Below are 72,089 nucleotides of genomic sequence, written 5' to 3' on the forward strand. Positions count from 1 at the left end.
TATTTCCAAAGCAACGTTTTATCAGCAAAAAATTATATTTTTATCTTTTTTTTTTATCTGGTTTTGTGATCATTATTGATTGGAGTGCAGAACACATGGTCACGTTCACATGTATCCAAATAGTTTTGAAATCTACAAAACGAGTATGCATGAATAAACTGTAAAGCGTGAATAAACTGATATTGCATTGCGACCAACAGCAAGAAATTGATTATAGATATCGTTTTCTTTTATTTATTTTAATAATAAAGAAAATCAATAGCTACCTCTAAATTACATGTCCTGGTTTGGAACTGAGTAAGAGCAATTTCATAATTTAAATTACAAATACTAATTTTATATCTTTAAATTTCAATGTTTTTAAATTTCATATTTGCTTTTCGTACAAAATTATGAGTAGATAAAGTGAATAATAAATAAATATGGAAAAAATATTCATACTATAATTCATTCTATAATATCTTCGCTTTTTATTTTTATTTCTTGCGTCTTTTGTCAGGCGCGAATGGAAACTTGGATTATTTGATGCCAAAAAATGATTGTAAAAAATAATTAACATTTTATTACGAAATATTCTTTATTGAATATCACTGGCGTTGGGAGTCCGATTTCTACAAAGTAGATATCAGGACAAATGCCCCACATTTGCGAAATCCTATATATATATATATATATATATATATATATATATATATATATATATATATATATATATATATATATATATATATATATATATATATATATATATATATATATATATATATATATTAATAAAAGTTCTTTAATTAAGAAAGATTTTTGTTCAATTTTTCATGCATCTTAAGTTCAATAATACACGCTATATTTTAACAACTTGCAAATATAAGTAACTCTTGTATTATTTTATATTTATAATGAAGAGGGTGATAATAAACATTTTAAGATATTTAGTATCTTTAATTAAGTGAAGTTACTGAACCAAATTTTATCAAATGTCGCAAACATTTTCCATGATCATGGAAAGTTAGATTCTGGGGTTAAAAATAAATGCAATTTTTTTTCTTCAATAACGGATGAATAAGCAGCAAAAGTTCTGAATTTTGTAATATGATGAAATGAGATAAAAAATAACTTACCTAAAAAAATATATGTATAAATCAATGATAATGATCCGAAAGGATCCTTATTATTATCATTTGGGTTATTAACTTTATACGTTTGCAAGGTAATAAAAATTTTATATACTTTTTCAAACTTTTGAATAGAGTAGATATTATTATATAATTTTTTTTCAAATTTCTCTATTACTTTTTGGTTTTATAAATTTATTTCTATAAGTGAAATAAAGTATTAATTTCTGATTCTTCATTTCTTAAAAATGTAAGTTTTGAAACATTTAGTATAGATATTTGGTATCTCATAATGAAAGTTACTGAGCTGAATTTGTATCAAACTTTACAAACATTTATTATATATCATGGAAAATTCTGTAATGAATTAACTACTAAAAAGCTTTTGATAAAGAAAAAAATAAAACAAATTTTATCATATGATGATATATGATTGAAGAATAACTCATTAAAAAAGAGCATTAATCGATAATAAAATCTGTAAAATAGGATCCTTCACTGAACTTAATCAAAAGTGGTTGAGCTTCTTTATTGTCTGAATAAAATGTTATAAATTACTTTTCCAGCTTTTGAGAGGTTTTATATACTTTTTCCCGCTTCTGAAAATCAAGTATAATTAATTGTTTAATCTCTCTACCTCTGCTTGGACGTAAAAATTCCGATAATTGAAATAGTGTTAATATTTTGATCCTTAATTCTTTGAAAATTGTAAGTTTTCCAAATTATTATTAACAATATAAAAGAAATAATTTTTTCGTCTACAGAATTCTAGAGCTTAACAACTAGATAAAGAAATGAAAATGATCTTATAAAGCCAGGCAATCAACTTGCTGAAAATTATCTTGCATAATGATAAAACAGAACCAGTTTTACCAATTTTTTTCACTTTCAAAAGAAACTTCGGCATTTCAGTCTCTCAATCGAATCCATTCTGTTTGTGGAATAATCGAAATATTCGATAGAGTAGCTAACGATGAAAATATTTTATATCGATATAACCGCAGATTGTTTTCTCCCCTCACTTCTTCTCCCTACTCGCCGCGTCGCCCAAACAAAGCCTGTGTGCTGGCTGTTGTGTTTACCTAAGTTTGTTGTATTTTAAATTTTATATTTGTGTTCATGTGCTTTACTTTGGATACTTTTAACAATGAATTAGTTATTTGTGTTCTATTTTATTCAATGAATTATGTTTTTAATCGCCGCATTCCTTAAGAAGTGACTTCATAACTTCTGGAAATGAACAACAGGTGAGAAAGGAACATTGCCGTGCACTCCCTGTCCCTGGAGGAAAGTTGAACGGAACAGGTAAAGTTGAATATGGCGTCCTTGGTTACACAGAATAGAAGTGTTTATATTTTGTACTTTTCATTGAAATGATAGTTTTTAATTTTTATTCTGTTCTAACGGCAGAATTTTACGTTTTTAACTATAAGCGATGTTAACTTTGCTTCGATTAAATTTCTTATAACATTATAAAGATTGTGTAGTTGATAATTAGAAAAAAAAAATAGAAATCTACCTAATCAATTACCTCAAATTTTTTCCTTTATATAAACCAATAATGTAATTGGTAGATAAGAATGCTCATCTATTTTGGGGTAGCATGCCAAAAAAGTTTGAAAATACCATGCTGATACCTGACTGAGTCGTTAAAGTAAAAATTTATTTCTAAATTAGGTATGTAAATGATTTACAATTGTCTAACTTATTTTCTTTACTCGCTTGATACATTACATATTTTTATTTATTTTTATAAAAATTGATATTTTGATTGATTTGTTTGGTTACTAGTCGCAAGTTATAGTTAGTATGTGATTAGTAGATGTAGTTACAGAATTACATAATAATTTACAACACCTAACTTATTATCTATAAGTTTATGAAAGTAAACCTATAAATAACTATAAATAGAAAGAAATATAAAATTAAAATTTGAGGGTATTTTCGTACCGTGATCTGTCATGCTAATTACAATTGCCAAGGTGCCAAATTGATTTTAAATTTGCAAATTTTTTATAAAAAACATACAAAGGTTTGTCTGGCAGCTGCGAGTTAGTCCTCTTTTGAGATGTTTTTTTTTTAGTTTCTCGTGGGCTGCTGCAGGAAGTCGAATCTTCCCAAAATTTTTAATAGACTACAGCAATTAATTTGTACTATTAATCAGAAAACATAATTTGTTTTACTGACACTAGATCAAATAAATGTGAAGTATATGGTTAAAATTGGAAATTTTCTGTATAGGGTCCGTCTTGTGCCAGAAAGTCTACCAAGGCAAACAGGCAAATGTCAGAAGAAACTGAAAACAGAAAGGCACTACGTCAAAAAATATAACTGCCATCCCTGCAAAGACAACTACTAATTATTTTTAAAATTTTTGCAAGTAAAAAGCTCTTTGGGTCTTGACAATGATAGTTGACACAGACAGGCACACTAAGCCTTTTGATACAGAATTATTATTAAATATATTTTTCATACTTTTTTTTATTATTTTATTTTAATTTAGATCAAAATAAGTGAAAAATATTTAACATTTTAATGAATTATGGCTATGAAATAAAGTATGAAACACCAAATTGGTGTCGCCAATGTCTTTTTCTATAGATTAATGATAAAACCTTCCGAACATACTCACTTCATAAAAGTAATTTTTCAAATTTGCTGCTACTTCAATCTGAGAAAAATAGTTTTCCTCATTGAAATTCTTTTAATTTTCAAATTAAATTATTGATAAATTTTAGAATATAAATGGAAAAATTTTTTTTAACTACTTTTTGGGATTTTATATCGTACAAATCTAATTTGAACTAATGAAACAGATTTTTTTAATAACTATTAGACTATTTTTTATAATTAAAAATACCCAAATATATTTTTCTTGTAATTAGAGTGTCAGAAAAAAATATAAAAAAGTGATTCTCTTGTCTCATCCACGTTAAAAGATTATACAGAAATGTGTCCACAATCTGATTTTCTTCGAAATAATTTGAGTAACTGTTACAAAGGATGTCTAAAGATAGATTTTATTCTGCGATGCTTTCTTTTGTTCATTTTTTTAAAATTAAGCTTTAAAACAGTGCAGAGCAGAGTTTGTCAATATGCATCTAGATCTATAATTCATATATCTGATTTGAGCTATTCCTAAAAAGTTACACTGTAAAAAAAAAAAAATACTTCAAAAATTTTTATTAAAATTTTTCAACTTCTTGTTGTAGAAGAAAGATAAAACTTTAGAAAATTAATCAATAGGTAATTGAAGAAATCCGTATCGTGATCTGTTGCGCCAACTATAATCTCCAAGACAACTTGCTTCAGATTTCAAACTTGCAAATTTTTCAAAAAAAATATGCAGAGGTTTGCCCGGAGGGGGGGTTGCAAGTTATATAGTTCAAATTTTTTCTTTGCTGTGATTCTTTTTTTTTCGTTAATTGTGGGCTTCTGTCTTAAGTTACCAAGACTTAGTAATTATTCTGTTGCAGATTACAATATGAAAATCTTCCCATTAAGGGGATAATAAAGAAACTTTTTCAGGCTTTTTGAATTAAAGAAATTAACTGCTTTTGCTCTAAAACTACCAATATTTGCATTTGCGAGAAAAGTTTTGCAACAAAAGCAGAATGATATATCTAAAAAGCCATTTCTCATGTGGTTTCCATTTCCACTATCTATCAGCGATTGCAGCAGCAATCAAAATTTATAAATTACCTATCATTATTAGTCTGATTTTTTCTGTTTTTTCCAAAATTAATAAAAAAAAAAACAATAAGTTTACAAGTAGTTGTAATAATGGAAATTTTAATAAATGCTTGCCATCATTTATTTAGTATGTGTGAAAAATTAGGAAGAATAATAAACTAAGAAATCAATAAAGCATCCATTTATGTCCATAGCGATTGGTTTTCAGGATGCATGTTTTATATTAAATTAAAATTATTAAATCAATACACAAAATAGAATTTTTTTTTCTGTGTGTTGCTTTCATTATTAGTAGGTAAAGATTCCCTGCTCAAATATTCTTTTTGGGAAGCGCAAATATGCTTTTGTTTTATATGGAATGAATTAAACTATTTTACTATGTTTTGGAAAATTCTGCAGACTAAACAAGTTTTAATCAGAAACATCAGAGCATTGCTCGGTTCCTCATCGATATTTATTATTACAAATGATAATGCTACAACTTTTATTATCAACAAAGCTTTTTTTCCCTTCATATTTTGAATACCTTCACATACTTTTAGATTTATTTATTCATTTTTTATTTTAGTAATTTGGTTAAATATTTATAAATTTCAGTATCTTTATCAAGGATTTCGTTATCATCAATTGAGATAAGTATAGAGAAAAAGTTTATTTGGAATAGCTCCGAGTTAGAACACTAGTTTTTATTCGGTTATCAGTTAAAGGTTGTTAAAATAATAACGTCAAATTTTTCAGTTTATCAGTTGTCATAATATTATAATGTCTATTAACATTAGTTACATACTAATGTTTGGTGATTTTTACAGGAGTTTATACACAATAATTGTGTAATTGTTAGTATAATTTTTTCTAAACTTGATTTTAATATCCATTAAAAACTTTAAAACAGATTAAAACTTAAAAAAAGATGTAATTTCTGTCAAATAGGAAGTTAAATTGAAAAAAAAAGTAGCAAGGTAGCTTTTAATTGATCAATTGATAGCTACTGATAATTGTTACAAAGCTAATAGGTAGATTTATAAAGGGACATCAGCTAAGAGATGTCTATTAAAAAAAAAAAAATAGCTTGTATAAGTAGTCCAAGAGGCTACTCATTTAAATATCAGCCACTGTAAAAGTGTCTACTTACAAATTAAGAAATCTAAGTAAAAACTGTTTTTTCACATGCTTCTGTCATAAAATCAAATTAAAAATTTTTTAAAATTTTTCTCCTTGTAAAAATAATTTTGAAAAAAATTGACAAATTTTATTTCTATTTTTAGCTTAGAAAATTCCAACATAAAAAGAAGATGAAGGAATCATTCTTGCAAAGTTCTCTTCTATCCATTTAAGTTATTCAAAAATTGGAATTAACCAACTGCACAAACATGTCCAAAAATTGCAACGATAGATGGTTGCAAATTTCTTCGCCACCCTTGTGCATTATTAGAAACTTTTATAAACAAGTTTCGTTTAAAATGACATTGTTAAAAGTTCCTTTCCAACCATGTGATAAACAAGAGTTACGTTTCCTGAACTCTAATTCAAAGTGTCTTAAATCTCCGTCCATATCATCATCATTGTATCACAGTGTGCTGTTTCATATACTGTTGTGTGTTCTGCTGTTATTAGTGTTTCCTCATTATGCTTTGGCAAGTAAGTGATTTATCGATTAATTCATTTTTCTTTTTATGGATATTTTTAACATGTTTGCAAACACTTATCATTAGATTGATCACTATCATTCTTCAAAAAATTTATTTTTAAGAAATTAGTCATAGTGTGTCAGGATCATATTTAAGAATTGGATCAAATTTCAACCCCTAATTTTAGTATGGTTTTATCATTGTTCCCCTTAAGCGTTTTTAGAAGGGTGGCCAGTCCTATCTACTCTTTGATTCCTATATATAATTGTGCCCTTTTTGTTAAAATAGGCCACCGTCTCTTAAAAACACTGCCTTTTTTCTCATATTCCATTAATAACAAAAATAAATATCTCACTGTTTAAATGATAATTATACACTGGTAAAATTTTCTGTGTACATAGGTGTAATTCTATTACAAATATTTACTTTGTTAGGATTATTCTCAACTGTATAATTTTTTTCAAATTTTTCTTTTTTTGGTGTTTCTCTTTTTTTTCATATTAATGAGTTTTTTATGTAATTTTAAAATTATTTCTAAAATTTAAACTTTTCAAATGCCTTTTTTTTTCTTCTTTAAAAATGCACTTTTAAATGTTTTTTTTTTCTTAATAATTGTCAGTTTAAATCATGGAAAAAAGTTTTCAAGTTGTTTATAAGTTGATCATTTTTTTAGTTAACTTTTTTTTTTGAAAAAAATTTATGCTCATAGAATGTCTTTAAGGGTGGGTGCCTTTAATTATTTTTTATAAACTACTATGATAATGTGTGAGAATTACTTTTTGGAAAATATACAAAAAAATAGTTTTAAGCAGATAATTGAGAAATTGTTGTGTATCAAATTCAGTTATTGCATAATATTACCTAATTTGATAAATTTTGACGATGGTTAGTAAGTGCCCTTTCTCAATTCAAAGTGCTCTTTTCTTTTAGGAATTATCCTGCCTTTTTTTTAGTCCTAGGAAAAACTCAGGTTTTTTGTTAAAAATTGAAGTAACGATAAAATAATCGCCAAGATAACCAAGGGTAATCGAGGCAGTTCTCAGGTGCTTATGGAATAATTCTCTGGTAATTTTTGTATGAGATTCAGTTAAAGTTTAACTGATTGGTGCTGCAATTTTTTGGAGATGTTGAATTAATTTTGCCTTTGAGTGAAAAAATTGTGTTTTGTAAATTTATTTATAAGCATTGATAAATTATAGTTCTTAGAAATATGTAATGAAGATTTAATGACTTTAAAAACCTGCAATGTTTGGTATTTTTGATCAATAATTCAGCTTACAAAAAAAAGAAAAGAAAATGTAATAAATAAAACTTTTTTTTTTTATATTGTATCTTATTTTGATTAATTTGTACATTCATCTAGCAACACGAAGTCATTTTCAATAATTTAGTTTTATTGTTTCAAAATCTCACACTGTCAGTATCTTATTTTATGTTTTTCTAAATTCTATCAAATTTTGTTTATTTTATTTCAACTATCAATACATAAAACAAATCATATTTTCACTTTCTTTCCTATTTATTTCATGTGTATGAAATAAACGTTTTCATATTACAGTAGGGAACTGATTATCCGGAACGATCGGGACCATCGCTATTCCGGATAACTGATTTTTCCGGTTTTCTGAATCGCTACAAAAAGCCGTTTTTTAATTGTTAAACCCAACTAAAAAAAAATGTTTTTTGGAAATAATCTTAAAAAGAAGAAAAAACGATGAAGTAATACACTAATGATTATTTCCAAAATGATGGTAAGGTGAACATCTTTCAAAAAAGAAAGTAAAATCCTAAAACCTTATGAGGAAAAAAAATTTTTTTTTTTAAAATGGCGGGAAAATTTATTGAATTTCGTTCCGGTTTTTTGGTTTTCCGGTTTTCTGATTTCCGGATAACGGGTTCTGTACTGTATTAATAATTTTAGGTCGTATTATTGAGGACTCCATTTACCGTAAGGTAGAGTGGGGTAAGCTTTTTCATAGGACTGATAAAATTTATTGACTGATTTTTCATAGTGTAATTGACTGTTGTTGTCAATTACATATCACAACGTACTTTACAAATTATTTTATATACAATTACTTTTAAGAATTATTTTATATTAATTACTTTTAATTTGGTCTTTGTTAAGGTTCACTGACCCAAAAATGAATTTCTACCAAATTTAATTTTCATTAGGTAAGCTTATATTCATATAATTATAAGCCAAATTTTTCATCATACGCCAAATTTTAATTTTCTTTCAAAAGCAAATAAAAGAAAGTAATTATATGTCATTAATATATGATTTTATATTAGTGATGTTTATTAATTTTTAATTTCAGACCAACCCTCTGCTCCTCAGTTTATTGTTCAACCATCATTTGCTGGCAGTATAGTAACTGAAAAACAGTCAAAGATTCTTCAATGCCAAGCTATTGGTTATCCTCCACCAGAATTTCAATGGTTTAAAAATGGAAAACCTCTTAGAAACTTTACACAAGATCCTTTACTTCGACTTCAACAAATTACCAAACAAGATAGTGGTCAATATTGGTGTATAGCTCGTAATGATGCTGGAACAATATTTAGTGAAAAAACAACTCTTACAGTTGCTTGTAAGTATTCATACCATTATTCTGTTAAGTCTAACCTTTGAGTTTCTTTGAAAAATGTTTAAGGACATCTTGAAAATACTAAAATTTGCCCAAAATTCAACTTCTGTATTAAAATATCTAAAGCTCTTGCTAATGTTGTACTTCATTAAAAGGAAATAGTGTATAAAATTTTAGTGTTAATAAACTTTTTATTCTTTACACTTTAGTAGTTAATTATTGTTAATTTTTAATATGCTTATAACACATTCTTTTGTTTGTAGTTATGGATACTTTGACATCTGTTACAAATATCAGTATTACTGTTAAAGATGGAGAGGCAGCAATTTTAAAATCTCCTGCTTTAGAAAGCATTCCACCAGTATCTATTTCTTGGCAAAAGACACTCTATGGGCGATTGCATGGCATCAACTATGCTGTATCCTTAGAAAATGATTTAGTTATATTAGCAGCTAGTAAGGAAGATGAAGGTTACTACCTAGCTTCTTTGACCAATCCTCACGCTGGTCAAGAAGCAACTGGAGGACTTGTCCATGTTCAAGTTGTTGGTATGTTAATGATTTGTCTTTATGTTTGATAATTGTAATGTAATAGCAATGCAGATTATGCATAGCCTCCAAGTTTAATATATTCTACTAATTTCTAGTCTATCAATTTTTAGCCATCTAGACATAAACAACTGTCATAATTTTTGTACATTTAAGAAAGTACTTTAATTTGGAAAAATTTCTGTCCTCGCCATGGAATTTTTTTTTTTTAAATTTAAATTTTTTTGTTTTCTATGTTTATTACTAGATTTAGGGCAATTCTATGGTGACTGATGTTGTACTTTAAAAGATTTTCTTTTTTGCAAACTTATCAATTTAAACTATCGAACTTATCAATCTAAAATCTGTTATTTTTTTTCTCTTTTTATGCAATCAGTTATAGTATATTGAGTAATGTATCAAAGTGTATCTTGCATTGAATTTAAAATTCTAAAAATCTTGCATCATTTCTCTGTACCTAAACATTATTGTAAATATTATTTTTTTCTATCCTGATTTTCTTTTCAATTTTAATTGAACTTTTTTGTAATAGGAGAAAGAAGAGATTTTGTTCCTGCTCAAATTATCATTCCGCCTAAGGATGCTATTTTCAAACAAGGAGTTTATCCTGCGGCTCTAGAATGTATTGTCAATGCCAGGTAATTTAGTTATGAGTGTTACTTTAGTATGAGTTTTACTGAAAACAAACATTTTGTTCCTGTAGAATTTTTTGCACATATTCTATTATTTTAACAAATATTTCCTGTTGCTATTTATGCTTCAAGTCTTGTTATTTTACAAAAAATATTTATTTAGTACTTTGTATCATTCTGCATACCTTTTATATGATTTTTAAAATGTTGTTATTTTTGTGTATTAATTTGACAATATTGGTTATATATTTCTTATAATGAAGGTTCAGAATAACATAAACTTTCTTTGATTCAGAATGTCTGTTAGAAAATTGTTATATTTTTTTAAAATATAGTTTATAAAAATAAATAAATAATTTATAAAATATAGTGCATGTTTATAAAAATTAATTTTGCTTAAAACTGTTATAAAGAAGAAAAAAAATTTGTGTAACATATATGCTGAAGCAATTTTTTGGTTTATTCTATTTTATGCTATGTTTTGATACTGTCCAAGGATAGCCATCCTTTTTTAGGACGATGTTAATATTTTTTGATTGATTTTTTTAAATCCTTTTTTTAAATTAAAAATATAATCTCTCTCTGAACATTAAAAATATATTTCTTGTTTAACAAAGTATCTTAATCCTTTGGCTCTGAAGTTGCAAATAACTTAAAACTGCCTTTAAACAATTTTTTAGTCAATGTTATTCTATACAAAATTTTGCTTTATATTCCAGTTAGTCAGATATCCTCCAAATAATAATAAAAAGCATTGTTAGCTTTCAAAAACAAGGGCACCTTCAGTTTTAAAGGCATTAATCTTGCAAAATATCTCACTTATATTTAGTTAGATTTGTGCCCTTTAAAATGAAATTCAAAATTCTCAAATATGAGAAATAATATTTTATCCCTAATAACTTAGCCTAAAAATTGCACTTAGCATTAGTTATTGGTTAGTGCACACCTTGCTTAGCACATTTGCATTAGTTATGGTAAACTGAAGGTCCTGGGAAGTTTCTGATTCTTTTCTTAAAATTAAAAAAGGATAACACTTTTACAAAAAAGGACAAGGAAGTTCCATTTAGGTCTGTAAAACGGCAGGGACACCCTTCTAAATACATTTAGGGATAACACTGAGTTTGTGCTTATATTTATTTTTATAAAAACTTATTGTATGCGTTTATCTAATTTTTCTTATAAGTCAGTTAAGGTCTTAAAGTATTTCTCTTGTTGCATTCCATTCTAACTAAATATAGTTATCTTTGTTTAAATAACTAAATTTATTTTTCAAGATTTAAATTAATAATGATTTATTGATTGATTTTTTATTTATTTTTAGACCATAAGATTGTTATGTTTTAAAAATTTTAACTAATAATTTTTTTTGCTATTTAATTTTATTTTATTTATTGTTATTATTATTATTTTTTAAATTTTACTATTTATTTTTAGGCCACTAGATTTCACAATCTTTTTAGGTTTTTAATTCATCATTCTTATTTTTAGGCCATTAGATTCTGTAGAGATTGTTTGGAAAAAAGATGGCTTGGATTTAGCTTTGACTGGTTTATCACATCTTTTATCATATTGGAATAGAACTGTTACTCTTCTAAATGTTGGTGTTATACATAGTGGTATCTATGAATGTGAGGTCAGTATGAAAGAAAGCAGTGAGATTAAAGTCAAAGCATCTGCAAATGTATCTGTAATCAGTAAGTGATTTTGCTTATTTTTGCATATTTCAATAGAATTTTATACTTATAATATTTTTCAAAGACAAAATCTGTGAAACAAAATTATAATTTGCTTGCCATTGTTAACCCCTTAACTGCCCGCCTTAACGCTTTCCCGAAGTACGATGCTTTGCATTGCGCTGCTATAATTAGAACTACACCCCTCCTTCAGAATGCAGTAAAATGGCCTTGAAAGTGTTTGCTTTGCGAATGTATTACTAATTTCGGAGGAGGGGCAATGGGAAAAGGATGTTATGGAAAAGTGATATCGTATTAATTGCTTGTGTGTATTTATTTGAGTAAGGTCGGGTTTATTCTTTTTTCGCTTTTGTTTCCCGTATGTATTTGGTGCTTTTTATTCTTTCCATCAACGTCTTCAAAGAAAAATGCATCGCGTAAATGTGCTGTTTGTTCAAGAAAAAAAATTCGTCGTGAATCCCGCTATCAGTGCGATGAATGTGATGTTGGTTTATGTGTCCAACCATGTTTTAGGATTTATCATACAACAGCTAAGTTTTAATATCTTTTATATTGTATTTTAATTATTTAATTTAAATTTTGCATTTTCTTTCTTTCCTTTTTTTGTAAAATTAAACTGTTTTTAAATTGCAAAGCGTGCATCATTTTTCCCACTCAAAACACCGTGTAAGAAAGTGCACTTGAGCGAAAAACGGTGGCACTTACCTTGGGATTGATTGCATTTGGGTCTTTTTTCATGACTGTGTAGTTTTTATAAGATGGTATTAAAATATATATTGAAACATTGAAAGTAACTAATTGAAAAAAACCAACATCAGGCACACCCTGATGGAAAAAAACTTGTTGAGACAGCCATGACCTGCTTTGGACTGTAGTTCCAAGAAGAAAATTTTAGACTTTAAAGTGCAATTTAAATAGTGTTTTTTCTTTTTCCTCCTTAAATATTCTAGACCTATTGGATTCTGGAAAGTGTTAAGGTTGGCAGGGGTCTGTCCATACATTTTGTGAAAGGTCCGTTTTTGTAAAATAGTGAAAAAAATACTCGTAATTTGTAAATATAAAATAAATGTTAAGTCACATTCTTTCAAGGTCCTGCCAGGGTCCACCAGGGTCCTTCTTTTGTGAATTTGTGCAATTAGGGTCCTGTTATTGCACAAAACTTTTTCGAGGAGTTTTTAAATTGTAAGGAGATACAAGATTATGCTCAACACTGTTAAATTATAATAAAAAAAAATTAAATTTTCAAAAGTAAACAGCTATTGCTGCTACTAAATTAGAGATGCAACATACAAATATTTGGTATTTACCCTATACTGCACAACACAGAATATTCATTTCAGACGAATAAAAGAAGTAACGACAAAACTTTGTTCGTTTACACCTATCTTTCTCCCCCCCCCTGGAAAGGGTTTATTCGATTAACAAAACAATTATGAAGATAAACAAATTTGTGAAGGGTCTGATTAAAAGATCTGAATTTGTAACAAAATCCCCTGTCAGAGTCATATTTTATTAAAATATAAAATGTTTTTATCATGTTCTTTAAAAATTATGGTGTTCTGAAATGAAAGAAAAAACATCATTTCTAGAGCGAAGTATCTTTTAAACTTCTGTGATTTCAGAATTTTTGTTATAAATTTTTTTATTTTATTTTATCAATTAAAAATTCTAGCTGAAGCAAGCCAGTTATTGGCAAATTTTTTTAAAATTCCGAAACGAGAACAGAAAAGTCAGGAGTATTTCTTACCTTTCTGAAAAGTATCTTTGGAATATAATTCTGCAGAAAAAAAGAAAAAAAATTATTTGCTCAGCTATTTTATTGCTTCAACCCTTTCTTTACTCTGTTTTTTAATTTTAAGAATCAATAAATATGTAGATGCGGAGTATAACAGTTATGGTGATACCTATCATTTCAATTAACGTTATTATAATGCTTTTTAAATTTATTATTCTGTTTTTGTTGGAGAAAATAGTAACTTCTTTAAGTCATGAAAAGTTCTTGGAATTAATCATGAATTTGAAAATCTAAAATGTAGCAGATACCCTGCATATATTTAAATTTTTAAAGTACTATTTATTGCATTCTAAATTGTTTTAAATTAGTTTTGTTAAAGTTTTAACATATGTACTCTTAAATGTTTTTTAAATAGTGTAGAACTATGGTTGCATGACACCTATAAGACCAGTTACCAGTAGTAAATTATGAGTATGATGATATTTAAAAATAAATATCTGCTATCACCATACAGAGTAAAAAAGTCTCATTAAATTATGTAGGTTACGGTTTACAAAAAAGTATGACACTTCAGTGTAACAATGATGACAGTGTTTGAAATGATTGTTAACCCTGTATTTAGATTCAGATTTTCATAATGTACTAATTATGCATCATAATTTATATTTTTGGAATTCTTCATTCCAATTAATATTCATAGGTTTATGAATCATGCATTGTCATTTGTATTCATGCAATTTACAAATCATGCATAGTGTTTCTTAGTCAGACAAATTGTGTTTCATGAATTGTTTCAAATTAAGATATTTATAAGCAAAAATTTTGTTAGAGGTTTGCTGACAGATTCTCCGATATCTTTCAATGCAAGTCTGGCTGTGTGTCAGATTATCGTTTTTCTCCAGTATTTATCAAATAGTAGTATTATAAATTTGTTACAATTTTAAAAATTCAACAAAATATGCATCACATTGAATTATAAATCTGAATTTACTTCTTTTAGTTGATCCAGTTATTACTCAAGGTCCATATAGAGAAACTGTAACAGAAATTGGCAAAGCTGTTCTTTTGCCTTGCTCAGCTAGTGGAAATCCTACCCCTTTAATTACGTGGTATCGCAATGCAAAGCCAATTACAAAATCTGTTGGTGAACGTTTTGAAGTGCTTCTGAATGGAACTTTAAAAATATCTTCTTTGAATGGTTTGGATACTGGTATATACCAATGTGTAGCCTCTAATCTTGGAGGAGAATTCTCAGTTAGTACATGGCTTCATGTAAAAAGTAAGTTTTAACTTCAAATTATATTTAAATTTTTAATAGTAAGCAAACTGAGAATTTAGTAAGTGAAGGAAATATTTAAAGTTGAAAAAAAAAATGCGTAATTTAGAATCGGACCATTAGAACTGGCAAAATATCATTAGAAAATATTGTTACTATTTTCATTAAGCAGAGAATCATTTCCAAAATATTTTGAATAGTTCAAGCTTCATTCTCATTTAAAATACAGACATGTGTTTATTGTGTGATTTACTATTTTTATTGTATTAATAAAATTTAATGTATAGAAATATAGATTTGAACAGTTTGTTATATAATTATAAAATTAGGTTTTACTTAACTCATAAATGTAAAATATTAAAAAACACTACTATTGTTTTTATTTCCTGAGAAATTTGTTCAACTTTTTTCTAATTGTTGCATTTTAGTTTTCACTTCTATGAAAGTGTTTATTTCTTCTTGGGTAGTCCTCTTTCTATGTTTTTTTTTCCCCAGTGTAAGAAACTATCCATTCTTGACTTAAGCTATAAAGTAATGCCTCTAATGTGCAGATGGGATAGACCTTTAGATATTGGAATAATGATAAGAAATGAAATGATTTTCCTAATTACCATTCCTATTTTATTGTAATGTTATTAATTATTCACTGTATTTTAAAGGTTAAAATTTCAATTTGAATTTTATTGATTATATTTGTATGCATGACATTTATTACATTATGCATGTATTAATTTAAATTTTAGCTTCTGCACCAGACTTCATTGCTGGTCCATCAAATGTAACAGTGTTAAATGGTAAAGATGCTCAGATAAGCTGTGAAGTATCTGGGGCTCCTGCTCCAAATGTTACTTGGTTATTCAATGGTATTATTTCTTTGTATTTTGTGTACTTTTATTGTTTTATATTTTAATATGTAAAATGTTATGATTTTTAGATTTTGAGTGGATAGATTTTTTTAAGTGAAGTAAATTGGATAGGGCTTATATTGAGAAATGCTTTGTAATTTATCATTTAATATTGTGCAAATTAAAAAGAAAATATTACCTTTTAATTCCGAATGTAAGGCGAGAATTTTTAGAAACTTTTCAAAAATGAAAGTTTGGGGACCGACTTACAGTCAAATCCACTATCTTTGAAAAAATTCCTGGTGGACATTGACAAAAGAAATACTTCCCCTTTTGTCGCGCATTAGCGATAATCAGTAAATATTGTAAAACGTACATACAAAACATAAAAATACATTAATAGTTAAAAATGGAATGCTTAAATATAAAAATTGAAAAAGGAGCACATAAATAGGACAAATTGAAACGAATAATAATATTTTTTAAAAGATTTAAATGCGACATTGTAAGGTCCATGCTTCTTTTACCCGCTATGCAGCTGTTGCTAGATCTACCATTGCTACAAGAGAGAGGGTACAGCTTTATTTCCAAGTGTAGCATGCCTTATTTTTTTGTTGTCTTATATACAATTTTGAATTTTGGGTGAATTTCTAAATAAAAAGCATACTCTTCAGCTTATACCGGGATGGGCTTTTATTTAAAAATATACGGTTATATTAAATAATGTTTATTCCTGATTGTCTTATAAAAATTTTAAATCAACTTTGTGCTTAAAATTGAACCTAATTTTTTATTTTCATAAAAAAATTACGCTTTTGATGAATTTATTTTTCTGAAAAAATAAAAATTTTGATAAAATTTTTCAGAAAAGTAGGTATTAAGATAAGTTTTAATGGATATGCCGATTGTGAAACATTTTTTTATTGTGCTTATGGACTTATATTTATTTTATTTAGATCACACAGACCTTCTCAGTTCTGGACGAATTCAAATTCTAGAAAGTGGGAGCTTATTAATCGCTTCAGCCGAATATGATGATGTTGGAAAATATACTTGTGTTCGTGAAAACAGTGCTGGTTCAGTCAAAGGCTCTGGATATCTAATTGTTTTAGGTAGTTATATTATTTTGATTATTAGTTTTTAGTTATTTAAAGTAGCATTATTTTCACAAGGAAAAATCTTTTTATTATTTATTCTTGAATATTTAGAAATATTAATGGCATTCGATTTGTTTCCTTTTCAGTTCGAACTCAAATTATTCAGCCTCCAGTAGACACAAAAGTTATCATTAGTTCAACTGCTGAACTCCAGTGTAAAGTATCTCATGATGAAGCTGTACCCTATTCGGTGCATTGGTATTTTAACAACAAAGAAATTATTCCTGCCGGTGGAGGAAGGATACAGATTCTTCCTGATGGAAGTTTACATATTGGGCAAGCTCGCAATGTGGATGTTGGTCTGTATACTTGTAGAGTAATTTCAGAAGGAGGCAACGAAACACGCAGTGCTCGTTTAGATGTTATAGGTATTTATTTTTATAATTATAAAAGAAACCAGTTCAGTTTTGTTTAGTTGTGAAAAATTTTGTCTTACTCTTTTTTTATTTAAGTTTTCACTATAATATTTTAACTACTAGGTTTAAGCTATGATATTTTTGCCTTGAGGGGTTTAATTTTATGTATTACAATTTAAACAGAGATATAATAGTTTCACACGGTGTGTTACAATTTATTTTTTACCTAAAATATAATGTGAAACTTAGTGTTTATGGTGATTTCTTTTATCACTTCAGTTTTAAATAATTTTAATTAATCACTGTTTGTTTTATAACTTAATACAATATGGCATATTAAATGATTTTTGAAATTATGAATTCCTCTTAAGTGTGTTAGAACTTCTTTAATTATTCGAAGTTTTGATTTTACGTCTATTCAAATTGATTTAAGTTTCCAAAATTGGAAACTTTGAATAATAAGTTTCGTGTGCAATAATATACAAGTTTGCAGCATTCATTTGTATTAATTTTTTATTATTTTTATCATGTTATATCCTATTTAGAAATTTGTGACTTCACATTTTTTGCTTTATTAAAACATGTTTCCTGTTTTAATATTTTTTTTCTTCAAATGCTAAACATATTTTTAATTAAAACTTTTCAGAACTTCCACATCCACCAAATAATGTTAAAGCTGTCATGTTAAACACTTCACCAAAAAGCGTGAATGTCAGTTGGTCCAAATCCTTTGATGGCAACAGTCCTGTTACTAATTATATTGTCCAAATGAGAGTTGTTCCTGTAACAGGTAATTTGAATATTTTACTTCCTTTGTGTCCTTATTTAAAATGAAAGTTATTAATTGTTTTTTTTAATGATTGCTTAACTATCAATTTTAATAATTTTAAAAATTTACGAACTATATATTTATTTGTAAAATTTATTTTGCTTTGATATTATTTTTATGTAAGGAGTGATGGTATTCCACCTATTTCTTAAGGTTAATAAAAGTGTAAACTCTAAAATATAAATCTAAAATTTTTTTTAAATCTTTGTTATATTCAAAGAAAAGTTTAAATCATTATTTTCACTCCTCAATAAGTATTTTTTTTATTTTTTAATATTAATTAAATCTTAAAATATTAATTTCATCTAAAACAATTTTAAGAATGGTTTGAATTTTTTTCTGTGTACTAGGGTATCAAATGTTTGTTTTGGAAGATGAAACAAAGAGTGCACTCTTATTTATTATTTTAAATAAAATTGGTTTTCTGCAATTCTCTCTCTCTCTAAATTTCTCTAGTAATATTACTAAACTGACAACTTATAAATGGAAAAGAATTATATAAATAGTTTGCTCTTGGATTTCGTACTTAATAACCAATAATTCAGTTAGCAGTTACTACGTTATAGAATATAATTTTGCTATATATGTTATTTCCTCTATGTAGGCTTATGTGCATTAATTTTATTTTATCTCATCTATTCTTATTTCGTCTATTCTCATTGAATGTAATAAGGTTTTAAAACAACTAAAGCTTTGACCATTGTTTGTTTTTCAAAGGGATAAAGTTTTTAAAAGATAATTCAGATCTCAATGTTTATTTGAAATTATGGAGTTTTAAACTAAAATTTCTATATAATCGAATTTTTTTACCCTACTTGTTGTTAAAGGTAATTAAAAATCGTACTATTTTTGCACAATTACATTTCAAGAATTATATTTTACCCATACATGCATTATGGGCCTAAGAAATTTTTTTGTACGTTTTTGATTTATATAATTTGTTTTAAATAATACTGCATTTTCAACGGTTTTTATAATTTTTTCTCTTGCTGCAGCTATGCCAATATATTATTCATAGTTTACCTGTGTCTTAAACTTTTATTAATTCTAGTTTAGTCTATACAGTTTGATCTATCTGTGTAATTTGATTTATTAATAGATGAAATAAATTATATAATAAAAGGCTTATTAAATTTATTAACAGAGACAGATAAGTATGATGCAAAACTTGTTGTGTGATTTTTTTAAAGCAGAAAAATTAAACACTTGATTTGAAATTCAATCAGATTGAATTTGCATTGTCATATTAATTTTGTATTTTAATAGATGATGCCTATTAATTGTGACTTATTTGTAGAATCTGCGAAAAAAAAGAGAGAAAGAAATTATATATATCTTTAAAATATGATTAGAATATGTTAGTGGTGTAAAAAAATTGCAAAACATAGGTCAATAGTTTTAAATGAAGAGAGATGTTAAAAATGTTATTAAATTAAGTAAATTACTATTGTGTGTTTTAAAAAATTGTATCTTGCACATGTTTATTTAATCGTTCTTATTATGATATTTAATAAAAAGTTAACATCAAAGGATCATATTTTAACGTAATTCGAGCTTCATGCCTGATTTATTTAGCATATTTGTACGTAACCTCATGTGTGTGTTTTTACTTAAATTTAAAATTTATTTTTTTGTTCTCTTTTGTAAATGTCTAGCATGAAGAGCTGAATAGCATATTAATTGTATTTTAAAATTTTTCAATTAGTTACAATCTCTGTTTCAGCAGTTGATAATGATATGGAATTTTTGTTACCTTGGACAACAGTAAGAGACGATATTTCAGGAGACCAGCGCTATGCAGTGCTTGCAAACTTAAAACCTGCCTCCAGTTATGAATTTAGAGTTAGTGCGGTAAATGGTGTTGGAGAAGGTAATCCTAGAGCAGCTGCAGAAATTATACACTTACCACCTGAACGTAAGTTACAACCATTTCACCTACTTCATACTTACTCTAATATTTTATTTATTACTACATTAGTTAAATTTTTTAAAGGAGCTGCTTTATTTATGTTTCAAATTCATATGAATGGATTTTTGTTTTTGTGCATATTTTAAAATACTTTGATTTGATTACACGGGGAACAAAGTTTTTTAGTTTTCTGTTGCATACGATTTTATGACAAATTTTGGATATTTACTAGTTGCCATTTTCATATCTGCAATATATTTCTCTTTCCAAGCTATAGTTTTTTTTTCCAATGCAATTTTTAGTTTATTTTTGTAGAAATGTACAAGTTTAAAGATTTTATATGTAACAGAATGTTGCGACAGATTTCTAATGGAATTAAAGCACATCATGGGAATTAAAACTGTTTAGGAAACAAGGTCTGTATATGTTGTCAATCTCCACACCCAAATTAGGCAAATCAAGTATTTGTGTAAATGCAATAAAAAATTTGTTTCCCAGTGTAATTTATATCAACAAATGTATTGGTGAATAAGTTTTATTCTGATTTAGAGAACGAATGAATCAGTTATAAGTTTTGAAGTTTAAAAGTTAAGGTATTTTAAAAGTTTTAAAAATTTAATTTTGTTTTGTAAAATGTTTGACACAAATAACTGTGCGCCTTTTATTCACATTAAAGCCTGCTATATATGAATCAGTTTTCCTTGGTATTAAAAAGAAATGACATTTTCAGATTGAAACTTTAATAAAAATTGTAGCATGAAGCTTACTTTTATTTAATTTAAATATGTTTCTTTTTTTGCACCAACATGTGTTCTATATTTTTAAAAAGAGTGTCTTAACATGTTCTAAACCTTTCTTCAGTAGTGGTTTTTAAAGTGTTTTAAAACTTTATTTTTCATTTCCAGCTCCAAGTGGGCCACCTCAAGGGGTTGTTGGCGGCGCAAGATCCTCAACATCTATTATGTTACAGTGGCAGGTTGGTGCTTTTACTGATGATATAAGTCTGTCCTAATAAGTAAAATTTCATGACTCGTTTTATGTGAAGGAAGTTTTACTAACTAATTTTATTTTTTAGAATCCTGCTGAAGAAGATCGAAATGGAATGCTTGTTGGTTTTGTAATAAGATATAAGCTGGCAGGGTATTCAGCTAGCCCCTGGGCATATCATAATATCACGAATGAAGCCCAACATAGTTTCTTACTTCAAGATCTCATAGTTTGGCAGAATTATGAAATTCAAGTTGCTGCTTGTAATGAGAAAGGAGTGGGCGCTTTCTCAACTAGCATTTATATTCGTACCAGAGAAGGAGGTTGGTTAATTTAAATTTCTATTTGTTAAAAATGTGTATGTTTGTGGCTCTCCTAGTTTGAATGGTCCTATGAGATCATGCCCTCTATAAGTATAATAGCTAATTATTAATCCATGACATGGAATTGCTCTTTCTCTGAAATGTGCAATTTTTTTTGGTTGCAAATTGCAATGATTTTTAAAAACCCGGCTGAGAAAAATTTTTGTTAGAAGCTTCCCACTAGGTCAGGGAGACCTGGAATTGTCTGGGAATTTGAATTTAAAGGAAAAGGAGGAGGTTAAAAGCTTAGGAGATCTAAAGTAAATAATCCTATATTTTACTATTATGTACATAGTGGGGGAAAAAATGAAACATCCTGAATAATTTTTGATCTAATGCTCGAGTTTTCTTCTGCTGAAACTTAAGGGTTCATGAGTTTGAGCTCAAATAATTAATTTATGTATCTGATGATTTAAGTTATGAAATCATACACAAAAATGTGTTTTAACTGGTTAAACATATAATTTTTTTTCAACATATTTGGATGACTTACCCTCATAGTTTATATAGGGGGTAGCCACAATTTTGAAAATATTGTCCCCATATTTTGATCAGGATAACGAGTAGAAGTTTAAAATATTTACTTTTAGAACTCTCATTTTTTAAAGTAATTCCAAACTAACTAACTCAGTGGCGTGACAGCCCATAGAGAGCCAAGGCCTACGCTTACCATCTCAGTTTTCTTGACCTTGGGCTCTGGGGTACAGGAGTAGATGTTCCGGTTAGGTGGTCAGCTGAATGCGAAACCCCCAGTGTTTAGTTCACAAGCATGCTTGATACTCATTTATCGCCCTACTGAAGGGATGAAAGGCTGAGTTAACCTTGCCCGGACCGTGGATCGAACCCAGGACCTGTGACACGGGAGCGCGAAGCGCTGGTGTCGTAATTCCAAACTCCTCATCTATTTTTGAGTCTTTTATGATATTCATTACTGTGGGTTCAAACAACCTTGCCAAATTTCAAATTTTGGTCTTGATGAATTTATTATATTTATTTAATTAACAGGGTGCGTAGCATTTTTAAAAGGTGTTTAAAGGTGCTTTTCTTTTATGCAGGGTTTGTAAAAAAGTGCTTAATTTTCTATCTTTTAAAAAGAGATATTTTCTTTGCCGTGTTGATTGTCGTTCTAAATTACAAAAAATGCATGATTTTCGCAATTTTCTATGCAATATTTATCCAAAGCAACTTTATCATGATTATGGAAAGTTTTTGAAAATGTTTTTGAATTTTATTGATTTTATGTTTATAAATCAAAGACTTTAAACAATCGGAAATTTTTTTTTTTATTACTGCACAGATCCTAATTATAATTTTTTTTTTTAGAAAGGGATTAAAAATATTTTATGAGTGCTTAGAAAGTACTTAAAAGGTACTTATTATTTGTTGAAAAATCTGGCTATGCACCTTGTTTAAATACTGAATTTATTTAGTATTTTTAAGTTTTAAATTTGTCTAATAAATAAGGAAATGATGGATGGCTGAAGGGAAAATATCTGCATTAAAATTTGTTATTTTGTACGCGTATTAATTTTTGTTGATGATTGTTTTAGTGCCCCAAGCATCACCAACCGACATCAGAGCAGAAGCAGTTAACTCAACTGCTATTCATGTTTGGTGGAAGCCCCCAGATCCTCAGTTGATAAATGGCATCAATCAAGGTTATAAGGTATTGCACGTTCAAATTTTTTTTTTTTTTTCAAATTGCAATTTTTTTCCACATTTTTTAAAATTCTTGTCTTAAAAAGATTTTAAATTTCAATGGATGTAATCTAATGTTGCTGTTGCAGTGGCACATTGTAATACAGTATACTCTCAATATTTCAAAGTTGAAGGAACGCTGAAAAAATTTCGAGATAACATGTTCAGAGCTAAATATGTTCTAAAAGGTCGAAAAATATATTCTAAAATTGTACCCTAAAAAGTAGAGTTATGAAACTCAAGAATAATTAATAATTCTACATGTAATGATAGTTGACTATGAGTCTAAGTACTATGATAATTTTTAAAAGTAAGACAAAAATAATTATGTATTAAATAGGAAATAATTTGTTTACACTGAACTCACATTGTGATTTTTACAAAAAAAAATTATTTTCTATAACAATAAATATTTCACGTAACAAGGTTATAAGAAGAGGTTATTCTACATAGGAACTCAAATTAACATTAGGTGGTTATGTAATGCCAGATAGGACAAATATTTTTTTGACATAACAAGGTTTTCGAGATATAGAAGTTTGAGGTATTGAGAGTATATTGTATTATAAAATAGATGTGAGATATAAAATTGAACCATTTCCTTACTTTAAATAAAATATTTTTTGAGAAATTTTTCTTATGTTTATTTGACATATATTAATTTTTTACAAATGTTACTTTTAATTTAGCTAAGATTTAAACCTATCATTAGATATTTGTGTTCTGAAATGTGAATGTTAATTTATTTATAAAATAAATTTTATGATCAACATATTTAATAATTCATATTTTTAAAAGTGAATGATTCATATTTTTTAATGATTCAAGTTAAAAGTTTAATGATTCATATTTTTAATGAAGTTTGTCATATTCTTTTGTGGTATCCTTTCTTGTTATTATATATTTTAATTTTAGAATTTTTTTGTCCCATTTTATTTATGTAGATGTATAATGTGTATAATGTGAAATTCTATTTAATTGATATATTTTTTCTGGCGCAGAAGCTCTTTGCCCTATATAAAACTTGCAAAGTAAAATTATATGAATCTAAATCACTAAGGAAGGCTGAACTAGATCAGCAACTTACTTTCTCAAGGAACACTGTAAAATAGTTTTTTTTCTGTTACCTTTTTCTTTCATATTTTTATTGAAGTTTAAGACGGTTCAGGAGCCAATTCAAAAGATTCGGGGCCATACATTATGTATCACTGTATTGTTGCCAATAATTATGTTAATTTGTTCCATTGAGTCCATTAAGAGTGATTATTTAAATTTGAAATTATTGCCCACTAAAACTGATATTATTAGTTGCTATAGTATTTTGTTTTTCATCAGAAAAACCACTCTAATTTCGACCTGCTCTTCGTATGATTTTATTTAAGTTTACTTTAGTGTACTTAGCATTGTAGTTTTGCAAGTTAGCTATTTTACTTGTTTGTTTTTAAATTGTACACCTAATTCACACTTATATATCTTTGCTCTGTTTGATTGTGTATAATATAGATGATATTGAAAGTTTTTCTATACAATCATTAAAAGTATTCACAAAGTCACAAGCAATATTCTTGTATATGATGTATTTACTTCTTTGCTTTACAGATTATGAAATTACAGTACACAAAAGTATTTAAATTGAAGTATAAGGCTAAATAAAACTTATTCCCATGTTGATAAAATTTATTCTATATTATTCTAAAACTGAGTATAAATTTAAAATTTTCTCTAAGTAAAAATAAAACGCTGCGTTATATTTTCAGCTCCAGACTTGGCTTAGAAATCCCGAATCCAATATTACTCCTTCTCATACTGTCTTAGTAGCACCTAGTCCTTTAGACCCCTTGGCTGAGCAAGATGCTATTGTTGGATCTTTAGAAAAATTTACTACTTACCATATAACTGTACTGTGTTTTACCAGTCCAGGTGATGGCCCAACAAGTGATGCTATAGTGATTACTACCAAACAAGATGGTGAGTAAATTACTTTTAAATGGAGGTGTAATAAAAAATCTAATTGTGCTGTTAGAATAATAAAAATAAGCATTTATAGCATTTTAAGTCGCAAACAAATGCAAAGCAAAATATTTTTTAAAAAAAATGGTTTTACCATTTAGTCAAGCTCAAAGTGAGTACAGGGTTCCCACGGTCCTTGAGAGTCCTTGAAAGTCCTTGAAATTTTTTTTGCTAAATTTAGGTCCTTGAAAGTGCTTGAAAAACGTCTTAGGTCCTTGAAAAACTTGATAGGTCCTTGAATTTGTCCAATACTGCCGGCGGCCCTTTTTATAAAACACCCGCAGATCTTTCTCGTTCTTTCTGTTTTGTTCCCGAGCACTCTCACGTGGTTTTTAACGCCACCGTTTCTAACCGGGCCTAGCGTCTTGGTGTCTGCCAAGCGCGCGGAGCACAGCAGACAATCAATGTGTTCGGGGCGAGACTCCACTTCATCTTCTGTCGCATATGCTTAGATCTTCTTTGTTCTTATCAAAACTGGAATACTCTCGAATTTCGTAACAATATGTACCTTGTAGTTTTCAATAAATTTGCCGTTTTACCATCCGCACTTGTCCTTACATTTGCGTCATTTCAGAACTTTATTGTAAAGCGTATTCGCAAAGGCACGACTTCGTATTTGTGTTTTGTAGTTTAGACTAGTTATGCCTGGGAAGTGCTATTTTAATCCCCAATGGATGGATAATCAAGCTTATAAAGAATGGATTTTATCGATGCCCGAAACGAAGTTCAGAGCCAAGTGCCGATTATACATGAAGGAGATCGATATCGCGAAAATAGAAGAATCTGCTCTGAAATCACACATGAAAGAAAGGTAAAACAAAAAAGCAGTCTCATGCCCTGAGTTCTCTTTTTCCAAAGACATCAACATCTAATTCGTCTGGTGTAAATACTCCTTCAACATCGTGTGCCTCATGTGAAACAGAAACTTTAGTGGCCGAGGTAACATTGTCTTCGTATCTGGTCAAAAGGAATGTGCTTGATGCTGAAATTCTCTGGAGTCTGAAGTGCATCACTAGTAATTATTCATCAGGGGTCTGTCTAGGTTTTTCTGAGAGGTACCCATTTTGTGAAAATTTAGACATAATATGTGAAAAATTAAAAATGATATTAAAAAATCAACACAAAAACATAATAAAAATATAGATTTATCGTTTCTTAAGGATACAAAAATAAAATTTTAAGAAAACGTACTTTGTGAAACTACCGTTTTTCCTAAAGTTAAATTTGTGAAACTACCGTTTTTCCTAAAATTTAATTTGTGAAGGTACCACTAAACGGTAGTAAATTCAACGTGAACAGACCCCTGTTCATGTAACTCCTGTGAACGGATAAGTAAATTGTTCTCCAAAATGTTTGCTGATAGCTGTATAGCGAGAAAATTTTTTTGTAGTGCCGCAAAGTGAGCCTATTTGGGCTCCTTTGGATTGGCACTATACTTCAAAGGGATTCTTATAAATGAGCTGAAGAATGTTGATTGCTATACTGTACTCTTTGATGAGACGTTAAATCAGTCTCTACAATCTAAGCAGATGGACATTATGGTAAGGAATTGATAATAAAGTTTGCACTAAGTATCTTACCTCCCAATTTATGGGTCATGGAACTGCAGAAAATATTTTGTCCTCTTTTTACAAATGCATGGATGATGGTTAAAAGCTCTCTAAAATACTTCAATTATCCATGTATGGACCCTATGTCAATTGGAAATTCTATTGGAAGCTTCAGTGTGAACTAAAAGAGAAATATTCCCACCAGGTCATATTCATTGGCAATTGTGGATTACACATAACGAATAATGCTTTTAAACATGGTGAAAATGGGATATGTTCCTTCTAATTTTTATTTTCAGAAAGAATTGTTGCTGCATAACATTTAGAGAAGGTAGTGTAAATTATGGATGAATAATTTCATAAACGATGTTTAATAGAGGAGAGGAGGGGGTTATGGAATAGTCATGGAATATGGAATACCTAAGATTTAGCTCTGTCTTTCATGCAGCCTTCACATGGAAATACACAGGATTAAAGGATTTCACCATTAACACCTCATTACCATTAGTTATAGATTGTGCTGAAAATGATTTTGTGAATTAATATGTAAAACCAGTACAGTTGTTTTTAAAAAAATATAAATTTTAGTCCATAATACATATACTCTCTTCTCTCTATATAGGCAAAGCATTTAGGTATTATATTTGAAATTAATTATTGCCACAACAAGCATTGTTGCTTCTAGTAAAATAGAAGAGAATAATTTTTAAAATTGGTCTTAGATTAAGGTCCTTGAAAATTTTGTTGAGGTCCTTGAAAAGTCCTTGAATTTCAATCTCATCATAGAGTGGGAACCCTGGAGTATGAACTAAAACTACCAAGACTAGCTAAAATTATACTTTATCGTAACTCAAAACTGTATCCATATCATTACTGTTATTTTTTTTAAGTAGCTTTTTTATGGCATTGAAACTCAGGTTTTATTGTAAATATGGTCATTGTTTTTGTTCACATGTTCTGTGCAGTTTTCTTTTCTTAGTTTGTTCTAAGTCTATATTTGTTTCTTAATTTTTTCACTAATTTATCTTGTAAATTTTGATTCATAGTGCCCAATGAAGTGAAGACTTTAAAATTTGAGGACATATTAGATACTACTATAATGGTAGTGTGGAGCCCCCCTGAACGAATCAATGGCATCTTGAAAGGTAGGTGTTTAGTTAAAACATGAATTCAGTTAATTATTATTTTTCAAAAAGTATTCCTCTGTCTTATCAAACCACAATTATTTCATGCCAACTGCCACCTTTAAATCAAAAACATTTTTTTTTAAATGTAATTTCTGTTAATTAAAATGCATCTCCTCTTTTCTTATCTAAATTTTGCTTTAAAATTCTTAATTAGAAGCTAAATGTTTAACTACTGGTCATTGGAACATGCCATAGTGTGAAAGCAATTATGTATATGAATTAAATAAACAATATAAAGGATAAGAATTAAATAAACAATATAAGTTCATAATTTTTTTTCTTCAGATTAGTCCATTCTCTTTCTTTTTTAATGACATCAACCCTTAAATACATGAATTTTTGTTTTTAATAAATTGTTTTGTTTGAAATCAACTGGGGTATAGCATAGTTAAAGGAAGGAAAATTTTTTTTTTCTTCTTCAAAAAGCACACTGATTTATTTTTACATCATCATGAGTAATCATTCCTTGAATTCTATAAATCTACTACTTACAATAATATTTCAAACATAAATTTTTATATAAACAATCCTTTTCAAACATAAATTTTTATATAAATAATCCTTTTCAAACTTAATTACTTTTTATATGAATACAGAAGTGCAAACTATTACGATTTATCTGTAAATATTACGAATTATTAGCCAGGATTGCAGTCTCACAGTTAAGAAAACACACCTATCAGTATAAAATTGCACACATTGATAGTTGTTACAGATAAAGACAAGAAATAAATGGTCCAGGATTCCAGTTGCATCCGAAAATGATAAAATAGTTCTTGTAAAATTAAAATTAAAAGAAGAACACTATGCAAAAGTTGCTACATTTAATGTTACTACATGAGAATTTAAATATGCAATGCATTTAAGAGTTAAGTAACTTTTACACTCAGAAAATACTGTTACTAGATTCTGACAAAAATGCTACAGTCGCAGAGACTTATTTGTTAAGTCAAATGTAGTTTATGGGACGTTACTGCGTATGTCAAAAAAGTTTACTGTGTCTGCCTTTGGTGATGTCACATTTTGACATCACCCTGATGTCAACATGAATCCTCAATGAGGCATTTAATTTCCCGTGTCACCGTGTGACAAAGATGTGACACATTCTCATCTGAACTTGCCACGTGGGGATCCTCTTGAAATGTAAATGTGTCTCAGTTCAATTACACATTGACCCTGTTGAGTAGCAACAAATTTTCTCTGTGATTTTAAGTCCCAGTAAAAATAATTGTGACTAAAAATAATTGTAAATTCTGAGTGATAAAAGTCACATTAAATAGTCCATGGCACATTTATGTAAAGTTACAAGATAAATGACATTCTGACCTCTTAAGGACAATATAAAATGATCATATCTCTGGCCTTGACTGCTGTAACCAGTTTGATGTTATTATGAAGTCACTGTGACAATATGTGTGTTTAAATTTTTTTATTTAATACGCATTTGGCGAGGAAAAAAATATGATTGGTAAAAAATCACCTTTGTGGAGTAACCTAATGAAAACTTTAGATCTTAAGACTAATTTTTTGTAAGTGCAGTGAAAATGTTAGTTTTTTTTTATTCTCATAAAATATATTTAAAACTGTGTTTTAAACAAAAAATTTAACTGAAGTAAAAGCTAACATTTAAATCTTGTATTTTGTTTTATTTAATAAATTTTTATTTGTTTATTTAATTAATTTTTCAAACTATTAATAGCAGCATAATGTGATTTACTAAAGCAAGCATGTTTAAGAATGCATTCTTTGCTTTTTCATTTTATTGTTCAAAGCAAGCTTTTTGCATTGCTAAGTTTTTTTTTAAAACTCTTATTTCATTAAGTATTTGATATGTTTTAACTGTAAACGAAACATTCTTGTTCTAATTTTAACTTTGGAAATTATTATATTTGTCCATTTTTTACTGCTGTTTTTAATGTTAGTCTAAAATTTAACGTTAGCTGAAATTGGAAATAGTGAAAGAGGTATCACTAGACCTATTGTCGAGAAATGCTTTTTAATTTTGCATGCAATTTCAAGAAACAATTTCAAGTTTTATAGCAATTTGCTATTAAATAATTTTTTTGTGTTACTATTTAAATTATAATGATATTAGTAATATAAAATAATAATACAAATTATTAGCAAGTCATATAATTTAACATTTAAGAAACATTGGTGTGATTTCAATTAAATATTTCTATCTATGTGTTTTAAGTCTTATGTATTTTGTTTTTCTATGAATTGTATAAAGACTCGCTGTGACAAGTGACCTCAGCTCTAAAATTTCTGATGTCGCATGTTTTTATTAAAATACTTAGTATCCTACTTATAAATAAGAATGTTAAAGAATTTATCAGGTTAACATTTTGCATTCAATTTGCAAAGGGAAAAGTGTGAATCAAAATAATTTATTTTTGTTGCAAAAATTTCCTATAATTACCTTGCATTGCTGAAATTTATTTCATTTTAAATTTTTTTTTAAAGATATCTTTTAAAATTTTTCACCTTCAATCAGTTCAATCAATCAATCAAAGTTAGCTACTAAGAAGGAACAATATTTTTTACAACTTTTGCTTAGTATTTTAAACTTTAAGTATTAAACAAGTATCTTAATGGGCCTTTTTTCTTATTTCCTTCCTTAAGTATTTCCTTTCCTCTATTTTTATGAGAACTGGTTTTCTATGATTGCAGTTGGAAATGAATGTGACTATTTATTTGCTAGTATTATCTTATCTTTAACAGCCATTTTTGTCAAATTTCAACAAACAAAAAAAAAAAAACATTAATATTTGTACATATTTTTCACATTCTTGAACTTATTATTGAATACTTTCGCCATTGTTATGAAATATGCGTGCTTTTAATTAGTTATAGGTCATAAATTGAAATATATGTATATTTTCCAGGATATACTTTAAAATACCATGTGAAAGATATCTTAGAAACCACTGTTATTCGTAATCTTTCTGCTGATGCTACGAGAGTTCAGGTCACCGATCTCAGACCCACAACTGCATACACTTTTGAGATATTTGCTTGGACAGTAGTTGGCCCGGGACCAGTGAAAACTGCTACTATTCAATCTGGTATCCCACCAGGTACTGAAACTTATTTGTATTTATGTGTGTTCTAGTTCTCACCAATTGACTAGTTCTCACCAAATTCTCCTGGTTTTTGCTGAAAAGCCCAATTATTGCTTGGTTGGCTTTTAATATTAGCATGAAACTTTGAGAAGAAAAAAGAATTCTTATAGTAATTAAATTAAATTGAAGATTTTTTTTGTTTTAATAATTCCAGATTTTTATTCAAAAATTTCTGTTTTGAAATAAGAATATTTTTTTACGTTATGGAAAGTTTGAATCAATATGTTACGAATTTTTTTACAATTATGTAAAATTTGTTTAGTATCTGTATATATTCAAAATCATGAATTTTATTGTTATATAGTTTTTATGTCATTTTACTTTTTCTACTATTACAATACTGCTTTACTTTCTATTCATTATTAAAATATTCAATAAAATGAAAATGGCAACATTTATTTTAGCAATAGATCTCAAAAGGGTTTTATTGCTTTTCAAGATCTACTAAATCTTTTTTTCGTTCTAATTAGTAACTATGAATGTTTTTACAATGCTTTATCTGGGTGTGTTCACTCTTTGGAAAAAACAATGCAGTTACAATGTTTAGTTTCGGGTAACATTTTATTTTAAAGTCATGTTTCTAAATCTAAAAATTAAATATTTTATGGTCATTAAAATTTATATAATGGCAACTTAACTTTTATAAAAGAATATTTAAATAAAGAGCCTCTGACAATATTACTACCACTCTTTTGTTTTTGCAAGGAGTGTGCAAACCCTATTCATGTGTTAACTAGGAATTGTGGTAAAGCTTAAGGATAGTATAACGTGATTCAAAAAAAATTCATTGGCTTCAAAAATATGGAGATAGAAATAAAATTCGACATGTATCAAATGCTCAAAAATAGGTATTTATTTTCAATACTTTCCAGGTGTGAATAAGAATAAGAAGTAAAAGCAGGGTTTAAAAATACTTTTATTTTTGTTGTTGAAAAAACTGAACCTGGTGGGTTTTATTGGGTTTTTTAAGATATTACCTAGTTCAACACTTTTTTGGTTTAAATTTTAAATCAAAAGAGAACATTTTTAGTTAAAACTGAAATTTTTGCAAGAAAATAATAATTAAATCATGAATTAAAATAAAAAAATAGCTTTAAATTTTTTTGTAGTACCACCTTTCCATGCTGGTATTTATTAAATTTTTGTATTTAAGTCATTATTTTGTAGCATTAAAATATGATTACTAACGGAATATTATAATCCATCCATTTATATATTTTATTAAAAAAAATAGTCTTTTGTAAAGAATTAAAAAATTTTATTTTTATTTGCTACGATACTTATATATATGTTTATTTTCTTCGTATTTGAAAACTTATTTAGTAAGGAGATAAGAGAAAGACAATGTCATTTCTGCCTGTACTCAGCACCTGTTCAGTTCAAAACAATAATGAGGTAGCTCAAATTATTGTTTTAAAAAAAGTAGTTTTTCTTAATGTTGAAGTGAGAAAAATTATTATTTTAATTCAAAATTACATACATATTTATCTAAATACAAAGTTTTTAAAGTAGAGTTATGTATATTTGTGTATTATGTTTTATTAAAGTCAAATAAAAAATAATAATTGATATTAGAGCAGATTTTGATTATATTTATAAAAAACCCATTTGAGCCCGGATTTTATTATTATTGTTTTTTTTTGTGGGGGGGGAGGTTTATGAGTGGGTCGGTAACTCTGAATAAAGGTAATTTGAAAGAAAAAAAAACAGAACAAGAAAAACTGCTGGTTTTTGTTGTTCGTTTTTTTTTTTTTTTTTTGAAGTTTTGTTTTTACCTTTTCTAGTTTTGTTTCTCGCCTTTATTTTCTTTTTTTGTTGGCAACTTTACGTTTTGCATTTGAAATCACCTTTGTTTCTTCTCATTCGAGTTGCAAGTCTTGAAAATGGGTGCTTATTTTTGAGTGCATGTAGCATGGCAACTTTTATTCCCATCTCCATATTTTTGAGGCCAATGAATTTTTTTTAAATGAAGTATTAGCTTACCGCTTCTCTTTCTTGGGATTTTATTTAACTTTGACTTAGTAATCATATTTTTTGTTAATGAATTAATAGCAAATATGTCATTAAAATTTCATTGTCATTTCAGTATTGCCAGGCCCTCCTACAAAGTTAGCTGTTTCAAATATTGGAGCCTTTTCTGTTGTATTGCAATTCACTCCTGGATTTGATGGAAATACATCTATAATAAAGTGGTCAGTCGAAGCTCAAACAAGACGCAATGAATCATGGTTCAAAATTTATGAAGTCTCTGATCCAGAAGCCTCTAATATTGAAGTTAAGAACCTGCTACCATTTTCAGACTATCGTCTTCGACTCATAGCAATTAATGTTGTGGGGTCTAGTGAACCAAGTCATCCATCAAAATTCTTTCAGACAATCCAAGCCCCTCCATCTCATCCTCCTTATAATGTCACCGTTCGAGCAGTTAATGCTAAGGCTTTAAGAGTTCGATGGACAGTAAGTACTTTGGTTGCAAATTTAGCAGTGTTTTAAATGTAAAATTGGAATTAAATGATTTAAAGCGTATTGGTAACTATTTTAGAAATTTGTAACATATTCAAGTAGTAACTACAGAAGTTTTTAAAGAGTCAAAGTAGTTTTTTTTAAACAATCTGTCTTTATATATTACGTGAGTAAAATCTAAGCTATATCATAAAATAATAATGATATCATAAAATAATAATAATATAGATAATTATCGCTATGATTATCTATATTATATTTTATTTATTTATCGCAATTATTTTATTGTGCTAACAATGTTTTTTATGCGGGTTGTAAGGCACGTGGGAATGCTTCGTATAGTTAATGTAAAGGATGTTTTATAGTTAAGACACCATTCAAGTAATATATTTTTGATATGTCAGGGAATAGTTTAAATAGAAAGAAATGATCCTCTATTTTTAAAGAGTTTTATTTATTTATTTTTTACAAATATTTTTTACCAATATTTGTATTTTTTTTTCTATATGTTTATTTATTGTCATGAAATCACAAGTATATTTTATAATAAAAGTATAGCCTTTAAAGTTAGAATCTTTTTTTAAAGTTGGAATCTTTTTTTTATATGTTTTAATAATACTTCTTATTTTGGTAATTTAAAAGTTTCATATTTGTAAACTTGCAATTAAATAAAAATTAAGTGATACATTTTATAACTGTATTAAAGTGCATAATTTACTTTCATCTAAATTTTTTTTAAGCATAATGCATCCTTTTGTAGATAAGCAATTCACTCATTACATTTTCTTCTACATTTATATATTTTTCCAAGTTTATGAATAAAGCTAATTTTAAATAAAAGCTGCTTTATATTTTGAATGTATACTTCTGATAAGTTAGTTTAAAGCATAAAATATTATTTATTTCAGCCTCTCCAACAAGTAGAATGGTTTGGCATTCCCAGAGGATATAACATTCATTATCGACCGATTTCAATGGATAACTTGGAAAATTCTTCAGATAATAATACCTATCATCATATTGTTCTTGAAGACCATAATGCTAACAGCTTCGTTCTCAAAGATTTAGAAGAGTTCACAGATTATGAAATAGCTGTCCAGGCGTTCAATGATGTCGGAAGTAGTTCTCTTAGCATACCTGCTCGTGAAAGAACAAGAGAAGCAGTTCCATCTTCTGGACCCACTGATGTAAAAATTAATGCTACATCATCAACAACCATTGTTGTAAAGTGGGGTGAAGTGCCTAAAATCCATCAAAATGGTGTTATTGAAGGGTATAAAGTTTATTATGGTGCCAAAAATGTGCCTTTTCAATATAAGACAATTGAAAGCAATAACACTTTTACAACTACACTTACTGAACTGAGAAAATATACACAATATAGTGTGCAGGTTTTAGCTTTTACACGCATAGGTGATGGTGTTTTAAGCATTCCACCTATGTCTGTACGAACATTTGAGGACGTTCCTGGTGTTCCTTCAAACATATCATTTCCTGATGTTTCCACAACTACTGCACGTATTTTATGGGACGTGCCAGAAGAGCCCAATGGTGAAATTTTAGCTTACAGAGTTTCTTATAGGTTATATAACTCCAATGAAGAGGAAATAGTAAAAGAGTTGGCACCAACTGAACGTACTTTAAAAGTTCTAAATCTACAACCCGATACATATTATATGTTTTCTCTCACTGCTAAAAGTAATGAAGGGTGGGGTAAAACTGCCCATGTAAAAGTTTTCACTACTAACAATCGCGAAGCTCCTCAACCACCATCTATTCCTCAAATTAGTAACTCTCAAATCCAAGCTAGGCAGATAACATTTAGCTGGACTCCTGGAAGAGATGGATTTGCACCTTTGCGTTTTAATACGGTTCAGATGACTAAAAGCGACAACTCTTGGAAAACTGTTGCTGCCAAAGTAGATCCAACCCTTAACAAGTATACTGTTACAGGTTTAAAACCCTTTACGCCTTACAAATTTAGAATACAAGCAACAAATGATATTGGTTCTAGTGGTTGGAGTCAAGAGTCCAATTTAACGTGGACGTTTCCTGCTGCACCTGAACAATCTCCAAAACATGTTATGGCAACTCCATATACTACTACATCTGTCAGAGTCAGCTGGGAAGCCCTAGGATTTGAAGATTGGAATGGCGATGTTCGTACTGCTGGATATCGTGTTGAATACTGCCAGGTGTCGGCTTATTCGATTCCAAGAACTGGTGACTGTCCAGCAGGAAAGATTCAAGGTGCCAATTCATCTGTTTTGGCTCTGCATCAACTTGAAAGGGATAGAGTTTATGAAATCAGGGTCTATGCCTTTAACAGTAGAGGGGAAAGTCCATCGAGTCTTCCTGTTCAAGTGTTTGTTGGGGAAGCAGTGCCTACAGGTGAGCCGAGGGAAGTCACGATTGAGTCAATTAGCTCCACTGAATTGAAAGTATCCTGGAAGCCACCTCCTCCGTCTTTACAAAATGGTGATCTGCTTGGTTATAAGATATTTTATGAACCTGCTAATAATGAAGGGTTTGAAGAAATGGAAGCTGTACCTCCTGCCACTGTGTCCTATGTTCTGCTGGATTTGAAGAAGTACACTGAGTACAATATTCAAATTTTGGCTTTTAACCCTGCAGGAGATGGTCCCCGCTCTCCACCACAATATATTTCTACCATGGAAGATATTCCTGGACCACCTGGGCCGTTAATTTTTATTGATGTTACCATGACTTCTTTAAAAGTGAGTTGGAATCCTCCCTCTGAACCGAATGGTGTCATTGCTGGTTATTTAGTAACCTATGAAACAGCTCTTCCTGATATTGGTAAGTTACCAACTTGAAATTCTATTATAGACTTTCTGTACTTAATTTTAAAACTGATACCTAAGTTTAATTTCCTATTTATCATGTGTTGGATTACTAGAGTTTTTGTTGTTTACCATAATTTTTACTTCTTTGCGAAAGGCTTATTTTTTTCCTTGGCTTTTACCAAATTAAAAAAATAGCTTTGTTTTTTCCCATTTATATTATTTTTTTTAAAACGTTTTTTAAACTTGTAACATCTATTTTTTTAAAGGTTATTTTAAGAAATGTAGTTTTAAAATTTGTGTTTAACTTTAAATTATGTACTATGTCAGTATTTTAGAAAGTTTATTTTTTTAAATTATATATAATACTATGCAAATATAATAATTTATTTAAAGTAAGCTTTGTTTTTTTATGAAAAAATATAATTATTGTTAAAAAACTTTCAGTAAATTATTTATTCCAGCATTGCTATAAAATTACAAAAGTATATATATATTTTTTGTAGTTTTACCATTTATGCATTTTAATAGGGAAAAAAATACAAGTATGTTTAAACATGAGAAAAAAACTTTTTTAAAACATGTCAAAAGTTATAGTTATGATTGCTCAGTTATTAAAATTAAACAATTTTAATATATTTATTTAGTTAAGTCTTTTTGTATTAAAAACAGTTACTTCAGAAACATAAGCACAAAAGAATACTGTAAAATGAGATATTAGTCAAATCATCTGAAATCCAATTTTCTTCACATTTATGATTAATTTTATTTGACAATTTAAGTATCTAAAATACAAATGATACTGTGACTATCTCAAAAGAAAAAGATAGGCTTTATACTTAGAAATTATGTAATATTTATTTTCATAAATTTTTTTAAAATATTTAATATGTTTTTATAACTGAGAATATTGTCAGATTCTCAAGTTTCTTGTTCATATAACCTTATGCGATCAGATTCTAGTTTATAGAACTGAAATTTCAATCTGTCCATTAACTTATTCAGTTTATTTTAAATTTTCAAAAAATATAACCAAGCTTTACATTTTTAACTCTATGTGTGTTTCTTTAATTTCATAGTGACTTTTGTTATGGATAACTTTTATGTATCTAATTGAATAAATTTTTTCTCCAGATTTTAGCAAGCAAGTAAAGCAGAAAGTTACCTCTACTTCTTTAAGTGTTCATGGCTTAGCTGAAGCTGTAACTTACACTTTCCGTGTTCGTGCTGAAACATTTGACTATGGTCCAGAGTCTGTTGGAAATATTACCACTGGACCACAAGAAGGTAGGAGGCATAAAGTATTTATTTAGCAAGTATAGCTCACAAATTAGCTAACACAAGCAGAAAAGAACAATTAATGTCACATCAAATGACAAATTGCTGTTCTGGTTTTATAATTGGGAACCTTTTCTGTTGAAATAAAGACAATGAAGATTTTTCAGTAAATAGTATGGCTTTAAATATGACATTAGTTGTGCTTTTTTGCAATATTTTAGCTTTATTTATATACAGCAGAAAGTTGACCAGATTTGGTCATAAACCACATTGGTTAAAATTGCATTTGAAGCCAAATTTTATTCAAGAAAAATTGGCCCTATTTTTTTGAAATAAAATTATTAGGTTATACCATTGAATTTTTTGTTTTTTATATAAATACTTTAGCTTGAATCGAACCAAATGAAAAAATATAAAAAATTTTCTTAAAAACTTGAATTTTTCAAAGGGTAGGGTTTGAAATTAATGGTGGTTGTTGATTTGGTTTTTATGCTATTTTTTATAAATTATTCTTTTTTTTTTTTATTGATTGTCATCCCAGTGTTAATAGCACTTTTTTATGATAGGGATTTGTTTTATTTTGTTTAACTGTTAATTTATTTTAAGAATATACGAAATATTTTTTATTCAATTTTTGAAATTTAACATTATTTTGTAATCCCTTTTTGTGTTTAGATATTAAAACCATTAAAAATATAGTTTTAAACATAATTAAAAAAAAATGTTAAACATTAATGTAAAAATATTTGCATTTATATTTTATGACTTGGAAAGGAGTGGCTCATCTTTTAAAGTTTATTATTCCCATGCAAACTATTTATAATATCTATTTGAACTAACTTTCCTAGGTTCACCCTCTGCTCCAGAAGAACTAATATTGAAGCACAGCCACAGTTCATTAACTTTGACATGGAAGAATGGTCCTCAAGGGGCATCTCCAATCATTGGGTACCTTATAGAATACAAAGAATCTGGTAAAAAGTGTTCAATAACTATATTCATATCTGTCTGTTCTTATTTGTTGGAAAACTTCTTTATTTTAAAATTTTTTCTAAGTTCTTGCTAAAAGAATTGATTTTCTTACATGCTGCTTCTCATTAACGGTTTTAAATGTTGGCATAATACAAGGTCCGGCTATTAATTTCCAGGACTGAGGTAACTGTAGGAGAAAGAAAAGCCGGAATATGGCGCTAATGATTGCATTTTGAAGAGTGTTTTCTTGCGCATGTGCTGTGCAATCGGCGCCATTCTGAAGTGAGTTGTTCTCGTGGGAAGGCGCATTAAAACGGAGCTCTTAAATTCCTGTTGTCGAAGTGAAATGGAGCAAAGAATTAACATTAAATTTTGCTTCAAATTGGGCAAAACAGCTGCAGAAACCTACGAATTGTTAAAACAAGTTTATGGCAAGGAAGCATTATCTCGCTCAAGAACTTTTGAATGGTTTAAACGCTTTTGAACGCGAAAGCGTGGAAGATGATCCGCACACAGTTCGCACGCAAGCCGGAAGCAATTGAAAAAGTTCGCGAACACACATTGCGTTTGACTGGGAGGCGATTCTCAGATCAGCATGGTGTCGTTGAGTCGCAGCATCCACCATACTCGCCAGACCTAGCACACACTTTTTCCCGTTTCTTAAGCAGAAAAATTCTCTGAAGAAAACAAGATTTCAGGAGGTCGAAGCCTTCACGAAAACTGTAACGTCACTAATAAAGAGCATTCCAAAAGTGGACTTTAAAACTTCTTTCCGAAATTTGTATAGCCGAGCACAGACGTGTATTACGGCTGATGGGGATTACTTCGAATAATATTAAATGGCTATGTGTTTAACTTTTTTTTCTTCTGAGTTATTCCATGAGTCCTGGAAATTAATAGCCAGACAGAAATATAACCAAATTATGCTGCTCCTAATTTTGTTTTTCAACTGTACCTAATAAGTAACAAACAGAATAATTTCAACACTTAATCCCACTATTTTCATAAGATCATCATGGCAACTAAATAAAAGAATTAGATAAAAGGGATTAAAATACTGAGTTATATTTTAGAATTGAATAGCCAATTTCAAATTGGCAGGAAAATACTGTTAATGGACTTAGTAAATGCTATTCCCAGCTCTTTTAGTTATAGAGTTTTGACAAGCAACTTAAAATGATTCTGAAAGAGGAAGATATTGGAGTCAATTATTAAAATCAGCTAAATTTTTCTAAACAGCTGATCATGTTAACAGTGACATGCAACACTCACCCATGTTTTTCTCTTTTTGTTTCTTTTTCTTAGCCTACCAAAAGCACAAATCAAACTACACCAAAGTAGTTTAAATTATTGATTAGTTAATAAAGCTCTTTAAGTTTAAAGATATAACTTTATATTTAATTTACTCTCAGATTTTTTGATAGAAATAAGAAAAAAATAACATCATTTGAGTTATAAACAGCAAACAGAGAAACATAATTCGTTTAATAAAATCAAGATGCTTGCCATCGCTGGTGTGGTAATGATATTTTCAATCCCCAGAAAGAAACTTGATGGTAGTACCATCTTTTACCATTACCTTTACTAAGTTATGAGTTTGGGTTTTAAAAGTAATACAAACACAGAACTGTTGCCAAAGATTCGAATTAAAGGTATTAAAACTCACTAATGCACAATTACCAAATGAAAAAAATAAACGAGTAAAAAAAAAAGGTAAACTAAGTTCAAAGCTAAATAATTACGTTATAAAATAATCACACTTAATAACTCATTTCTTAGAAACTATTGAAACTGGATGTTGTTAATTTTTTATTCGATTATTAATTGGGAATTAACTTAATACTTATAAAGATCTACAAGTAATCATAGAGTTAATAAAAGTATCTTGTGGCAACAAAAATGATTTTTTACTATACTTTTATTATCAACTCTTCTCGTGTATGTAAAGTTGCCTTAATAAAAACTATAGAAAAATATTTTAGTTAATGTTCATTGTGATTTCTGTTTCAGATAATACAGATGAATGGCAAACATTAATTCTTTTAAATAATGGTCCTCAGTCTTCCTATACTGTAAGTTTCAGGAATCTTTTACCATCAACATCCTATCAGTTTAGACTTTTTGCTCGTAATTCATATGGTATTAGTTTTCCAGCAATGTCTCCTTCCCCATTTGCTACTCCCAGTAAGTTGATTTTACTAATTATGTCAATTACTTTCAAACATTATTAACATTTTTATTATTCTTTTTCAAATATAAGTGTATAATTATTCATCCTTATTAGCATTTGTGAATGTTTTTCTCGAAACTTAAAAAAACTGATTCTATTAGTGCAGATTTTCAAAATGGTACAATTTGCTCTGGCAGTAGAAACCCCCAGCACTGCAACAGGCGCTGCAGATATTTACAACATCTGCTGATTATTTTTCATCTTAGTTTTATTTTTAAAAAGTAAATAAGGAAAAGGGTGGAAATTGCAGAGACTTCTTTTTAAAAATATCTCCAGGGGGTCTGTCTAGGTTTTTCTGAGAGGTACCTATTTTGTGAAAATTTAGACATAATATGTGAAAAATTAAAAATGATATTAAAAAATCAACACAAAAACATAATAAAAATATGGATTTATCGTTTCTTAAGGATACAAAAATAAAATCCTAAGCAAAAGTACTTTGTGAAACTACCGTTTCTCCTAAAGTTGAATTTGTGAAACTACCGTTTTTCCTAAAATTGAATTTGTGAAGGTACCGCTAAACGGTAGTAAATTCAGCGTGGACAGACCCCTGATCTCTAACTTGTTTCTAATAAAAATTAAAAAAAAAGAAAAACTTAATCAATAGAATACCACAAAAACAAACATAATTATATTATAATAAGCAAAAAGTACAATATTATTCCTTTTACTTTCACAAAAAGCGAAGAGAATAATATTATACTTTATTATTCTTTTAGCTTTCTGCAAAATACGCAAAAAAATTGCAATAAGCAAAGGAATTGTAATATTGTAATAACCAAAAGAACTGTAATATTGTAATGAGCAAAAAGTAAGAGGAATATTTTTTTCCCCTATTACTTGATAACAAGCTCAATTGCAAGGGGATTTTTGTATAATTTATTAGTAAAATTTAACTTAAAATTAAACAACATAAAGTTTTTATGTTATAAGGAACTTATTTTTGCAACATGTATGTTTGATTAAGCTGAGTTTTTATAATAATATCCTTTCTTTGATTGCATTAAGGTCTCAGGCAAATTTGAATTAAGATGCAGATTCAGTTCATAAATTCTGCTACAGGTTCATACACTATTCATTTCAGTTGTACATTTTTTAAAAATGACTGCAGAAAGTAACTTTTTATCTTGTTGAAAAGAGAATGACATTGTAATTATAGAAGTTACTGTAGAAAATTCACAAAACTGTTTCACAAATGTGAATCAAAGATTCTTTTGAGGAATTAAAGGTATTATGTCCACCTTTGAATGGTACCATATACATTGAATGCAAATTGTAAATTTTTGTTAAAAAATGACAGAATTTTTTAAAATTTTATTTTTGGATGAAAAAAATTACTTACTGTGTAATGTAAAAATGAAAAAAAAAATTTCACAAATCTTTTGTATTTTAATTAAGTTTTACATTTCTTATAGGTAAATTATATCATGAATATCGTCAAAAACTTCCATTTTATCGAGAAGTTTGGTTCTTAGTTATGATTGCATCATTGAGTGTTATTGTTATTGTCCTTGTTGTAGCAGTATTATGCGTGAAAAGTAAAGTTTATAAGTATAAGAGTAAGTATTACTACTAAGCTTTGCTATAAAGTATTATTTCTTTAAAATGATATTTTATATATTGCTTTTTATGGCCTAATCTTATTATTTTTTTTTACTGTTTAGAAGAAGCACAAAAATCTATTCATGATGATCATATGAGTATGGACGATGGTGGATTCCCTACATTTGAATTGAGACAGTCTAAAAGAGGCACACTTTGTAAAAATTCTCTATCAAGAAAAAATCATAATGCTATGCTTACTAAGTAAGTTGAATTACATTCTTCTCTTTTTCTTACGTTTAATTTAGAAATACTTTTTAACAATGTAGTTTAAAAAGTTGTAAATTGTTTCTAAATAAAACTGGTACTCCATTTTTCCTCATGTCCACAGTTTTTTTTTATATATATATTTTTGTTAAATTTTATATCCAATTTTTTGAAAAGTCAGAGTTTTATCTGTCTGAAAAATCAGGAAACTGTTAAGATATTTAACTGAAATGTGCAAAAATCCTGGGACAATGTATTTAAATGTCCTCTTTCTTGCCACTTGCCTTTTTGAGCATTACTTGTCAAATTACGCCGGGATAGCTTGGTTTGTAGGGCGTGGGCCCATGCCTGGGAGGTCATGACTTTGATCCCTGTCGATCGAAGACTCCCTGTGTAGTAATAGGTGCATGTTAAATCTGTCAAAGCACAAAGTCCTCCATGTTCGCATAACAAATCATACCTCTAGATGTACTGAATTGGAGATTGATCATTCTCTGGTTCAAGTCAAAATTAAGGCATAATCTGTAAGGCATAACTGAAAAATTAATAATAAATTGTTTGCCTTCTGTTAAAGTCGGAAATTTATGAAATTAGCCCGAAAAAATCTTTGAATAGTGTCTTTCACAGTGTTGGATTAGTTACACCAAGCTTTCTGTGTTCAATTCAGTATAACAGTTTCCTTATTATTTTTTAATATTATATAATAAAATTTCATGTTACTAACATTCTATTTTTATTTTAAAATGATGTGAACATTTTTGAAACACTTCATTTTATGATTTGATCATCTAATAACATTAAATCTATCTTGTTAATAGCTTAAAAAACTTACTGCAATATGTTTTTATATTGTATTTTAACTTGACATTTTTTACCCCATAAGCAACATGTAAACAGAAATATGTGTAGTAGAATTTGAAGCACCCAAAATTGAATTTCTTTTTCACCATTTTCTTTAATTTTTTTATTCCTTTTTTTTATTTCATACCTGTAAATAATAATGTTCATTTAAAATAAAAATCCAATCAGATTGTATGCAAATTTAACATTTTAACCTTTTTCTACCTTTTAAAAAATGTACATTTTCTTTAATTATGTATTTACATTTGCTTAAATTTTGCACTGTAGCTCAATTTTTTTTTTCTTGAGTAAAAGATTAAACATCATCTGCTGTCATAACTGTAGCAGTATTCGTACATATTAAAAATATCTGAGTTATTATAAATTAATTTGCCTCAGACTGCTATCATTTTAATTATCCTCCTATTCTTTTGAGGAATTACTTACTGACATTTTCTAAATATTTCACACTTAATTTTAGTTGCTGAAATTTTTTAAGAATATTTTATATAAATATTGTAATAGACATCTGCTGAATTGCTTATGCCAAGAGAACTACTAAGTCAAGAAGAATTAGAATGCCACATGGAGCTTGAAAATAAATTTTACTGTACAGCTTGGAAAGAAATTTATGAGTATTTTTAATATAAAATCAAAGAGATGCACACAGAACATAATATTAATTTTTACTTGACAATACAATATGTTTCAATTATCAATAATTTAAAAAAATATTCATATTTTACCATTTTGTTGTTGTTGATGGCAAATCACCTTCCTTTGGGCAAGATTCTGGATATCATGTTTCACCTTCATTCAAATGTTTCATGTGCAGTGGTCTAAAGAAATAAAAAAACCATAACTTTGAACTTTTTGCTGTTAAAGGACTCATTTTCAATGGAAGCAATAATAGAAAAGCTTTATACTAGCAATAGAAAATTACTAATATTATTTATTGATTATTTTTGAAAATTTAATTTGTGATTTTTACATAGAAATGAGGGGTTCAAATATTTAGGAATGACATTCCTATGGGGGTTTAAATACTTAAGTGTAAATTAAAATAACAAAGGAGATTTAAATTGTATCAGTTATTATAATGGAAGGGGTACTTTGATGTGAAGTCTAACTACCAATCATCTCTATAACTCTTAAGCTTACTAAGAAAACAAAAAATAAATAAAAATAAAAATGCTGTAGCAGTCAGTTTCTTTCAGGCTGAACTTAAGTTACAATTTTATTTTAAAACTATTGTTATTTCCTTTTTTCCATTTCTGATTTAAATCAAATTAGGTCTTAGTTTTTCTCTATTTATGGTTTTTATCTGTCTCATTAATATTGTTATTAATAAATTGATTATGGTTATTAGTGAATTAGTGTAAATTGGTATGTTCTCTTTAACACATATTTATGATACATTTGTGTGTCATATGAAATTTGTTAAGCACATTATCTGAAAATTTTTGGGCGAAATTCTATAAAAACATGTAACTTTTCCCCCTCTACGAATAAAAAATTATGAGAAAAAAATAGTTTGCGTTGCAGGAAACAATGTTAAATATCTCTGATTAAATTCAGAGTTTGTGGCTACTCAGATGGATTTTAAACATGAGAACAAAAAACATGCCTCTTTCTCTCTTACCACCTCCACCTACCTCTTAAAAACATATTTATTCTACCTCTTAAACATATCTATTGTCTTCAATGTATCATATTAGTAATATTTTTATTTCAATTTCATTTTTTTAAAAAAAATAATAGAAATGTGATTAAAATCTACTTTTTTTGAAAATTTAGATGCCCTCCTCGTCCCAGCCCAGGCAGTGTTACTTATTCTGATGATGATGATACTAAAGGTTACGATGAAAACTGTGATAGTAGTAGTTTAACTGAAAAGCCTTCTGAAATGAGTTCATCTGATTCACAGGTTTGTTTATATATCATTAGTTTATTGCTGATCACCTAATGCTTTTGATAAAGAAATTAATAGTAAGCATATTAATTGCATTTTAATATTTTGACTTTGGAATTAATAATTCTAGAATTACACCATGAATGTCTTTGACTTTGTTTTTAAATAAGTATATTTTGATGAAGTTTTCTGATTATTAAAAGCTTTTTTAGCTGAAGATGATTATTAAAAGCTTTTTAAGGCATCATTAATGTACTTTAAATGGGGTCTTGTTGCTTTAACTTAGTTTATAAAATTGAATAAATATTCATTAAAGGTGTGTTATTATGCTTTTCCTTTTTTTCTTCCGATTAGCATTTTGGCTATTTAACAGAGATTTATTTTTGAAAAGGAAAACTAAACAGTTACACTGCATCTCACAATCTCGGAAAAAAAAACGTTATCCAAAATTTGTAATAGTTAAAATGGAAACATATTATGTATTTTGGTCAAAATAAAAAATCTTGTTTTAAATTTAAAAATAATTGTATATTTTTTGACCTCTCTTCACATCTATTTGCTTATTTAGGAATTTACATTATAATCTAATGAATTTCAAATATGCATTTTTTTTTCTTGTTGGGGTGGTCAGAAATGATTCATAATTATTAAACACAAGTTTTTTTTTAAAATTTTTACTTTTTTCTTTCTTTTTTTTTGTTTGCAAAAATATTTCATCTAACTAAGGATCAACAAGAAATTTATTCAAAGAAAAAAAGCATTTTTATGTTTAGTGTAGCCACTGGGTTGGAAATTTGTATTTTTTTCTTTTTTGAATATAAGTACTGGGAATCACTTTATCATAGATCTCTGTTCAACACTTATGTTCGCTTTACTATGAATTTATAATTTTATCTCCTGTCTTTGAAACATGTATTTCTTTCTCATTGTGGTGGTAGGAAATGATCTATGATATTAATCAAAAAAAGTTTTCAAAAAATTAAAACAGTATTTCTAAGTAATTTTCAACTTTTTTTTTCTTTTTGAAAAAATATTTTATGTAATTAGGAAACAATAATAAATTTATTTACAAAAAAGGAAGCTTGTTCATGTTTAGAGGAGCCGATTGGTTGAAAAATCAGATTTTTTTGTTACTATCAGGGATAGACTGTATGTGTATTTATTTTCTTTATATATTTTGTTATTGCTGCAAATTTAAATCAAAAATTTCGCTATAACTTTGTTTATCTTTATCAGGGTTCTGACAGTGATGCTGAAAGTAATGGCAAAGCTGATCCTCATTCATTTGTCAATCACTATGCCAACGTTAACGACACTCTCCGCCAATCTTGGAAGCGACAGAGACCAGTCAAGCCCCCTAGCTATACTGACAGTGAACCTGAAGGAAGCATTCAAGTGAGTTTGAATGGTGGACACATTGTTATGAACAATATGGCAGGCTCCAGAGCTCCATTGCCAGGATTTTCCAGTTTTGTATAAATTGTTACTAGTGTTCATCTTTCAACATTATAAGCCAGAGTCAATTCCTTAATCTGGAAGTATTGACTAATGTCTCAAGACTGTAGTTATTGAATCTGATTTTTTTAAAAAAAATTTATTTGTAAATATTTGTTTTTGTATCATATAAGTTATCAATACTTTTGTTTCCTAGTATTACAGTGTGTGCCATTTTGATGTTTCATTTATTTACTTTGAAATCGATTGTGTGACTTAGTGATTGTGTAAATTATCACTTCTTCATTTTTCTATATTATTTTTCAATTCATTTTTAACTGCCAGGTTACGATGCTAATAGGAATGGGAAATATTTTGCAACTTCTGTGCCAATTGAGTTCAAATGGGAGAGTGTTTTAAAATTTTTCTTATTAAAGGGAAATAGCGCATAAGCAGTTTTTATTATACTGGATGCCACAATAACAACAGAATAAATTCAATTTTCTCTCTGTTATAAATAATTTGCACAGTTTTTTCTGTACTGGATGCCACAATAACAACAGAATCTATTCAATTTTCTCTCTGTTATAAATAATTTGCACAATTGTATGTTTTTGAAAATTCAAATCAAAGTTCAGGCTCAAATACAGTTTTAAGTGTAACCTTTAAATTATATTTTTTTCTATAGTTTTGCAATTTTACAATTTTAATTTGAATTTCCTGTGAGGAATCAAACTCATTCTTTTGTTTTCTTTTTCAAAATAAAATAATATTTTTTTTTTCTTTCCAAACTAGATTTTTAAAATATTTTTAAGGTCCTCTGAAGGTAGTCATATGCCATAAATTATTATTTATTGTTCGTGGCACTGTATTTTTTATTTTCCTGTTCAAACATGAGCATGTGCAATATCTAAGTAAAATGAGTATTATTATATTTAGCTAATATCCTGATAATTCAATATTAAATTCTCTATTGAAGTACAATTGTGTAGAAAATATTCATATTTTTAATCCATAAAATTTTTTTAATCCATATTAAAAATATTAATTTAAAATTTCATTGACATTTAGCAGTTTTCTGTTTTAATTTTTTAATTCTCTTCCATTTTAAGTAAATCAATAAGATTCTAGCATGCTAGGAAAACTAGCAAGCTTGCAGTTTGAACTTTGAATTATGTTGCTTAAATTTTACTTATATTAAATGGAAGAATATTTTTTTTAAATTGGTGAGCAAAAATTGTCTTAAATATTTGCTGTTGAAAAGAGTAAATCAAAAGAATAAATAAAATGCTCAAATTGTAAGCAAAAAAACACTTTCATAACATAAGTGTAAACGAGTTGAAGAAACAAACTAGTTGAATCCAGTCTTTGTGCCTTTCATTGTAATATAGTTGCAGCTTTTTGATTACCTCTAATTTATTTTCTGATTGTCCTACTTAAATATTAATGTTATGGTTCAGAAAATTAAATCATTCCGTCCTACATTGAAATCCGCCCACATCTGTTTCATAAAAATTCTGGAGTCCATTTTGAATGAAATGTAGCTATTATTTCAGAAATGTTGCTTACTGCCCCATGGAGATTCTGGGTAATGTATATTATGTATATCATAGATATTATGACTCAAGAAACTAACTAAAATTAGCATGTATTTATGTCTTGTAAAATAACTATACAATTACTTTGAATGGTAAAATATAATTATTAAATTAAGAAGTTATTGTGATACAGAGATTTTAAATATTGTTATCGATTGGAGGATGTGAGGTAAAATGTTAAATTATCAACTTTATTAATAATGTCACCAAAGTAAAACATTTTATCTGATATAACTAATATTATACCGGAATTTTTAATTTATTTGTTCTTTATAAATTATACTTATTCTAGTAGATATCATATGTGTCATTCAATATGCACAACAATCATCAATATGCAGAGATCAGACATTCTCAATTTTATTATTTCAAATTAGGATACTCTACAATTCAACTTAGTAACTATTTTATCAGCATTTTTACAAACAAATTTACAGTATGTATACTTTTGTATATTTCTGTACTTAAAATTTATTTTTGTTTTGTTCTTTCAAGCAGGTTATGATCTGCTTATGTACATTTTAATTATTAACTAATTCTCTTTTGGCATACATTCAGCCATTACAATGTTATGTAAATTTAATTAAATGATTTATATTTTGTTTCATCTTATCCTACAAATTTTACCTATTTATTTTTTTTATTTAAATTAATTCTCAAAAATAATTTTTCTGAAAATTTCTATTTAAAATTAAATATCCGTTATTAATCTTATTTGTAAAATGTTTCAAATCCATGAAAGTAATATATATTGTAATTTACCCTTCCATAAAAATATATGTTTTATTCTAGAATAATTCCTTATATTAATAAATTGTGAACTAGTTTATTATTGGGGACCAATATTTTTTGTATATATTTATGACCAATATTTTTTTAAATGCATAATTACATTCTCATTAAATTTTACATTAATTTTATTGGAAAATTTCTCCATTCACTTCATTTGTTTTTCATAGGTTTTTACATTGTAGTGTTGTAACATATGTTAGTTGTTTTAATACTGTACGTATTTTTCATGAGCATTAGTGTGGTTTATAGTATTTGCTATATTTTTAGTGAGAAGCATTTCATTTTTGTGATACATATTTTATCCAGTTTGCAAATGCATGGCATGTTTTTTTTGTAAGTTAGATTTTAAAGATGGGCATATAGTGCTTGGGTCTGTTTTCACTGCCAATTTTTTTTTTTTTTTATTCATCATCATTCTTTAGTTTTGGGAAGGTCTTGAAATGGGAACAAATTTAGAATTAGATGATTTAGGTCTAGTGCTATCATATTTAATTATCTAATATACTGTATTTCAAAGTCCATTTTTATACCACTATTCTAACTAATCAGCTTAAAATTCCGTCCATTTTAAGAAACAGTATTTTACTTAAGCAGGATAAATATAAATTGAAAGTTTCTACATGCTAAGATAATTTTTTTTAATAATGTAAATAAAGTTTACTAGAATCTTGATTATTTTAGTCTGTGACTCTTTTTAGTCTCTTTTGTTCTGCTTAATCTGAGGCACAACTTTCAAACATTTTGAAAAAAGTCACTTTAGAATTTTCATGTAAATAAAGCAAATAGTAATTAATTAATCAATCGAATTATACTGTCTCAATCGTACAAGAGTTTCAGATCTATAAATAGTCTCTTTTTTTCTCTTTTGTTTCTGTAAACATAAATATTAGTTCATGTGGGATGACTTTTAAATCCAGAAAAATTACTTTCCAGAATGATGACTGTATAAATTCTATTTTGTGAAGCAAATTGTGTTATCATTATTTATTTTGAAAAGAATGTCTGTAAAAAGTCTGGTTACTTTTTATAGTTGGATTTTACAATTATCCTGTAATAAAAATTTAAAAATATTGTTCTGGTTTTTATTTTAAATGATTTACTTTTATAATATTTAGCTTACACTTTATTTAATTTCACTAATTTGATTGCAATTAACCATCTGTGTAATAAAAAAAAATTTTTTTTTTGCGAGAGGTTAATTGTCTCAAGTTATTGGTAAAATTAATGAAATTGTGCTACTTAAGTTTTATTAATCCAGAAGTCTCCATAAGAGAAACAATATCATGCATCTTTTCTAACTATCAATTTACAGGAGACTAACATTTTGCAACTACCATAAATCTCGTGTATAAGTCAACCTGTTGTATAAGTACCTGTTGATAACAAGCATAGCAAATTTTTGTTTGGTGTAACAGCTGAAAAAAATTCAAACGTGATTTTTTTTTAAATTAAAAACATAATAAAAATTACTAAGTCTACAAAATTGTTTTAATTTACGAAAATTGTTTTAAGTTGTAAGTTATTGTGTTTCCTAGTGAAAATAATAACTTTGTTACCGCGGGGATATTTGGCATTGTGATGCCACAATTGGCATTACATATTTATTTCATATCCTTTTAAATATCTTCTATTACTTAAACTTATTTTTTTAATAGAATTATATAATTAAAATAAATCAAAGACTTAAAACGAACTTAAAATATTTTAATCTTCTCTTATAGATCAATGTAACGGATACTCGCCTAATCGAAAACAAAAATCTATATCTTTTTAATTCTAAATTTCAAACAGCTATATGTTTCAGTTGCACAGTTGTAATAATTCCCATAAATTTTTTGGCGATTCGTGATCGCCAAGGTATTCTTTTAAACCCAATATTGATATGCTGGTTGGCTTTGTTTTGGCTATGTTATAATTTAGTAAGTCACCAATTTTGGATCTCCTATCCATGCTTCTGTGTCCGTTGAGAACAAATTACACGTACTTTTAATTTGGCTTTTATTTAGGCTGGCCATGGGGGATTTTTCTCCTATGGCCTGTCCTTATTAATATTACTATGCAAAATTTGATTCAACTGAAATTCTTATGGATAATATTTATATTTTGTATCTCGAGCTCTGCAACTATATTAAACAAAGGCTTTATATTAGTTATGAGCCAGTTTTCATTTTTAAGTGTTTTTTTCATCATCCCCTGATTTCAGCATCAAATCTTCAATTGGTATACTGTACAAACTTCCACCCACACCTTAATATTCCATCATCACCAGTTAAAGTGGCACACTGAATATTACATCTCTATTGACATCAGTAAAATGCTAGTGAGAGATAAGGAGAAAAATAAAGGTGTTTAAGATACGATGTGGAAAGAATATTTGTGGAATCTTTAAATTTCTAAGATTTTGATCTGTTTTAAAAGTTCTTATGTTATACAATTTTTTGAAATACTCTTAAATAAATTAACTTTCCTTATTTTTGATTTTTTTTCTCAACCAATTTAAAGTATTGTTGCTAAAAAATACAGTTTTGAAGTATTCTGAAATAAATTGACTTTTCTTATTTTAAATTTTTTTTTTCTCTTCTGAACACAATTTAAAGCGTTGTTACTAAGAATACTGTTTTAAGTAAAGAAAATATGGAAAGAGAAAGTGCAAAATTGTATGTAGCATGTTAAAACTCGTTTTTGAAAGACGTAAATAGATTCCCATGGATCTCATTATGATGCATCGATATTTCACGTTCAACGAATTTATAACTTCATTACTGGTGCGTAAGTCAACCGCTTGAATTTTGTCAAATTTTTTGGGGGTTTGAAATTTCGACTTATACAATGGATTATGCGAAATTTTCTTTGTTTGAACTGTCACTCAAGTGTTTTAAAATGTATATTCAATGAACTTAACTATGCATAATAAAAATAAAAAAAATTATCAAAAATTCAATTATATTATATAGGAACATAGTGGTGCTCTGCTTTTTTCCAAAGAGTCTCTTCACAAAGCCTATACTCCACTGCTTAAAGACAATAAAAAAATATGTGTAGTATATTACAATTGTTTCACAAGGTCTAAAAAATATGATGAGTCTTTGGAGTGCTGATATACGTATGAAACCTGGAGATTAAATTTTGTCTGCATTCAACATTATGCATAAGTTTTTAACTATCACAAGGAGAACCAAATATAGCCAAAAGACGCTTTAAATGTTTCTGTTCTTTAATTGCTCTATTTATTGGGTGCTTAGCTTCTTAATTCTCTGCTTAGCTAACAATTAGCTTCTAACTTTTCGTCCAATCTCCATTTTACTACTAGTTTTAATGCCAACTCGCTGAATCAGTCTCCTCTTTTTTTAGTGTCACTACAGCTTCTGCAGGTTCTTTAAAGAGTAAGACAAAGGAGGCTCCTTTTTTGTGTATGTTCTAGGCATTTTTGTCACAGGATTATGCAAAATCGTTAATCTTGTGTAAACCTGAAGAAATGGGTCATAATCACAACGTTTTTGTGTTTAAAAACAAAGTTTATATAATAAATTTTCATACTGACAGGAAGTTTCATACTGAAAAATTTTCTTCAAAGGTTCAAATCACTTTGAATCAACCTGCGCCCTAACTATTTTTAAAATATTTGTAGTCTTTTTTTCAGAATTATTTGAAAATTAACTCTCTTTTATTATTTTTTTATGTTACAACTAGATTTTAGACGTGATACTTTTTCATGTAAACCCTTGTTTTGTCTGATTTTAATGAACTTAACTCTAAAATTGCAAAATGTTGTTAAATTGCTGGACCAGCCACAAAATTTTCGAAAGTAGTGTAAATATTTTATTTGTTCTACCTGATATGATGTTTCTGAATTTTTATAACCTTTGAATAATAATATAAAAAATTAAAAGGAAAAAAAAAAACTTAAATTCTCTAGTCCAATCAAATCTTGCATGTTAAATATAAGTTGTTTCAAAAATTTGAACTGTTTTCTTCATTCAGTTTATTTAAAATGATTTTAATTCAATTAAAAGTTCAATATAAATAGAGGGTTTAAAAGTAATATACTAAGGGATGATTTATTGTTCTTTTATTTTCTTAAAGATATTTAGTTGTATTGAAAAATTTTGAAACACTTCAATTAGAAATATTAAACCAAATTTAAATTTCTGAAATATTAAATTTTCAGATTGGCACTAAGACATTATTCTAATTGAGATTTTAATAAGTAATGCCGTTTTCAAACAACGTATATAAGGACCTTATTTGAAGTGTATTAACTCAGAATGTTTAATTAACAGATTTCCTTTAAATCGTAATTTTTATAATTCAATTCATAATTTTGAAACCTGTTTCTGAAGTTAGTTTTCATGCCAAGTTAAGCTTTTTTTTTCGCAACTGGTGTGGCATGTCTGCTATTTAAAGGGACCTGTAGCAAAAAAGATTTGAATGAAAAAATTTTTTTTTTTGTTAAATTTTTGGCTTCTTATAAAACTACCTTTAACTACTTTGATAAAATAAAACAAAATGTTTTTAATATTATTTATGAGAGATTCTTAAATTATTTCCAATAGGATAAAATTTATTATATGACCTGTGTAATTTTTGGGGAAAAAAAAAGAGTTGTTCAATACTTATCTTGTTTCATAACACTCAAGACGTAGATTTTCAAAACTTTGGTTATATATATATTTTTTTCAATTTCAAGAATTTAGAAATTTGTTAGATAATTTGTTTTTATTTGTATAAATTTTTAAATAATTTTTCTTTTATTTTTATTGCTAGAAATTACAATTTTTTTAGTTTTTTTTACTGGATACTAAAAATTCTATTCTATTTTTAAAATACGTTAGCAAGATGGTATATTGTGTTTGAGGGAAATAAAGAAATGAATAAACCACTGTACAGACTTTTCTTTAAAGATCACCATCAATATGTATTTTTAAAGTCCTTATTAAAAATGTAAGTAACTAATTATACACTGAAGGTCGCAATTTAATGTTTAACCCAGGAAAAAGAAAACTATCGAATTCTGACCAATTATAGAGAAAGAAACAGATGTAACAAACATGAAAAGAGTTTTTATTGTAGATTGAAAATTGAAGGGATTTAACTCCTCCCTATACTCAAACCTGACTTGCTTTATTTTTAATATTTTATTTAACCGACCCAATTTTGAATTTACCACTACTTATGTTCAACTCCGTAGCCTTGTAATTTTGCAACGAATCCAGAAGACAAAGGAACTTTTGAATCAAGTATTGGGAGAAATTTGCCTTCGTAGAGGACTTTTTGATGGAGCTAAACCGCATTTGCTTTACATCGAGAGGAAGACCAAGAGAACCTCTCACGGTTAGCCTCACGGCAAGGGGACTCTAACACATGATCCGTCTACCACTGAGAATATTTCACGTCAGCACTGTGGTCAGTGCAAGCCGGATGCGGATTGGTATCGACAAGCCATTACTGGGATTTGAACTCGGTTTGTTCATGGAGAAGACGAACGCTCTATCCCCGGAGCCATCACGGCTCCTTGCTGTTTATTACTCTTGCCTTCCTGAACTGTGATTTATCAGATTTCGAAAGGATGTTTGTTTTTTTCCTGGCATAATATTTATTAAATTGTGACCGCCAATGCACATACTCTTTTATTTTTTTTTGATGCGGTTGCTAAAAAATCATATTAAGTGCAGTCTTTACGGATTACTCTATGTACTTCCTCCCTAGTGTTTACACTTACTCTTCACTTTATTATGAATTATTTTTTTCCTGAACATAAAATTTACATAGGTATGAGCGTTTTCTTTATCGACAACATAAAACCCATACAGTACGTTTTTTAAACATAGTAAAAAGTTTTAAGACTGTTTTCCAAAGGCTATGTAGTTGTATGAAATGATGCTTTTTTGCGAAATTTGCACTATTTTCATAACCTATGTCAATTTGCAACAGTTACTCATGAATGTTAGGTCAAGTTTAACCTACTTGTTTATTCTAAAATTGGCGCAAAACGCCAATGTGAGGAAAGCCACGGTCTTGAGAAAATAAAAAGCGTTTGTAGTTTGTAATTTTTTAATATTTAAAAAAATACTTTAATTTTACCTTATCCGGGATCCTACATATTTGCAAATAATGGGAATTTGGCATTGATTTTGATAAATTTCATCTAGGTGGAAAAATGGCCCCAAATTGGCGATTTTTAGAAAAAGTTTAATAACTTTTATAATATTTTAGTTATTCGTCCTTAAGTCCAGATAATTTCTTAAAGCAAGATGGCAAATATTGTATAAAGTTATAGCTTTGCTTCAAGTGTAAGGCACTTAAACTTGGCTCTTTTTATTTTCCTTGGCGAAAGAGCTTCGAAAAACTATGTTTCTTTAACACAAAAGCTCTGGAAATGATATTTTTTGTATCATTTCCAGAGCTTTTGTGTTACAGGGTGCGTAGCGTTTTTAAAAAAGTGCTTAAAGGTGCTTATTTTCAACTTTCGTTTTTAAAAGCCCTTAAAGGTGCTTTTTTCATTGGGTGTTTAAAAATGCGCTTAATTTTCCCTTTTCCAAAATGAGATTTTTTTTCTTACCATATCAATTTTTGCTTCGAATTACTCAAAAAGCGTGTTTTTCGCATTGTTCTATTCAAAGTTTTCATAATTCATTCAACCACAATCTATTTCGACATACCGGTCTGTAGCTTATGAAAACGCCAATCATTTTATGAAATACTTGCGGGTTCGAATACTGAGTTGGATTCGGTGGGAAGGATTCATGCATTCTCATAAGCAACTCTGCTGCATTTTGCAAGAAAGATAATCTTTTTAATTATTTATAATTTGAATAATTTTTTTTACATAATTGTGTGAAGTAATTATAAATTTGAAAAATTGAATGATTCACTCAATATTGAATGTATTTGAAATTATGAAATTGTTTTTATGGTGGCTAATATAATCACAAAAATAATTCTTTGTCAGAAACTGCTTATTTTATCATGATCATGTCACTTTTTAAAACTATTTTGCATTTTGTTAACATATATATATGAAGAACTTTCAACAATATAAAGGAAAAAGATTATTAGTGCGCATATCCTAATTATAGTATTTTGCTTAAAGGTGCTTAAAATATTTTTGAGTGCTTAAAAAGTACTTGAAAGGTGCTTATTTTATGTTGAAAAGTTTGACTACGCACCCTGTGTTACCTTTTCACACTTATAAAATCCCAAGCCCATGAATAATTTGATATCCCATATCCTTTTTCGGTAACTTTCATTAATATTATTAATATAAATAAATTTAAGATAAAAATAACCTTATTTTGCTTATTATAGAAAAAGGTTAAAAATATTCGAAATCATTTTTTGGAATGGAACAAAATATTTTTTTATACAGCATATTAATCAATATTTTAATCCCAGTTTATTTATTAATTTTTTTAAAATTAAAATTGCAAATTGATGACATACAATAGCTTAAAAAAGAAAATACATAAAAGATTTTTTTTAGCATTCTGTTTATTTCTGACAAATCTCTTAAAGTAAAAAGAACGATCGTTAATGAAAGAAATATTGGGAGGGAAAAAAAAGAGGAAAACAGCAAATCGCACTTGATGGAAGGCTTTTTGATGGGATTATAAGTTTTTGGATAAGATGTTCAATCAGATTATGTTTTTTGTTATTTTTTTAAGAATCGCAAAAGAAGGCAAAATGCTTTTTCCTTTGAAGGCAGGTGAGGATAGGAAAGGAGAAAGAATCCCAGAAAAAAAATTAATGTATTGAAAAACTAAATAAAAATGAAAAGCTTTTAGGATTAGATTTAGAAGCTGTTACTCTTGATTTTAACTTGTAATGCGAAGTTAATAAACTTTGGTATAACATATGGCAAAACATATTTCTAGCATATTCTAAACCATATAACAGTAAGAAGCATATTTCAGGCTTTTATATTTTAGCAAAGCTTTAACTATGTTACGTCACTTTTGAAACTTATTTTTTGGAATTACATTTTAATATACAGGGTGACTTATACAGAACTATTGTTCAAAAATCTACATTTAGGTCAGAAACATTATAAGCAAAAATCGTATAAAAATATGGTCGCAAATGCAATGAACACACGTTGCACGCCTACTAAACTAGGCACTGAAGAATGCACAAGTCACAAATAATGATTACTTTATTACATAAAGCCGAGTCTGGAAAACATTTTTGTTTAAATTTTTTTTTTTTAAGCAGGAGCCTGAAGTTGATGCCGGCAAACTGTAATACAAGCATCGAGCGACAATTGTTTGCAAGAATGCCTGTCGTATCTACTATAACTTTTGCAGGAAGAATTCGTTCCATCAAATCCATGTCCGATCAACACCTCCTAGAATTCGATTTTTTAGAAGTGCAAACATTGTGACATGTTTTACATTCTTCAACCTCTGTGCAATTTAGTTGCCCGAACGTTGTGACATTTTTCTCATGGCCTCCACTGCGCAGTTTATGTTCGTTATGTCAGAAAACTAAATTGATGCATGTGGAGGGCTTCTGTTGGTCTGTTGAAGAGGTGTTGGTCCGATTTCATAAGAATTTTATTCACTAAGGTTTTCATGTAACCCCAAAGAAAATTATCTATGGAAGGCAGGTATTGTTATCAAGATAACTAAGAAATGGGTATAGCTTGCAGGTAGAATACAGGTATAGCTTGCAAGATGACCAAGAAATGGGTATAGCTAATATCAGAAGTGGGTTTGTTTTGGTGGGACATGTTTTCTTTTTTTTGTTATTATATCTATCTGAAACAACCTTGCACTGATGTGGATTATCAATATCGACCATTTAATTCCTGCAGATGTGGTTATAAATATAATCTAAAGCTAATTTCCCACGGATGTTGTAACCTACAACGTTCTTTAGAAGGTTATACTACTATCTTAGAAATTAAAAAAAAAAAAAAATACACGTAAAAGAAAAAAAAGAGAAAAATGTTTACCGACTCCATGGCAACATACTTCTTGATCTTTTTCCTTAACTCTTGTGGATATTAAACCTCAATTAAGACACCAGTTAGTGAATTCAGAATGGTCAAGCTGCTTACATTTTGTTACTCGACATAGAATTACTTTACTTCAGCTTGGTGTTAGCTTTAATTCCATAGATGATTAATTAAATTTTATAATGAAAAAGAAATATGTATTTACAATTCAGATATGATATAATTATCTACGTCACTGAAGAATTTTGATAGAATGACTCGAAATTCTAGATTTTGCCAGTTTTTTTTTATACATATGCGCATCGAATTATGACTCTCTTTAATTTTCAGCACCCGTTGTTCTAATAAATACCTTTCGCTTACCTTTCGTTTTCTCATTCCGTGAGATTTTATCCTTTCATCACTTTCTAACAAATCGAAACAAAGTTCTTCGATCAGTTGCCTTGTAACTAAGAATTCTCACATCTTTTTTTTTCATATTCAATTTTTTTTCCTGCTAGGCGAGAAAAAAAGTGAAATACTCCTTGTAAATATGTTTCTGTGTATAAAGATTCTCTATGTACCTATGATTCGTTGCGATCAGTTACGGCACAAAATAAAAGTGAATTTATTTAACCCTTTAACACAGATGAGACATCGCTGTCCCTTACATATGTTTTTTTTCTGATGCTCTAACTACAAGCAAACATATAGTTTGATATTTTTTAATTATAAAAACAGTTAAATAGTTACTAAAAAAATTTGTTAGACTATCGGAATTAAATTGCACTAAAATATACAATCCTACAAAAAGTAGTTAGGAAAAAATGTTTTCTCATTCATATTCAAAAACTTCTCAATAATTGATTTTGTAAATTAAAGTTATTGTTTATTTATAATAAATACAATAATTGTTTATTTATTTATTAGAGTTACATACATTTGCATGCTTGTGTGCGCAATTTAGGCTTTTGTCAAATAGAAGGACAGATAACACAATACAGTAAAGGACAGTACGAAGATACATCCAGGATAAGAGAGAAATTCGAACCCGCTGCCTCCACGCTTTGAGCAGCGTTTGGCGAGTGATATCGCTCGGCTATGGAGACCCCCAATAACACTGCTTCTCTTAGATCTAAATAGTCCCGCAGTGGACTGACCATTAGGACATGATTCCCAGCAGATCACCGAAGTCAAACGTCACAGACTGTGGTCAGTGTGCTGGCAGGTGACCACTAGGACAATACCTCCTAGAGAAGGAAGCCAGACAAGCCTGTAGTGACGTCATGAATTGGAGGCCATCTTCCTTCCCTATACGAGTGTTTCTTCTATCTGTTTTTGTATTTAAGTAATATTCTTAGCGACGATTTTTGATGAAAATCTTGTTCAAAAGAGGACTTCGATAATTTACATTTAAAAAAAAAATAGTATTAAAGCGGAAATAAGCAGATTTATTTTGATTTTATTTTTCAACATAAAAAATTTCATAATTATTTGTGAATCTAAACTTACTGAATGTTGCAAATTGTTTTCAAATTTGTATTCACAAAAATATAAAAATCATGCATTTTTCATATCTAAAGATTTCTTATTTTAGTAAAACGATAAGCATGTGGAGAAATTGTAAATAGAAGAGTAGGGGAGAGTGGGGTCAATTGTAACAGGGTACGATTGTAACAGAGCAAAAATTTCGAGAGTCTGGTTCTAGATTTGGTTCCTAGGTGGCACACAAGGTGTATTTAATAAATTTACATGTACACCCCTGATGGCAACAATTTTTATATACTTTTGAAGGAGTTACATTACAAAAGATATTTTCACGCTACGTAAGTACTTTTTTTGGTATTAGAATATTATATTGTAACAAAGTAATTTTGTTTAAACAAATAAAGATTATTAACCGAATATGTAAGTGGACACCTTAATTAACATTTAAAGAAAAAAAGATTAGTTTTGCTAATTGACTAGCATTGTTTTTAACAAATGAAGCTGAAATGGCGTCTTGGGGACGATTGTAACAATAAATAAAGGGACGATTGTAACAGCTGAAAATAAATAATCTTATGTTTACAAACCATTACTTAACTCTTTAAGAACCACCAATAGTTTCCTATATCATTTATTATTTTATCAGTTTCCTATAGCATTATTTTATTTGTCACCTTTCGCAGCATAAATTAAAATTTTTAACCCCTTAAAGTTAAAAGTTTAACCCTTTAGGTCTCTGCTCATTATTATTTTTACTGCCAAAATATCACTACTATTTTGATTAATAAAAAAATATATCACAACTATGATAATATGTATAATTAACTATGTTTTAGTTGAATTTATGAACTGTTACAATTGACCCCGTAAGTGGGGACAATTGTAACAAGTGCACGACTGTCAAAAATTGTTAATAACTAATATAATAACATTTAAAATAAGGTATTTATTTATTTTTTCTAGTAGAGGATAGTCTGCTTTACTCGTCTGTCAATTAATACTAATAATATATTGGATTTTTTGTTAGTTAAATATAGTTAAGTAAAAAATGTTACAATTGACCCCACTCTCCCCTACTAAATACTAAATAATCAGCTGAGTATTTTAAAGCGTTTTTGTTCTTTTGTAAAAGATCTATTTGTTCTATAATACAGAGCAAGTTATTTTTTTTACTGTAATCAATATTATTCAAATGAGAAGTTAAAACATTATTAATTGATGTTAAAATGTCTTTCATACAATTAGTAGAAGTATTTGTCTTCTGTTCTAATAGAAATAAAATATTTTCCAAATCATTCACAGAAATGCATTTAAAGGGTAAAGAAAACTTACCTAACATATTTAAAGGTATATCCTTAAGATAAGCTTTAACTTCACAATTTTTCAAAATCATAATACATTTATCAATTTGTGGACTAAGTTTGTCATCAATATGGAAAAATAAAACATACTGTTCAGTTCTCAAAACATTCCAAAAAGTTGAAAATGTAGTTTTGTCTAATAAAACTAACAGTTCTTCATAACTTGTGAAGCCGTGTGAAACATTATATAGTTCATGGCTTTCAATGCTTTCTAAAATAGCTTGATTAACCTGAAAATTTTCGAGTCTTATTTTCTTTGTCGCCACAGTATTCTCTCTCGCCACAGTATTCTTTGTCATGTACTTGGGACAATTAGGAACTATTTCTGGAAGAGCTCCTTCTCGTAGTTTCAAACTATGCAACATAACGGAAATTTTCTCTCCAGTTTTTTCATGGAATCCTTCAGCATGTGTTATTATGTCTCCTTCCTTAAAGTGCAACCAACAAACCTAGAAGCATTTTCAGAACAATGAGATTTTCATAGAAATAGATTAAGATAAAGCTATTATTATTAATCTTCAGATATTAGAATTTTTTAGCACAAATAAGATTTACTAATTTACTTTGATAATTGCTTTTGAATAAGGAAATTTATTTAAATATGGGGTAAAAAACCGCAGTATATTGAAATTTTTATAATTGCAGGTTATGTAGGATTTCAGATATTTAATAATTTATAATTCATTAATTTATTTTTCTTTAATAAAATAATAAACACTGTAAAATTCAAAAATGTATAACTCAATATTTAATTCAATTTAAACTTATGCATGCTAAGTATTCTGTTAGAAAATAATCAGAAATAATACTTAGGATTAATATAATTTAGCATAATGACTGCAAAAGATGTGTTATATTTATAAAAAAAAACCTTTTCAAATGCTGAATTTTAAGTATCGAATCAAATGAATATTTCTTTGTCATATTATAATTCTATTTCAAATAATTCAAAAAAATATATAGAGTACTTACTCTCGAGTGTTTGGTAGGTAAAAAATTCTCTCTAGGAATAGCATTTATCCATTTAAGTAATAACTCTTCCTGTTTTGGAAACCTAAAAACAGGATTCTTTGGACCATTTTTATAGTTACTTCTGCATTCAGGAACACAGCACTTGTAACCCATTTTCTAAAATGTAAACAAAAATATTTACAATTAAACACAGAAGAAAATTACATAAATAATAACACGTATTATATAGTACTCAAATAGTTATTAAAAATTCAATTTCCCTTCAAGGTAATTAAAAATTTCAAATAATAAATTCAAATGCAAATATATTATTAATACTATTTATTATCAAAGATTAGGTTTAATTATTCGAGCTATCAATTAAAATTAATCCTGAGAAAACATACAATAAAATCCTAAGAAATAAAAGATTTTGATTTTTTGAATACTGTAAATTACAATTATGTACATAGTTAAATTTACAATTATGTTCTTAAATATGCAATTAATATGTATTATAGCACGTGTGTGCTTTAAAGTTAAGAATAACATGCTATATTTAAATTGTGTTATTAAAAAATGAATAATTATAAATATATATATATATATATATATTAAAAATATATATATTATTAAAATAATTTCGAATTACTGCACAAGAATTATGCCTGAATTACAGAATCGAAACAATGCTGTTTAATGGTAGTTCAAACGAGGTCATGAAAGTTTTCCAATAAAATAAAGTAATAATAGGACAAATAAATCAAGATTTCTAAAATCAGTCATACAAAAGTGTTAATATTTATATGAAATAATAGTAGTACTTACCTATGTATGAATGTTCTATTCCGAATGAATGTTGTTTATCTTCTGGTGAAGAAATGGAAATATATAACTATTCCATTTTTTACGATATAAAATACATCTTTTAAGGTTCGAAAAGCAATCTTCCAACTAAATGAAAAATTGTACTAATTAGAGTTAATTACTTTGATTAGCATTACTAAATGTAGCACGTGCTTCGAAAAACACATTCCACAGATTTCATACGAACACACAAGCACATGGTTGACGTAAAAGCAAGCGAAGCGGCGGAAGAAAATGATGGCCATCGGTTGATGACGTCACAGCTAATACGAAAAGTAGTTGTCTGGCCTTCTTCTCTAGGAGGTATTGACTAGGATCAGTCTGGGTAGAGTCTGAGGGTGTGCGGTATTGGTTCCCGTTAAACTGTTCTACCGTAAACTGTTCTTCGCGTGCAGGCGAAAGTGCCATCCTCTCTTCAGAGGATCAATATTGTGATGGCATGTCTTCGGATCATCCCCAGGGATATTTTTTAGACCGTCGCCAATAATCTATTATGCAGCTCTATTGCGACGTAAATGAACTACGACAACAACTTATATCTAAATAAGGGCTAATTTGAAAAATTATTGTTTGAAAGTGAGCAGTGTTTGGAAGATTTTTCCTTTAACTCAGAAAAAGTTATCGGTGTTTCACGCTGTATTTCAAAACCATAAATTAGTAAAATTCAAACATTATATTTTTCACTTATTTTGACATAAATTAATACAAATTAACGAAAAGGCATGAAAAAAGTGTTAAATTAAGATTGTGGGTCAAAGGATTAAGTGGAACACAACTTTAAATCAGATTCCTTTTTTATGGCCGCTCAATGTTCTTACCATTGCCGTTCAATACCTCAATTAAATTTTTAAGATATGAAACTTATCCTTGGTTTAGCAACTCTTTAATAATTTGATGCCATAGTCCTTCGTGCCCTACTCTTCATTAGAGGAAATATCAAACTAATAGGATTTCTTTTAAAAATAAGAAATGAATAAGAGTTAATCATTAAAGTGAAATCTCTTTCTTTTTTAATTTATTTAACTTCTTCATTACAAAAGCATAAAAAAATTAATAATTTTCAACTAGTTCATAAATTAAATAGTGTCATATTTTTGATTCGTTGTTTGAAAAATGATCTGTAGAATCCATTAAATAAAAGCTATTTGCGTTAATTTAGTTATTCAAGAGTTTTCGAGCGGAAAAGTATGCAAATCGATTATTCAGTTTTTTTCGTTATTTTTTAGAACATGGAAATGAAATACTCGAGGCAACTATTTCCTCACTTACTTCTTCCTTTTATAAAATAATTTTTTTTTCTGTTTTAAAATATCAAGTACTTAATGTTCAAATGATGAATGAATAGAGGTATGGAGAGCTTTTTTTAATCAGTTCATTTTCGAATGAAACATACGTGATAATTTATTGTATTCCTTTACAATGATTTTGATTTAAGCATTAGAATAAGTTGTTTTGAAAAATATTATATAGAAAATATTTATTTTTATTTTAACCTAGAGCATGATCCATTGTATTATTTTTTTTATCGATTTTATTTTATATTTATGTTGAAATTTCCAGAGGCGTTTTCTATTGACGATATACATGTACATAGAGAAGCACATATTGATTTAAAAAAACAAAAAACAATTTGTACTAAAAACGCTTAGTTTTCCTTTTTTTCTACAGTTAGCACCCATTAAAAAATTGTTCTTTAAAGAATGAAAGCACTTGCTCTCAAATATACGAAAAAAGAAAAAAACACAGACACATATTTTGTTTTTACTCATTATTTTAATAGAGATATCTAAGCTGATGTCACGTCACTTATTATCCTCTAGCAATTCATCAATGATCAATGAGTTACAGATATCAACCATAGGAATACGTCAATATGAATCGTTCAATAGGAATGGTGCAAATGACAATTGATTGATTTATTCCTTTGAGTGATATAGTTAAGCTTCTGGTTAGACATCTCTATTTGAAACAGCTAAATTAAGTTCTCCTCCATTTCGATGAAAACATAGTCATTGTTGCAATTTAAAAGTTTCTAAATTCTCTCACAGTAGCTGTATCCAACTGTATAAAACTATCTAAAATAATTATTAATAATGATTATGAAGATAAAATTGTGTATTATAATTTTTTATTATGAGAATGAAAATAAAATTGCTTAAAATAATTTCTAAGTATTATAATGAAGATAAAATTCAGTAAAGTAATTTCGAATAATAGTGATGATAATCAAATTGTTTTAAGTTATTTTTAGGTGTCATAATGAAGATGAAATTGATTAAAATAATTTCTAATAATAGTGATGATGTAAAAATTGCTTAAAATATTTTCTGGTAATTATAATAATTGGGATTATATTGTGTGAAATAATTTCTGATAATGAGGATGATGACAAAATTGTGTAAAATAATTTCTAATAAAGAGGATGAAGGAAAAATTGAGTAAAATGATTTTGAAGTATTATAATGAAGATAAAATCGTGTAAAATAGTTTCTAATTATAAGGATGATAAAATTGATTAAATATTTCAAATAATAATAATAATAATAATGAAGATTAAATTTTGTAACACTAATTCCTGATAAAAATGTTAAAGAAAAAATTATCAAAAATAATTTTGAATTATATCAGTGAAGATAAAATTGCGTAAAATATTTTCTCTATGACACAGATTTTTTTTCAATAGATTTAATCTTTTTCTTTAGGTTTTAAGTGATAAACCAAATATGAGTATTTTCAAGTTTGGAAAATATGAATAAGATTCTATTGCATTTTGAGTTCTTAAAAATCCCTTGCAAAGCATATTTCACTTGTTAATGAAAATCTAATATTGAAGTTATATTTTGCAATAGGATTGAGTTCATATAGAGCTATGCTTTTCACTATTTGCCTATTGAGCTATTAAACTATAATTGTTCCAAACAAACCTATTTATCCGGCAACAATTTATATGCAAATGTCTTTGACTGAGTTGGAGAATGGCTATTAATAATTTCTATCTCATATTTATGAAGCTTTTCAACAAAGATTTAGGAATCTGAAACTTGCATTTTATAATAGTTAATTTTATACTGATAATTCTTAAAATTTCATTAAAAATCAGTGATTTTTTGATAACTACAGCTGAACTCTTTTCTCAAAAGGGGCATTTTTTTTTCATTATTTGCTATCTACAATTGGATTCTAAATTTAACGATGCCTTTTTAATTATTTTATAACTGCAATTAGATTCGTAGTTCAATGATGTCTTTTTTCATTATTTGATAACTACAATTAGATTCTTAGTTCGAAGAAGCATTTTTTTCATCATTTGATGGCTACAATTGAATACTTAGTTCAAAAATGCATTTTTTTTCATTATTTGATAAATACAATTGAATACTTAGTTCAAAGATGCATTTTTTCATTATTTGATAAATACAATTGGTTTTTTAGTTTAAAGGCTGATTTTTTTTCATTATTTGCATGTTATTTGAAGAAAAATTAATTCGTGGTGCCTAAATTTTGAAATTTTGAAACGTTTTACTAACAAGTTTAAGAATTGTTCATTAGTTTAAATAGAAATATTTCAATGAATAAAATCGAACAAGAAATAATAAAAAAAAATGTCAATGAATTACATGCTCAACAAGGAAATTAAATTGATATAATTCGCTGCAGATTAACATAGAAGAAATATAAGTTTTTTTTATCTGATAGGTACTTTGCATTCTGAAGTTTATTTTTTATGCAGGATGTTCCTCAAAGACCACCCTTAATATGTGTGTTTAGAATCCTTATCAAGGAGGAAAACAAAAAGTATACAAGGAGAGAGGAGTTGCTAATCAATATTTAAGCGTGAAAAAAAACAACAGAAACAATATCGAAATCTGACGAATTACAGTAGAGGGATTTGCATGTAATAAACAACAAAACAGGTCAAGTTGGAGATTAAAACTTGAAAGGGTTTCTAATAATTCTCTTTCAACTCCTTTTTGCTTCAACCTGCTATGCTGTTTAGCGCATTTGTCCTCCTTCACCGTGAGTTTTGAAAAAATTTTTTTTTGCACCACGTAGTTTATCATACAGGGATACCAAATATATATAAATCTCAATTTTTAATTTTTGTCGCTTAAGTCGAATTTTTTTTTTTTTCAAGAGTAGCATAGAAAAATGCTATCAAATATGTTAGCCGGAGCCGCTGGAGGGGGTAGCAATTTATACGTGGATAATAAATAAAATAATTTTACATTACATTATCTTCTTCTGTATTTCTTCAGATGGAACACATTTATAACCAACACTACAACTAAAGATGCTCAAAAATTTTGTCAACCGCTCGCAGAAGCAAAATGTGTTTGAAATTCAGCTGATCTTTTGGTTGGGGAGGTGCGTCACTCCATACAACGTTGACGCAAAGCATGTCTGTAGGTCTTCAGAAGTGTTTCCAAAAATTTTGAACATCATCTTCAGGAGTTCTGGTGGCTCTGGGGATAGAGTGCTTGCCTGGTTCGACTCCCAGTTGTGACTGATCAATACGAATCCTGTACACTGCTTACACAAACCATATCGCAAACGTAAAATATCCTCAGTGGTAGACGGATCATGGGTTAGAGTTTCCTTGCTCGTCAGGCTAACTGTGGGAGGTTTTCGTGGTTTTCCTCTCTATGTAACACAAATGAGGGTTAATTCAGTCAAAAAGTCTTCCACGACGGAAAATTTCACTCAATACTTGACCCAAGAGCTCTCTTGTTTTCTGGATTGGGTTCAAAATTACAAGACTATGGGGGTGAAAATTAGCAGTCCTAAATTTTAAATTGGGTCGGTTGTTCGACGACGGTTGTAAAAATATCTTCTGCCTGGATCAGTTATTAAAAACCGGTTATAAAATCTTCATCTATCAATTTATCTTCTGCAGAACAATATTAATATTAATTTCACTTTGAATCAATCACTTTATGTTTATTCAAAAATGTCATTTCAATAAAGTATTTGAAAGGATATATTTCTGAAGTATTAAAAATTTTCACTTCGTATTATCAAAATCAATCATCATGAAATACAGTAAATTAATAAATTCTTTCAATATTTGTACCTCTATGAGAAATTTTCTGTAAGGTGCAAACTGTTTATGATAAAAAGTGGCTCAGGGGATATAGGCTTTCGCCTTCCATTGATGTAACCCTGGTTCGAAACCCAGAGGATGCTGCTTGATACAAATTCTGCTCCCTGATCATACCAATCACTGTGCTGGCAGTTAAATATTCTCAGTTTAGACGGATCATGGGTTGGAAACCCTTTGCCGTCGGGTTTACCTCGAGAGGTTTTCGTGATTTTTCTTTCGATGTAGCACAAATGCTGGTTAGATCCATCAAAAAGTACTCTGAGGAAGCTAGTTTTTACACTAGTTTAGTTTGTTTATTGTCTTTGTACATTGCGCAATGTTTTCAATTTCAACCCCCTCTAGACACTATGGATATTTGTTTGCGATCCCATATTCCTATGGGATTTTTAAAAATTCTTTTTATGTGTCTAAATTGCCCTTACGTTAGGGCAACGATTTTAATGATTATCCTAAATTATTGAATAGGAAATACTTTTGCTGGTATTGCCTTTTACTACTTTTTTCGATTTCAAAAAACTCTTTATTTACCATATAATTGAAAATAAATTGTATTATATAATTGTGAAATTATATTATAGATTTCTTGATATAAAAAATAATGAAATAATAACACAAATTTAATTGAAAGAAATAAAACGGCAAAAAATAAAGCAATTGACAAACAGATATAAATTCCCTTAATAGATTAATATTAATTTCATCTCAACTCGGTCACTTTAAGTTTATTGAAAAAAATCAGTTTAATAAAGTATTTGAAAGGATATATTTCTAAAGTATCGAAAAATTTTATTTCGTGTTATTTATTTGATACAAAATCAGCCATCCTGAAATGCAGTAGATTTATAAATTCTTTCAATATTTGCACTTCTGTATGAAATTTTCGGTTAGGTGGAAACAGTTTATGAAAAAGAGTTCGAAATTCCAACTCATATTTGTTTTTCGCATATGATATTTATTTTTTTACTTCTTTTGAACTTAAAGTTTTTGATTTTAGGCGTACAAATTTTGTGAATAAAATATGATCTGATAAGAAAATATGATCTAATAGGATCAATGATTGCTACCGTTGGCAGTAGAATATTACTTTTCTATGACAATTCTAAATAGTAACAATAATAATATTAAAAATATCGGATTTTTAATCTAAATTTATTAAATTTAATAGTTTCTTTTCCGTGAAACATAAAAAAAGTAATCTAATATATACATTTCCGTAATTGATTGCGTCCAATTAAAATAATTAAATTTTAAAATGATCGCAATTTAGTATTAAATCGATAGTAGTAACAGAATTAAAAATTACGAGGCTACGGAGTTGAACAATAGTTGTCGCAAATCCAAAAATTGGGTCGGCTGTTCAACGACGGTTATAAAAAAATACTATATACAAATTGAGAGCTCGTCTTTTAATGAATTACTAACAATGAATTACAGTCACCCAGGTACGAATTCCAGCGATGGCTCGTCGATATGAATTCGGCACTTGGATCGCACCAACCTCTGTGCTGACGTAAAATACTATCCGTGGTAGACGGATCATGGGGTAAAGTCCCCTTGACGTCAGGCTAACCGGTGGAAAGTTTTCGTGGTTTCTCTCTCTATGTAACGAAAAAGAGGGTTAGTTCCAACAAAAAGGAAAATTTCTCCCAATATTTGATCTACGAGTTCCCTTGTCTTCTGCATTGGGTTCAAAATTACAGGGCAACAGAATTGAACATTGGTAGCAGTAAACACGAAACTGGTTTGGCTGTTCAACGTCGGTTTTAAAATAAAATACTATAGAACAGATGAAATAACTCAGATTTCGTTCATTTTAACAATACTATAAGAGAAATAACTCGTATTTAAGATATAAATAATTTACATGAATCTAAATTAAACAAATAAATTATATTTCTAGCTAAAATAAACAATAAAATAAATAATATAAAATAAACAATAAAATAAATAATATAAAATAAACAATAAAATACAGTTTATTATTTTCTTTATTAAAAGTCTTTGTTAGTTTTGTATAAATGAATCAAACATGTGCAAATTTTTTTGCGTGATTCTAAAAGAATTATTTTAACCATAATGGAAGAATGTTTGCTATAAATTCGTAAATCGCATTTTACCGCGGAGGCTTTTTGATAGGATTAATAACAGAGAGATTAAGTTGTTCCGAATTTTTTTTATTTTTTTATCTTAATGGTTGAGAAAAACAGCCTGGCTTAGCGGATAAACTCTTATAGAACCGATGTTTGCAGGAAATAAAATAAGAAAAGCTTTTTCGAAAAACTTTTATTTAACGAATGAAGAAAAAATGACCTAAGTTTGCGAACGTACTTTTAATTGGTTATAATACGCAAGTACAAACTGATTTTGTATTTTTATTGTAAGCAATGCATGCATTAAATTCTCTATACAGTTTTAATATAGGTTGTTTGTAAACGTTTATAATGGGTTTATCATAATTATATGATGTAATCATAATAATATAATTATTATAATTTTATCATAATTATATTAGTTAATCACAAGATTATGTTTTCGATATATATATACTATATGTATTCGCTTTTACAATAGCGAAGAATGTTGCATACTCTTTATCTCATGCACATCAAACCAATGTAAATATTTGCACTATATTGTATAGACAATATTTTTTCTAGATGTTTCTGTTCTTATTATAATTTAGAGTGCTGTGTACTCTGGGTCGGACGCTCCGCGAACCAGTGTAAATATTTGCACTATATTGTATAGATAATATTTTCTCTATATCTATCCGCTTTTACTATAAGGGGAGTGTAGTGTACTCAGGAACTCATGTACCTCGACTCAATGTAAATATTTGTACTACATTGTAAGGATATTTTTTTCTAGGTTTATCCTCTTTTGGTGGCTGAGCGGTAGCGCTTCGCGCTGTCGTGCCACAGGTCCCTGGTTCGATCGTCGGGCCGAGCAAGGTTGACTCAGCCTTTCATTCCTTCAGTGGGTCGATAAATGAGTACCAAGCATACTTGGGAGCTAAACACTGGGGGTTTCGCGTTCGGCTGATCACCTGACCAGAACATCTGCTCCTGCAACCCAGAGTCCAAGGTCAAGAAAACTGAGATGGGCACAGTAGGCCTTGGCCCTCTATGGGCTGTCGCGCCGCTGAGTTTATCCTCTTTTACCATTAGGTTAGGTGTTGCATAAAAGTAGAGGAGAGTTCGAAACAACAGGATTTTTAAAAAAAGTAGCAGAAGTAATGAGTTGTTATACATAATAATATAAGATATCTACTCTCCGCTTGTCTAAATGGCAATGTCAAAAACAAAAACGAGTAAAAATCGAAAATAACTTATTTTATAGAAAAGAAAGCCTTGCAACCTGTGAATTATTTGTGTTATTGACGCGTTTTTGGTCTCATTTAGCGTTAAAATCTACATAGAAAACAAATTTTTTATTAGTTTAGGTAACAGTTTTCGATAAATAAGCAATTCCTAGTTAAGCATTGTTCAAATAGGTACAAGCTAAACACTGTATTTTCTGTACATAAAACTATAACTTGTGAACTATCAGTCTTATCGCTTTGAACTTTCGACTCATTTTTGGATTCATTCAGCGTGAAAATTTACATAGAAAACAAAATTTCATTAATTTAGATAGCAGTTTTCGATATATAATCAATACTTTATTTTTTCAAGTCCAAGTCAAACATTGTTCGACTAGGTACTATACTTGTAATATACTAGGTACTATATTCGGTATAACTTGTGAACTATCAGTTTAATTATTACGAACTTTCGACTGGTTTTTTGGTCTCATCAATCGTGAAAATTTACATAGAGAAGAATACTGTATTAGTTTACATAGCAGTTTTCGATGTAAAAGCAATATTTCATTTGTTCAAGTCAAGCATTGTTCAACTAGGTATAAGTTACTGTTTGTTACCTGTACTTTCTGTACATATACGTTTTATGGCTTGAGAACTATTAGACGCATTGTTTCGAACTTTCGACTCGTTTTTGGTCTCATTCAGCGTGAAAACTTACAAAGAAAGCAATACTTTCTTTTGCTCAGATAGCAATATTTTTTTTCTAAAGGCAGACACTGAACTTCTACGTCCTCATCCTAGGAAGATGCCGGAGATATTACTCATTTAACGTTACCCAGTGGGCACCTGTGAACCTAAGTCACGGAGGCGAACTACATTACCCACGCCACACATACCCGTTTATAGGGTGGGCCACATCCACACATCACACGATAGAGAAAAATGCACAGAGAGAAGCATCTGTGCCCTAAGCGGGATTCGAACCAGCAGTCATTAGCTTCGCAGTCAAGCACGCTAACCGCTCGACCG

At 28.3% G+C, this 72,089-nt stretch overlaps 1 protein-coding gene across 3 annotated transcripts; it reads left to right on the forward strand.

The window, feature by feature from the left end:
* Positions 1-2,038: 2,038 nt before the first annotated feature.
* sdk (sidekick cell adhesion molecule) lies at positions 2,039-50,127 on the forward strand. Of its 3 annotated transcripts, none has more exons than XM_016067876.4 (27): positions 2,039-2,417; positions 6,071-6,443; positions 8,755-9,027; positions 9,288-9,572; positions 10,105-10,210; positions 11,693-11,898; positions 14,634-14,912; positions 15,653-15,772; positions 16,711-16,866; positions 16,998-17,279; positions 17,914-18,057; positions 19,823-20,011; positions 20,911-20,981; positions 21,081-21,315; positions 22,905-23,020; positions 24,810-25,020; positions 27,659-27,757; positions 30,688-30,879; positions 33,011-33,381; positions 34,296-36,207; positions 37,326-37,478; positions 38,318-38,443; positions 40,452-40,625; positions 42,087-42,230; positions 42,336-42,477; positions 45,118-45,247; positions 46,469-50,127. In XM_016067876.4, the coding sequence occupies exons 2-27, from the start codon at positions 6,176-6,178 to the stop codon at positions 46,709-46,711; spliced, it is 6,627 nt and encodes a 2,208-aa protein (XP_015923362.2). In that variant the 5' UTR covers positions 2,039-2,417; positions 6,071-6,175; the 3' UTR covers positions 46,712-50,127. The 3 variants fall into 3 exon arrangements, with proteins under 3 accessions (XP_015923362.2, XP_015923361.2, XP_087024279.1); XM_016067875.4 differs by having other exon boundaries at positions 2,131-2,417; positions 19,820-20,011; XM_087168153.1 differs by lacking the exon at positions 15,653-15,772 and having other exon boundaries at positions 2,144-2,417; positions 19,820-20,011.
* Positions 50,128-72,089: the final 21,962 nt, after the last annotated feature.

Source organism: Parasteatoda tepidariorum, chromosome 7 (assembly GCF_982258835.1).
Source record: "Parasteatoda tepidariorum strain Cologne lab strain chromosome 7, Ptep-v5.0, whole genome shotgun sequence".
In the NCBI taxonomy this organism is placed as follows: domain Eukaryota; kingdom Metazoa; phylum Arthropoda; class Arachnida; order Araneae; family Theridiidae; genus Parasteatoda; species Parasteatoda tepidariorum.

Coding starts and splice junctions, on each gene's coding strand:
- sdk (XM_016067875.4), top strand. CDS start 6,176: ATGTCCAAAAATTGCAACGATAGATGGTTGCAAATTTCTTCGCCACCC. Junction 15,773..16,710: donor TGTTACTTGGTTATTCAATG/GTATTATTTCTT, acceptor TATTTTATTTAG/ATCACACAGACCTTCTCAGT. Junction 16,867..16,997: donor TGGATATCTAATTGTTTTAG/GTAGTTATATTA, acceptor TTTCCTTTTCAG/TTCGAACTCAAATTATTCAG.